Source organism: Staurois parvus, unplaced genomic scaffold (genome assembly GCF_062004578.1).
Source record: "Staurois parvus isolate SC_StPar_1 unplaced genomic scaffold, SC_StPar_1.0 ptg000470l, whole genome shotgun sequence".
In the NCBI taxonomy this organism is placed as follows: domain Eukaryota; kingdom Metazoa; phylum Chordata; class Amphibia; order Anura; family Ranidae; genus Staurois; species Staurois parvus.
In genome coordinates, this window is record NW_028318266.1 from 4794612 (window position 1) to 4866700 (window position 72089).

The 72089-nt window shown below is 40.8% G+C and overlaps 3 protein-coding genes across 3 annotated transcripts; all 3 read right to left on the bottom strand.

Annotated features, from left to right (window-relative positions):
• Positions 1 to 642: 642 nt before the first annotated feature.
• Positions 643 to 1581, bottom strand: LOC149452612 (olfactory receptor 1M1-like). The gene has a single exon (XM_089689291.1). It carries the CDS (start codon positions 1579 to 1581, stop codon positions 643 to 645), a length of 939 nt encoding a protein of 312 aa, XP_089545417.1.
• Positions 1582 to 17631: 16050 nt separating this feature from the next.
• Positions 17632 to 18711, bottom strand: LOC149452613 (olfactory receptor 11L1-like). The gene has a single exon (XM_089689225.1). The coding sequence runs from the start codon at positions 18709 to 18711 to the stop codon at positions 17821 to 17823; it is 891 nt and encodes a 296-aa protein (XP_089545351.1). The 3' UTR covers positions 17632 to 17820.
• An 11527-nt stretch (positions 18712 to 30238) lies between these two features.
• LOC149452614 (olfactory receptor 1468-like) lies at positions 30239 to 31033 on the bottom strand. The gene has a single exon (XM_089689292.1). It carries the CDS (start codon positions 31031 to 31033, stop codon positions 30239 to 30241), a length of 795 nt encoding a protein of 264 aa, XP_089545418.1.
• Positions 31034 to 72089: the final 41056 nt, after the last annotated feature.

Sequence of the window (72089 nt, forward strand, 5' to 3'; positions counted from 1 at the left end):
AGGTTTGCCTAAGTAATTTTTAAAATATGTATTTAACAAATATCCTGGATTGTATAAACATTTTCTTATGGAAAATTATTACAGGCAGTCCCCGAGCTACAAACACGATATGGTGTGTAGGTTTGTTCTTAAGCTGAATTTTTATGTAAGTTGGAACAGGTAAATTTTTTAAGTGTAGCTCCAGCCCCCAATTTTTTTTTTTGGATAGAATAGGGAAGGGTTAACACCCCTAAAATGCTTGATTTGCTGCTTGTGCCCCTGTCCAGAAGATTTAACCTAACTATCTGTTCCTGTAACAATTGGATTTTCAAAATTTTGGGTTGTCGTGGATACAAGGATTGGTGAAAAACCTTCAGTGGAGATACTATTTTCCCATGATAACTCTTACAGGAGTAAATTTTGTTTCCTAGGGCTAGATTTACTCTCAGTCATTCGAAACTCGAATGTTCATAACTTGGGGACTGCCTGTATGTAATATATTGTAGGTTTTCAAGAAACACAGTATACATTTTCTCATAAAAAATGCAGTAACTACATTTTAACTCTTTCAAATGCCTTTAACTACAACTTTACAAATGTTAACTCGATCTTATCTTGCATGCTTGGTTAAATTATCTCAGTATTTTCTGTGAGAACTCTATTTCAGTTCATATTAAAAGAATTGCTTATTAGTTTTCCTAAAACCTTTTTCAAGTCTTTATTCCTCAGGCTGTATATAATGGGATTCAGCAGTGGAATGACTACAGTATACAGTAAGGATGGAAACTTAGAAATGTTCCATGACTGTCCCCTACTAGGGACCAAATAAATACAAACCAGAGTACCATAATACATGGAAACAACGGCCATGTGAGAGCTACAGGTTGAAAAAGCTTTCTTTCTTCCAGTATTAGATGACATTTCAAAAATGGTGACTATAATATAAACATACGATACAATGATGATAAAGAATGGGATGACTACAAAAAGAGCGCTCAGTGATGTCACTTCTAAACGTACAGTGGCGGTATCAGAGCAGGAGAGTGATAGAATGGGGTCAAGATCACAGAAAAAGTGGTCAATGATATTTGGCCCACAAAACTGTAATTGTGATATGGTCAAAGTATGAATTAATACTATTAAAATACTTGCCATCCAGTTTGTGATGACCATTATCCAGCAAACCCTGTTGTTCATGATCAAAGCGTAATGCAATGGCTTACAGATGGCCACATATCTGTCATAAGACATCACAGTCAGAAGAAGACTTTCCAAAGTTTCTGAGACTCCAAAGAAAAAAAACTGGGTGACACAGTCAGTTAATGACATGAAGGTCCCTTTCATCAAGATAGCATGGAGCATATTAGGAAGAATATCTGTTGCCAGCAAGATATCTGATAAAGACAGTTGAGAGAGGAAGAAGTACATGGGAGAATGGAGGGTTTTGCCATAGAACACCAGCATGATGATCAGGAGGTTTCCACACATTGTCAAAGAGTAAATGGTAAAGAAAACAAAAAAGAATAAAAATTTTAAGTTTTCTGGACTCTGAAAACCTAAAAGGTGTATCATGTCACTTATGGTATGATTTTTCGCATCCATAGCCCACAATAGATAAAGTATTTGAGAAGAAAATCAGTATAACGAGAAATAGCCGTAGTAACCGACCACAATTAATTTGACTGAGGCGAGACTACTGAAATATCATTTCTGATTGGTTGTTGTTAGCTGACCATTTTGCACATTGGTAATCAGAAGATTGAAGAAAAAAACACTGTTAACTAGGACCAAGTTTGTAATGTGCGTAATATTTAGTGGCAAAACATCTCAGCCATAAAGTGATAGTGATGTGAGCTTGATGAGAGAGTTTCAGTGCTCTGGAAGCATTCATAGTGAATTTTTATTAATTACCTTTTCATAGATGGAACATTATAATTGAGTATTTTTTTAAACAAATATCATAACTGTTGAATCTCATTCTTGGCTAGATGTTAAATTATCCCATAACAGTGTTTTGTTGCTTTTATATATAACTGGATAGGACCATGTGATACCACTGGGAATATAAAATATTCAAGGATATTTTCATGGGATTTGTTGTTACTGGTATATGGGGCAATTATTAGTAGGCTAATTTCTTTTAGAAAATGATAATTTAGCTATTTAACGAAAGTGAATCAACCAATTCAAGTGCTGTAGGAAGAATATATAAAGACAGAAATGTTTACAATCCCATTGCTGCTGCTGTATATTCACTGAAGGTCAAGCCTTTTCTGGCACTTTTTGTTTACAAGCCAAAATCAATATTTTTTTCTAGAAAATTACTTAGACCCCCCCCCCCCAAACATTTTACACACATATATATATATATATATATATATATATATATATATATATATATATAAATAAAATGTTTGGGGGGTCTAAGTAATTTTCTAGAAAAAAATATTGATTTTTGCAATATATACACTATATTGCCAAAGGTATTGGGACACCCACCCAAATCATTGGTTTCAGGTGTTGCAATCACCTCCATGGCCACAGGTGTATACAATCAAGCCCCTAGGCATGCAGACTGCTTCTACAAACATTTGTGAAAGAATGGGTCGCTCTCATGAGCTAAGTCCATCCATGACATTTCCTGGCTACTAAATATTCCATTGTCAACTGTTAGTGGGATTATAACAAAGTGGAAGCCATTGGGAACAACAGCAACTCAGCCACCAAGTGGCAGGCTACGTAAAATGACAGAGCGGGGTCAGCACATGCTGAAGCGCACAGTGCACAGAAGTCACCAACTGTCTGCAGAGTCAATAGCTAAAGACCTCCAAACTTCACGTGGCCTTCAGATTAGCACAACAACAGTGCGTAGAGAGCTTCATGGAATGGGTTTCCATGGCTAAGCCTGGTAATCCGATGGACGTGTCTAAGTTTGGCAATTGCCAGGAGAACAGTACTTGCCTGACTACATTGTGCCAAGTGTAAAGTTTGGTGGAGGGGGGATTATGCTGTGGGTTGTTTTTCAGGGATTGGGCTTGGCCCCCTAATTCCAATGAAGGGAATTCTTAAGGCCTCAGCATACCAAGACATTTTGGACAATTTCATACTCTCAACTTTGTGGGAACAGTTTGGAGATGGCCCCACCCTGTTCCAACATGACTGCGCACCAGTGCACAATGCATGGTCCATAAAGACCTCAACCCAACAGAACACCTTTGGGATGAATTAGAGCGGAGACTGCGAGCCAGGCCTTCTCGTCCAACAACAGCGCCTGACCTCACAAATGTGCTTCTGGAAGAATAGTCAAACCCTCCCATAGGCACCCTCCTAAACCTTGTGGAGGGCCTTTCCAGATGAGTTGAAGCTGTTATAGCTGCAAAGGGTAGGGACAACTCAATATTTAACCCTATGGACTAAGACTGGGATGCCATCAAAGTTCAGTGTGTGTAAAAGCAGGTGATCCAATACTTTTGCCAATATAGTGTATATATACTGTGTATATATATATATATATATATATATATATATATATATATATATTTTAGCAGAGACCCTAGAGAATAAAAAAGTGATCATTGCAATTTTTTATGTCACAAGGTATTTACACAGTGGTTTTTGAAACACAATTTTTTGGGAAAAAGTACACTTTAATGAATAAAAAAAATATATAACCCAATTATTTTGTAAAATTTGTAAGATGATGTTATGCCGAGTGAATAGATACTTATACCATACAGTATACAGTGGGGCAAAAAAGTATTTAGTCAGCCACCAATTGTGCAAGTTCTCCCACTTACAAAGATGAGAGAGGCCTGTAATTGGAATCATAGGTAGACCTCAACTATGAGAGACAAAATGAGAAAACAAATCCAGACAATCACATTGGCTGATATGGAAAGAATTTATTTGCAAATTATGGTGCAAAATAAGTATTTGGTCACCTACAAACAAGCAAGATTTCTGGCTCTCACAGACCTGTACATTCTTCTTTAAGAGGCTCCTCTGTCCTACACTCATTACCTGTATCAATGGCACCTGTTTGAACTTGTTATCAGTATAAAAGACACCTGTCCACAACCTCAAACAGTCACACTCCAAACTCCACTATGGTGAAGACCAAAGAGCTGTCGAAGGACACCAGAAACAAAATTGTAGACCTGCACCAGGCTGGGAAGACTGAATCTGCAATAGGCAAGCAGCTTGGTGTGAACAAATCAACTGTGGGAGCAATAATTAGAAAATGGAAGACATACAAGACCACTGATAATCTCCCTCGATCTGGGGCTCCACGCAAGATCTCACCCCGTGGGGTCAAAATGATCACAAGAACGGTGAGCAAAAATCCCAGGACCACATGGGGGACCTAGTGAATGACCTGCAGAGAGCTGGGACCAAAGTAACAAAGGCTTCCATCAGTAACACACTACGCCACCAGGGACTCAGATCCTGCAGTACCAGACGTGTCCCCCTGCTTAAGCCAGTACATGTCCGGGCCCGTCTGAAGTTTGCTAGAGAGCATTTGGATGATCCAGAAGAGGATTGGGAGAATGTCATATGGTCAGATGAAACCAAAATAGAACTGTTTGGTAGAAACACAACTTGTCGTGTTTGGAGGAGAGAGAATGCTGAGTTGCATCCAAAAAACACCATACCTACTGTAAAGCATGGGGGTGGCAACATCATGCTTTGGGGCTGTTTCTCCGCAAAGGGACCAGGAGGACTGATCCATGTACAGGACAGAATGAATGGGGCCATGTATCGTGAGATTTTGAGTGCAAACCTTCTTCCATCAGCAAGGGCATTGAAGATGAAACGTGGCTGGGTCTTCCAACATGACAATGATCCCAAACAATGAAGGAGTGGCTTCGTAAGAAGCATTTCAAGGTCCTGGAGTGGCCTAGCCAGTCTCCAGACCTCAACCCCATAGAAAACCTTTGGAGGGAGTTGAAAGTCCGTGTTGCCCAGCGACAGCCCCAAAACATCATTGCTCTAGAGGAGATCTGCATGGAGGAATGGGCCAACATACAAGCAACAGTGTGTGCCAACCTTGTGAAGACTTACAGGAAACGTCTGACCTCTGTCATTGCCAACAAAGGATATATAACAAAGTATTGACATGAACTTTTCATATTGACCAAATACTTATTTTCCACCATAATTTGCAAATAAGTTCTTTCCAAATCATCCAATGTGATTGTCTGGATTTTTTTTCTCATTTTGTCTCTCATAGTTGAGGTCTACCTATGATGCCAATTACAGGCCTCTCTCATCTTTTTAAGTGGGAGAACTTGTACAATTGGTGGCTGACTAAATACTTTTTTGCCCCACTGTATATGCACTATACATACTACACCAACTATAACATATCACACTTTAAAATTGCACACTCTTGTGGAATGGCAACAAACTGCAATACTTAAAAAAAACTCCATAGGCATCAATTTAAAAATGTTTACAGGTTACTTATTTAGAGTTTCAGAGGTCTAGTGCTAGAATCATTGCTTCTAAAAAAAAAGTAAGGGAGGACATGTCCTCTTTATGTAGACATCTGAGGTCTATAACACCCCAAACCTCTCCTCTACCTTTAAAAGCATAACGATTGATTTCATACTTTAAAAAAAAAAGCAAATTGTTTACATCCAGGCCAGACCGAAAGTGACATCATGATGTTGCTCTGGTTTTCCTTAATCACAGAGGTGAGGAAATATGATCTAATCAAAACCTAATCAAAAATCCTTTTTGTCAGGAAAGGCCTGCCCATAGTGAAGGTGAAGTTCCACGGCGCACAAATATGCGCATGCGCAGAGTCCTTACGAGCTGAACAGATGTGCAGGCACTTGGACATAGGCGCGCACACATGCGAATGCTCACTCGCGTATATGGGCATGCGCCTGTCACTAATGCAATGATTAATACCAATTTACCCTTACAGCTTCCTAGGCAGGGGCGGACTGACCATCTGGAAACACGGGCACTGCCCGAGGGCCTGGGGTCAGTAGGGGGCCCCATGAGATGCCCCTGGTACCTTTTTCATAGGCTTTTTTGAGTTTGGGCAAGGACACAGGGGCCCCAAGATCCCCTATTGCCCGGGGGCCCCATGAGTTGTCAGTCTGCTTCTGTTCCTAGGCCACTCCTCTGCTCATTTCAAAGTAAGTGTGGTAAAATTTTGAACCTTAAACTTAGAAGAGATTCCACATGAATCCAAAATGTGGTCACTCTCCAATGCCTAGTAAGATTCTGAAAGGGTCCCTGAGAATGTCAGGTTATGTGGAGTGAAGGATGACAGCTCCAAGGATTAGGTTTTCATTCTTAGTAAGTTAAAGTTAGAGGGTTGCTCACTTAGATTGTCTGGCTGAAAGGCTGAGCAAGCTTCTAACTGAGCGTGCCGGAGCTGCTGCATTCAACTGTCTGACATAGACCGATGGACCAATCAGGATCAGGAAGCAGATCGATCGACAGATAATTCAAATTAGTCCCCACTTGCAGAACCTGCTCAAAAAAGGGGACCCCAGATGGTGACACGTTTGAGGCACGTTTAAGAATTTTGGAGTACCCACCTCGAGTTGCGATTGGAAGGTGTATGACCCTGTCCTTATCTTGGCAATTGATGACCACTACCTGATACTACAGGATAAATCTTATATGCGTACTTTTGACGCACTTCTGGTGAGTGAGCAATTTTTACCCCAGATTCACCGTGTGGTACACTGGAACTTTATCCCACGCACCCATTAGGATCTATCGGATCCCCACGTCGGGCCTTATTTTGGGACTTTTCATTTCACTTAATCTCACCTCAGTGTGATCTGATATTTGCACTTGATTTATAATATGTTATTTATGATATTTTAGCGCTGCACCTTATATATATATATATACAAGCTTCTAACTGACCTTACTTAAGTCTGATACACACGGGGCGGAACAAAAATAAAGCTGATGAGCTCACAAGGAGTTCACTGTGCTAACAATGTGATGTTAGTAATATCTTCTCTGAACTATGGTATTCTGACAGGGGGACCACCCTCTTGCAGTCATTGGCTAAGAACACTGATGGGATGCCGATCGCCTGCTGGTTTTCCACCAAGCTTGTTCGACCAAAGCTGGCCATAAGATCGGCTTCTGTCAAACAAGAACCTGGACATATGGGCCAAATGTCAGCCGTTATCTACTATACCTGCTGATTTTGGATGATATTCAGCCTGTGTGTACGGGCTTATGAATGAAACTCCGTGAATAACTACTCACTGATTCCACAGTCTGGATGCATAGGGACCCAAAGCTTTTGATTAGGATGTTTTACAGTGATTAACCATTTCAATACCGGGCAATTTTACACCTTCCTGCCCAGGCCAGTTTTCAAGTTTCAGCGCTCTCACACTTTGAATGACAATTGCGCGGTCATACAACACTGTACCCAAACTAAAATTTTATCATTTTCTTCACACAACTAGAGCTTTCTTTTGGTGGTATTTAATCACTGCTGGGGTTTTTATTTTTTGCTAAATTAACAAAAAAAGACCAAAAATTTTGAAAAAAACACGTTTTTCTTTGTTTCTGTTATAAAAGTTTACAAATAAATAATTGTTCTTCATAAATTTAGGCTGAGATGTATTCTGCTACATGTCTTTGGTGAAAATAACCCAAATTAGGATGTATTATTTAGTTTGTAGGAAAGTTATAGAGTTCACAAACTATGGTATAGATCTGAATATTGATCAATCCTGAAGTACTGACAGCCAATCTAATTTCTTGAGGTCCAAGAATGTCAGAACAGTACAGATATCCCCCAAATGTCAGGACAGTACAGATATCCCCCCAAATGTCAGGACAGTACAGATATCCCCCAAATGTCAGAACAGTACAGATATCCCCCAAATGTCAGGACAGTACAGATATCCCCCAAATGACCCCTTTTTGCAGAGTAGACAGTCCGACGTACTTCATAAGAGGAATGGCGAGTTTTTTGAAGTTGTATTTTTTTTGTCATAATTTTTTGGAAAATGACAAAATTTAAAAAATTATTTTCACAATTTGTTTTTTACATACTGTCACCAGTGCAGTACAGCATCATCATATAACTGGCATGAACAGGGACACTGACTGGTGACAGTATAAAAAAAAAATATATATATTTTTTTAATTTTTTAAAAACATTTTTATTATTTTTAATTTTTTATTACATTTTTTAAATTTTTTTTAAGATTTTTTTTCATATTTTACTATGACCAAAGTAGTACAATGTTACCATAGTAACATTGTACTACTTTGGGGAAGTGAACAGTATTTATTTTATTTTATTTTTTTTACACAATTTGCTTATAGCAAAGTATTACTTTGCTATAAGCAAGCATTTACCAGAATGAAATCAATTCATTCTGTTTTTTTTTCTTTTTTGTGCTTAGCTGTGATTTGGTCACAGCTAATCACATGACATGTGCATGTGACCTGCTGTGACCATTCACAGCTAGGCATTAGTATACAATGGATGGCATGAATGAAGCCATCCATTGTATACAACTGTCATGTGACCTGCTGTGATTGGTCACAGCAGGTCACATGGTACCGGCAACGGGAGCCGGTACTCGGATCTGTCATCGGCCGTGTCCGAGATACACGGCCGGTGACAGATCGCGCTGCTGCGCCGCTCTGCAGTTGCGCGAACTGAGCATGTGCGGGAGCACGCCAAATGGCGTGCACCCGGCATGCAGAAGCACTTTTGCCGCCGCCAAACAGCCATTGGCCGGGCGGCAAATGGTTAAGATGAGATACCTTTCAAAACGACTCTACTACTTTTGAATGCTCCCAACAGCTGTTAAAATACAGCAAAAATATTATTGAAAATACATGCGAGGAACATTCAGTGGTTGAAACAAGGAGTGGATCAAAGGAGGGATTATCCCTCACAGGCACACAGGCCAATTACAAAGCTGCAAGATTGAAGAATACCAAACATTGGAAGGAGAGTATTATCTGATCTGGTTGGAACACTCTTGCACTTTTGCACTTGGAACTTTAGATATGAATTAATATTGATTATTTTTACATTTAATTTATTTATATTTTTTTATATATAGTTTTTTATATTTCACTATGAATTACCACTTGGTTCACTGATGAAATAGTGGCACATCTATATTAGTATTGCACAGTGATTAATAGTTTATGGCAATATTAATTTTTTTATGTTTAAGATATCAATAGTGAATATTTTACATATATATTACATGCACTGAGCACTTTTTAGTTAGTATTAGAGCGCGGTAATTATTTGATCAGTTGATATTATTCAATATAAATTCAGATCCATGTGACCTAGAGTCAAATCTATATGTTTTCAAACATTAATTACCTGGAGGTCTGGAGAACCTGAATATAACTAATTACTACCTAGCTGCTAACAGAGCCCAACCTGCATGCTAACACCTACATCATCCCGTGGGTTTTCATAGACACTATGGGGTTTATTTACTAAAGCTGGAGAGTCCAAAATCAGACTCCCTTCTGCATAGAAACCAATCAGCTTTCAGGTTTCATTGCCAAAGCTTCATTGAACAAGCTGAGGTTAGAAGCTGATTGGTTTCTATGCAGAAGGGAGTCTGATTTTGGACTCTCCAGCTTTAGTAAATAAACCCCTATGGATTAGGACCTGGTGGCTCTGTACGCACTTACCTGGACCCTGCCACGATCCAAGCTCTATACTCAAGGCTAATACTGACTCATTGTTAAAAGTATGGGACCCGAAAAAATTTATATCTCCCCATCCTACATTAGCAAGCACTACAAAATGTCCCCTATTTGCACCAGGTATTGAGAATTTGAATTTTTTTCCATTGGTAGACAGATAAGAGGTCCATTGATGTACTGTATATTTTACACTATCTTGAATCAAAACCCTTCACTACTTTCAAGATTCACATGACTTCACCCCCCCCCCCCCCCCCCCGAATACATTTTGTTACTTCCAAGTATACCACTATAGGAGTTAGTTTACTAAAGGCAAATGGGCCATTCACTTTTTTTTCACTATTCCCTTTTTCTTTAATATTTATGAATGTAGTGAAAACTGATTTTGCAAAGGATACACAGTAGCATGCAAGAAATGTAAAAAAAAAGTGAAGTTTTGCTTGCACTTGATTCAATGATAGAAGTCAGCAGGGCTTCACCTCATTCCTTAAGCTAAGGGAAAATTCACTTGCAAAGTGTACAGTCTATTTGCCTTTGGCAAATCAATCCCTCCACTCTTTTGTGCAGAGAAATATACACTCACAGGCCACTTTATTAGATACACCTCTTTAAATGCTTGGTAACATAAATTGGTATTCAGCCAATCACATGGCAGAAACTCAATAAATTTAGGCATCTAGACATGGTGAATGTGACTTGCTGAAGTTCAAACCGAGCATCAGAATTGGGAAGAAAGGGGATTTAAGTGACTTTGAACATGGCATGGTTGTTGGTGTCAGACGGGCTGGTCTAAGTATTTCAAAAACTGCTCATCTACTGGGATTTGCATGCACAACCATATCTAGGGTTTACAGAGAATGGTCTGAAAAAGAGAAAATATCCAGTGAGCAGCAGTTGTGTGGAGAAAAATGCTTTATTGATATCAGAAGTCAGAGAAGAATGGGCAGACGGGTTGCTGCGACATTCTGATGGTAGGGTCAGAATTTGGTGTAAACAACATGAAAGCATGGATCCATCCTGCCTTGTATCAATGGTTTAGGCTGGTGGTGGTGGTGTCATGGTGTGGGGCAAATTTTCTTGGCACTATGTTGTCTCCATGTCTAGATATCTACATGGTATCTCCATGCATTGAGTTGATGCCATGTGATTGGCTACTTACCAATTTGTGTTACCAAGCAATTGAACAGGTGTACCTAATAAAGTGGCCAGTGAGTGTACAAGGGGTGGTCAAGTCAAACTGGGACTTCTAAATTTACAGGTATAAAAAGGGATGCCAGTGTGGCTGTACTACACACAATGAAGTTAGATAATGTAAAGCCACGTGAGAATGTAAAGCAAAAAAAATAGTGTACCTAATAAAGTGGACAGTGAGTGTAATTACCTACCAATTTCTCAAAGGCCACCAATCATAAGATTGATTTGACATACAAGGTATGACAATGTAATTCCCGGAACACCAGCGGTCTAGCCCTATAGTGATGTGTCACACAGCAATTCACATTTGAGTGCGTTCTGACATATTCTATCTTACACTTGCCTTGGTCGCAGACCAGTTGACTCAGTAGTAGTAGAAGAAATAACACGTGAGTGCTGTCAGGAATGGACTCGCCAATGGTGGTGGGACTCACCTGCCTTGTGGGCTGCAGTACCAGGGCTGGCCAGCAGGTGCTCTCAACAGCCAGAAGCTCACTCCTGCAATCAAGCCATCACCTGAGGCTGATTGCAGGAGGTGTATTTAAGGAATGGCCAGGCCTGCAGTCAGGGCCTTGGTGTATTGTTCCCATGAGCCCCTGTACCTGCATCCTGTCTGCTTCCTGCCTGATCCTCTCTCTGCTTGATCCTGACTCTGCTTGAACTCTGCCTGCACCGACCTCGGCTACTCCTGACCAATCTTCTGCCTACTCCTTGTACCTTGTCTTCCCGTTAGCTACCGACCCAGCCCACCTGACTACGTTGTGCTCCATATTTATATATATATATATATATATATATATATATCAGTTAAGGTTTGGGTTTATTGCACCTTGTTGTACGTATTTGTGTTAGTTTTGGGTTTGGTTTGTTGCACTGCGTTTATGTTTGTGTTACCCTTAATAAAATATATTGTTTTACATGCTATACCTGAAGTCTGTGTTTCCCTGTGTCGGTCCACACACCTCTGGTCATACCCGGAGCCCCGACAAGTGCTTTGCACTATTGGCGGAAAATGAGTGACAGAAATCTGGGGAAGTGGATTAACATCAAATTGTGCTTGAAAATGGTGAAAAGTGTGAGGGGAGCATTAGGTCTGTTACAACAGGCTTATGATGAACATTCTATGAAAAAATCAAGTACTTTTAAATTGAATAAGCAATTTAAGGTGGGGCGGAAGATGTCCACGATGATGCAGGAAGTGGGCAAAGGGACATATGCAAATGTGGAAAAGGAAAAGGTTACAGGAATTTGTGTGGAGGAAAAGACCAGAACTCTAGCCTGACAAGTGGATTCTCCACCATGACAATGCTCCTGCACATGATGCGTTAAGTGTTCGTTAGTTCCTGTCCCAGAAATCCATTCCGAAACTTGAACAACCATCTTATTCCCCTGACTCAGCACCCTGCGACTTTTGGCTGTTTCCACAATTAAAAAATGCCTTAGGAGGACACAGATTTGATGACATTCCGGACATCCAGCGCACCGTGACAAAGATACTGAGCAGCGTTGCAGAAAAGAAAATTCCAGGAATGTTTCCGGCAGTGGCACAGTCAGCTAGAAAAGTGCATCACTTCACAAGGAGACAGCTGGTAGTGTATAGGTAAGGTATAGGTAGGTTTACAGTCCATTCTGGGAATTAAGTTGTCACCCCCTCATACATCACTATTTCATCAGCTGCAATCTGGTCAACACGTTTCCTACACATTTTTACTTCCTGAGTAAAATAGCCAATGTGCATCATGCATAATCATTGACCGTTGTTGTGGTGGTTGAGATTTATGGTGGTCAGAGTAGATATACCGCTTCTATATAAGATGTTCAGCTCCCACAGTGCATGGAGCCAAACAGGCGTTCATCTGAACATGTGAACATCCAACGTTTGGTTGGAACCATTGGCTCATCCCTAATCCCGCTCTTACACTCTTTCCTCAGTCTTCCTTGGTGACGGCATCCAGTGGTGGGGAGGAGTACTGTGGAGGACAGCTCAAGACTGAAAGTGAATATTGAAGCCTGAACTACACACACATCGAGGGATATATAAAAAAAAGCCCATTTGTACGTTGACTTTGTCTTTTGCCTGGAATATCATTTAAACTGAAGATTTGATAACAACAACCTTCTTTTTTTAGGTAAGTTACATTTTCTTTTAATTGAATCCTGGCAGGTCTCAATAGATTCTGAATAATCAAGCCCAAGGAAATATCAGGAGTCTCGTCAAACATCGCAAGATCATTAATTAGAATATTTTTTTTAAAAAAGTTACTGGAGCAATGTAAGGCTATGCATAGATGTACTGTCCAAGAGTCCTGCCAGGGCAGTAACCAATCACAGAACTTGCCCTGCTGTAGGAGGCACAGGTAGCTGTTGAGTACATGCAGGGCAATATTGATAGGTTCTAGCATTGAGCAGATCCATGGGAATGTAGGCACTGTGAGTACATAAGAGGATGACAAACGATACGAGGAGGACTAGACCAAAAAGGCATGTATCCAGTTGTCCAGTTTAATGCTTGAGTAGAGGGAAGTTGCACAGATCACCCAAAAAGAAAAAAAAAGGTTGGGAGCTCCTCTGGGTGGTGGCAGCAGAAAAACAACAGGGGAGGGGAGGACAGATCACAGATAAGGAGTTGCCCAAAGTAGGGACTGCAGAGCCAGGTATCAGGTTTGCAATTTGCTAAACAAGCTTGATGAGATCAGTAAACTTATAAGTTCAAACGAACAGAACAGCAAGAAACCAGGTCATGTTTCTGATCCAGTGGAATGTTTAGTAGAAGGCCTCAATTATTGCAGCTGTCTCTTTGGGTGGATAGGAAATGCTAGACCCATGCTGTATTCTTTGCAAGTTGGGATGCGGAGAGCCCCTTGCAGGTGACCTGTATCGGAGCTGCCTCTTGCTCTGGGGATCCATAGGTTTCTCTCGGGGAGGTCGGCTACAGGTAGTTGATGAGCAAAAATCGCTGTGTCAATTTGGTAGCTTGACCATGAGGAGAACCAGAGTCTCACAGAAGCACTATAGGTCCTCTGGAACTTGCAGGTGTGCGATACAGCCCAAAGCAGAGGTGGTGAGGCAGAATGGAAACGTCCAACAGTAGTGTATGCCCTTAGGGCAAAGAATGTGAAGTAGGAGTCAGAGATCTCTACAGTGTTGATGTGTGATGTTCGATAGATCTTGAAAAATGTGAATGTTAGTGTGCATAAAATGAATCAGATTACAGGGTTTCCGAAGAATCTCTTTCGTAAGCACACCACACCACATCCCACGGAGGGTAACATTCCCTGTCCCTAGGTCTCAGGTCATGATGAATTTTGCTCCATATCAATGGCTGTGAATGGTGGCCAATCTAGCAGCTTAGTGGAGACATTCAGAATAGTGAGGAGGAGTTGATCCTGTTCGACCGACTCCAACAGGCCATGTATTCTGAAGTTTTCTCTACGACCTCTATTATTTAGATCTTTTAGGTGTTGGTGAAGGTTTTGCAGCTGAAGCATGTGGGTGTCTATTGCTTGGTGCATGCAGAGGATGGCATTTCCATGATGAGCTGTAATCTTCTCTATGTCTTTCAGCCTACCTGCAATTGCCGGGATGTCATTGTGCAGGTCAGTGATAGCTGCTGAAAAGGTATCTTTGATGACTGGGGGGATTCTGTGGAGATCACTCAGGCTCGGTTGCTGTTGGGAAGCTGGAAGTTGTGCAGGCCACATGTAAGCTGGGCTGTGCAATGGAGGGAAGGGCACTGGTGTGCGTTAGATTTCTGGGATATTTTGGCTGAGCAGCATTCCTAAATCCTATGAGAAGTGAGAGCATGATGCCAGGTTGCTGTGGAAGTTTTTCTCCATGTAGAACTGCAAGAGAACCTCTGGTAGTGCTAGATCTGTTCCTCTGGTAGCAGGAGCTCTTGTTCTAAGCAGCCATTTTAGTCTAAGGTCGGACCACCCCTCCTGGCCCTATATTTTTTTTTTTGCCTTATATGCACTTTTCTGTTAGTATTTAGCCACCAAGGTTTAACTTTTTTCTTTTATATTGGTTACCCATTGGAATACACTGAAGCAGGGATGGACTGACAACTCATGGGGCCCCCGGGCAATAGGCCCCTGTGTCCTTGCCCACACTCAAAAAAGCCTATAAAAAAGGTACCAGGGGCATTTCATGGGGCCCCTTACTGACCCCGGGCCCTTGGGCAGTGCCCGAGTGCTCGAATGGTCAGTCCGCCCCTGCACTGAAGAATGCCATTGTTTAAAATATCCTTTAGGAACTCCCACATCTCTTCAATGCTCTTTGTTGCAAGAATTTGGTCCCATTTAGTGTCATGTAGTATGGAGTGCAGCTTAGTAAAATTGGCTCTTTTGAAATGTAGTGTTCTTGCCAGTTCCTCCGCTGCTTGTTTAGCTCTTGAAGCTCCTGCTGCCTATGTGGTGTGCCAAGTGGTACAGAAAGTATTTTTGAGAATACTACCTTGGAGGTCCTTGAAATCAATTTTAAAAATGTTCCATCTTCCTCTGACTTTGTCATTTGTTCGATCAATGTACCATGACAGCTAAGTCCTTTCCAGCCTAGCCAACAATCTGTCCACTCAACATGCTGTTAAAAATCTGTATGATTTTAAGCTTTTGTTCCCTGGAGAAAAAACTACACTGTAAACATACTGGTTCCTCCATCTTTCATAGATTCCTACCTCAGACTTCATGTCACTGTAAAATACAGTATGGACGTAAGATCAGATGGAGGGACTATTGAGAGTTGCAGGAGACCTAGAAGATAGACCATACAGGATTAGTCAGTTACCCAATAGACAAGTCTTGTGAAAGATGACTATGTAATACTTCTTCTTACAGGTCACAAAGGTTCTAAAAATATATTTGCATGACAGGGTCACTTTAAAGTGTGTTTCTATGTTCACAATTAATTTTAAGAAAATCCCATTATATGGTTGTTGTGCATTCCTATTCATACAGCATACCTAAAAACTTTTTTTTTTAAATATTTCTTACTTTTGGATGTTTCCGAGGAGAAAGTGTCTTGGCTACCTGCAAGCCTTCTCAGCTAGCTCAGTGTGGCTGTATAAATATCTGTGCTCAGTAGTGGCTGAGTCCAGTTCTCAATAAATCTTTTGTTAAGACTGAGGATGCAAAATCTGATGCAGCTCTGCATAGAAACCAGTCAGCTTCCAGATTTTATTGTCAATGCATAATTGAACAAGCTGAAGTTAGAAGCTGATTGGCTGTCATGCACAGCTACACCAGATTCTGAGTGCTCCAGGTTTAGTAAATCCCCTCCACAGTGTTCAAATCTAGTACAACTGATGAGATATCTGCCTCCAGTTAGGGTTAATTGTGGAAAATACATCTGCCCCCTCACAAAAAGAAAACCCAGTAGAATTTCTCCTTCTTGAAAGTTCCAAAAAAAAAGAGCATTTTTATTGAATATGCAGAGGATACAAATATAAACATACTTACATGTGTAACATATACTGTATATACATATAACAGCATACATGTATACATCAAGAATAGAATATAAATTAAAATGGAAAAAATTCCAAGACAAGGATTTAAATGGTTTAAATAACAAAGAGTAGCCAGTAGTATGTTAATACTATAACATGTAACCTAATTGATTGATAAAAATGAATATTTGTAAAGAATATTTAGCTATAGACGTATGTCGCCAAGCGGGAAAAAGACCTAGGCTCCAAGTTGAGCCCTGATGATTGGGACCGTATCTGGCACGTGACTAAGTCCTCCTCACAGAATGTGGTAGCAGTTGAAACTAACTATAAGGTTCTATCCCCATGGTAGTTGGTCCCGGCTTGGATTGTAAAATATACCCCTGGTTACTTCTCAGATTGCTTTCGAGGCTGTGCGATGACAGGAACGTTTTTCCGCATTTGGTGGTCTTGCCCATTTGTCCACACTTTCTGGGATGGCATCTTCCACATGTTTTATACTCTCTTTCAAAAGCCACTGTCACCTACCCCGACAACCGCTCTACTCAATCTGTGACCTCGATCTGTAAACTCCAATTTAGGCTTTTTTTAAAGATCACAACAGCAGCAAAACAAATTATAGCAAAATCTTTGAAATCCCCATCACTCTGCACATTGGCAATTCGGAATAAGGTGACTCAGGCCATGATACACGCCAAAGTGGAGGCTGCCATCACAGATACCGTTCCCAGATTTCTGCTAATTTGGTCCCCCTGGATTGAACACTTTCTTCCTCCGGGGTTCGATGAATCGTTGCTTCTTCCTTAAAGCCCTTCTTTCCCAGAAGGTTTCCCTGTACCTTGGTCCGGTCCCATCTCCTCCTTCTCTTTCTTGGAAGTCACACACTCTGTTTCTTTCTTCCCCTCATCCTCTATTCCTTCTCCCCCCCCCCTCTTCTTCTCCTTACCCTTACTTGTTGTCTTTTTTTTACATGCATTTGCAATGTTTGTACTACCTCTTTGGGCCCTACGGCCTTTAGCCCATATCTGTAATCTGTATTGCGAATGACTTTTGCACTTTGCTGTCTACCCTATACCCTTAAAATCTAAAAAAGTGTTTGAAGAAGAAAGAATAGAGAATTTATGTTGGGGGGAGAGTGAAAAGAAAAAAGGAAAGAACAAGAAAAGGGGATGGGTAACTGACTGGGCTAAGCTGCTTTCAAAGTTTTGGGTTAAAGCTATTTGTCAATTAGAAAGAATGAAAAGAAGAATCAATACTGAGGATGGAGGTATAGTCCAACCATGGATATTTTTAAAATGTTAGAGTGGTTGTCAGTTAGAATGGAAGTTAATTTTTCATGGATCATGGTTTCCATAATTCTGTTTAACCTTTCAAAAATTCAGAATTATTTGTCTGAAAAGCTGCAATTTTATTTTTAAGATTTGCTATGCATATGGGGACATGTAGTGAATCTAAAATAGGTATTAACACAACTTGGATACAAACATGTAAAAACTTCTTAAAATTCATATTTATTATTAACATTGACGTTCTAGACTTTTTTTAGTATGCATTATATACCCCAAAGCATTTTTGATGTCTTTATTTCTCAAACTGTATATAAAAGGGTTTAAAAATGGAGTAAACACCGTGTACAACAAAGTCAATATCTTGCTGATCATCTGTGACTGCTCTTCATGCGGAAGGACATACATGGAGATTAGAGTCCCATAAAATATAGATACGACTGTCAGATGGGAGCTGCAAGTAGAAAAGGATTTCAGTCTTCCAGAAATGGATGAAATCTTTAATATGGCTAAAGCAATGTAGATATATGAAATTACTATCAAGAAGAATGGCAAAACTGTGACAGCAGCACTAAGCAAGGTGGACTCCATCTGAACAACGGATGTGTCTGAGCAAGAAAGTTTCACCACAGGATAAAAATCACAGAACAGTTGATCAATAGTATTCGGCCCGCAGAAATCTAATGAACACACACCATGTATTAGAAAAGATGCTACAGAATAACTTAACAGCCAGGCTACAACAACAAAGGTAATACAAAGCACTTGGCTCATAATGGAGACATAATGTAGAGGATAGCAGATGGCTAGATAGCGGTCATAGGACATCACCATCAGAACAAAACATTCAGATGTTCCTGATACAACAAAGAAATACAGCTGTGTGATGCATCCAGGAAAAGATATGGATGTCTGCCCATGTAGAACAATATTAAGCATGTTCGGGGCAATATCAGTAATCAACATGATGTCACATACAGAGAGTTGGGTGAGGAAGAAGTACATGGGAGAGTGGAGGGTTTTGCTGTAGCACACCAGTGTGATGATTATGATATTTCCACATATTGTCATGCAATATATCATAAGGATGAAGGAGAAGGCCAAAAGGTTAAATTTGCCCATATTTTTGAATCCCAACAAGAATATTGTTGTAATATTACTCTTAGATATGACCTGTGTAAGAATATTATGTGATTATTTAAATGTACATACAATAAAATGTAAAAATAGCTGGCTAAATAAAAACTAAAATTTGTTCTCCGCAATATCTCCAGAATATGCCACTTTTTAACCAATGATACCACATAACTTCTAATTCACTCCTTGGTTATCTCTCACCTCGACTACTGCAACCCCCCCTTTAGCTTACCTCTACATAGGCTATCTCCCTCCAGTTCATCATAAATGTTGCTGCCAGGCTCATCCACCTTACTAACCATTCAGTCTCTGCTAGCCCTCTTTGCCAATCCCTCCACTGGATTCCACTCAGTGTCCTCCATCCCTCTTTGCCAATCCCTCCAGTGGCCTCCACTCACCCAGCGAATACAATTTAAAATACTAGAAACTTACAAACCAATCCACAACTCTGCCCTTATCTACATCAACAACCTGGTCTCAAAATATCAACCAAACCGCTTTCTTGGATTCTCCCAAGACCTTCTCCTCTATAATTCCCTTGTCACCTTTTCCCATGCTCACATCCAGGACTTCTCCTGAGCTTCTCCCATCCTATGGAACTCCCTACCCCAATCTGTCAGACTATTCCCCTTCAGATGATCCCTGAAAACCTTTCTCTTTAAAGAAGCCTATCCTGCTTCTAACTAGTAAACCACCTTTTATTTCCTCCATCAGCTCATACCCCACAGCTATTACCTTTTGTATCACTCAACTCTTCCTCCTAGATTGTAAGCTCCAAGGAGCCGGGCCTCCTGTTTCCTCTTGTACCAAATTATATTGTAACTGTCATGTCTACCTTCATTTTGTAAAGCACTGTGTGTCAGGGATCCGGGTAGGACCAGAGATGTGTGGACTGACACAGGGAAACAGCAGGCTTCAGAAATGATTAAATAATAATAATATTTATTATGAGCTGCACAAAATAAACAAACACAGTGCAAAACAAAACAAACCTTAAACTAATAGGTACAGGTGCAGTCAGGGCTGGAGAGGTGGAGTGGTCAGGCGGGCCGGGTCGGTAGCTAACGGGCAGACAAGGTACAAGGAGTAGGTAGAAGATTGGTAAGGAGTAGCCGAGGTCGGTGCAGGCAGAGTTCAAGCAGAGTCAGGATCAAGAAGAGTCAGGATCAGGCAGGAAGCAGACAGGATGAAGGTACAGGGGCTCATACACCAAGGAACAATACACCAAGGCCCTGACTGCAGGCCTGGCCATTCCTTAAATACACCTCCTGCAATCAGCCTCAGGTGATGGCTGATTGCAGGAGTGAGCTTCTGGTTGCTGAGAGCACCCGCTAGCCAGCCCTGGTACTGCAGCCCACAAGGCATGTGAGTCCCACCACCATTGGCGAGTCCATTCCTGACACTGTGCAAACTGTTGGCACTTTATAAATCCTGTATAATAATAATAATAACAATAATAGTATATATAAATAAATTTTTACAGCTTCAATTAGAGTGACAATATGTTAGAAAAATGGAGAGTGCATCTTCCAATAGGGTCACTTTTTATGTCAATACCTATCTAAGAGGGCATTACCCTAATTTTGGAAACATTTATTTTACCATCATATTGGGGGAGATTTATTAAAAGTGGAGAGTGCAGAATCTGGTGCAGCACAGCATAGAAACCAATCAGCTTCCAGCTCAAGTTAGAAGCTGATTGGCTTTCATGGACAGCAGAAACAGAATCTGAGTGCTCCAGCTCCCCTATTGTGTCAACAGGACCAAAAGCAGATTAAAATCTAACCAATTGGACACAACTGGCAAAATACATGAATAAATAATAAAAAGTATATGTAGTAATATATAATAATAATAACAGAGGTTTTACCTACTCCCTACTCTATCCAAAATGGAAAAGAAATTTTACATTTAAATCTAATTAAAGTTGTTGGGGAAAAAAACTAGTCCCCCTGCAGGGTAGTCATAATGTACTGGTATGCACTGCATACCAGCATACTAGGACAGACTTACCTGCAAAACGGATCCCTCCAGCGGCGACCTGCCACTACTGACCGGGAATCCATCTTCACCTGGTCTTCTTCTGGGCTTGCTGGCTGCAGCCGCCTGATTGGCCGAGCCACAATAATGTCACTCCCACTCATGTGCATGGAAGCAGGGGCGGACTGACCATTTGGAAACTCGGGCACTGCCCGAGGGCCCGGGGTCAGTAGGGGGCCCTATGACATGCCTCTGGTACCTTTTTCATAGGCTTTTTTTCAGTTTGGGCAAGCACACAGGGGCCCCATGATCCCCTATTGCCGTGGGCCCCATGAGTTGTTAGTTTGCCCCTGCATAGGAGTCTCTGTTTACGGCACAGGGCTCTAAAGGAACGGGACGTGTATGCCGTTCCTTCAGTAGCCATGCCTCAGTGAGGTCACCAGCAGCTCAACAGGCAAATATCTCCTAAACTGTGCATGTTTAGGAGATATTTATGGTCCATACAGGTAAGTTTTATTACAGGTAAGCTTTATTATAAGTTTAGGTACAAAGCAAACAAGGGTGTTTACTACCACTTTAAAGATTTGTGAAGATCTCTAAAAACATGCATGAAAACCTTGATTCATTCCACTGTTAACATGTTTAACAATACTATTTTCACTTGATATATAATGACTTATTATTATGAGGAATCATGAGTAGGTATTTAAATAGTTTTGGTGCATCACTATAAAATGTTTAATTTTTAAAGGAAGATGGTTAAAAAAACATTAATATTTTTTTTTTAAATTACCACTTGCAGACCAGGCCTTTCTCTTACAATTTTTGTTAACAAGTAAAATCCGCCTTATTTTTACTAGAAAATTACTTAGAACCCGCAAACAGTATATATATTTTTTTTTACCAGAGGCCCTAGAGAATAAAATGGTGGGTTTTTTTAATTTTTTATGTCACGGTATATGCACAGTGGTTTTTCCAAATGCAATTCTTTGGGGAAAAATACACTTTAATGAACTGTAATGCATGCAAACACAATACAATATCCAATTTTTTTTTTGTCATGCTTGAAAATTGCACCCTTTCGAAGAATGGTGACAAACTATACCCCCATAGTATTTCACCATAGGCAACACTTTAACCGAGTGTAGCTCGGGGTAAAATGTCAGTGCAAAAAGCGGTAACCCCGAGCTACACTCGGGCTTACCATGCAGCGCTACATAGGGGGTCCCAGCAGCACTTACCTTGTCCTTCGCTCCCGTGATGTGTCCCCTGCAGTGTCCCCGGCCATCTCCTCTGGCCGATGCCAGTATCCGGCCTCTGTGTTCCGGTCCCTGTGATGTCGGGACGTACGGGCGCCGCAAGCGGCGGGAAATTAAAACATTTTAAAAAATGTCATTTTTTTCAAAACACATTTTTCATAGTAAAACATTGCTGTTTCAACCCATTTCACATACATTTTGTCCCGAGTGCTTTGTCCGGCGCCCTGCCTGCATTTTGTCTGTTCTTTCTGCCTGGAAACTGTGAAACGTCCATGGCGTCCAAAAAGCGTCCCTTTAGGTCAAAAGCGGTTTTAGACCGGCTAGAGAACAGCGATAGTAAATCAGAACCACTTGCAGAATTGAGTGATAATGATTCGTGGGGGAAATTCATCATCAGACACTGAAAACGATTCAGCGACTGAGCTCAGCGATGTGCGAACTTGGCGCTATATTTCACATTTCAGTGTTTTTGGTTTGATTATATTATTGAATTAAATGTATTATTATTATATTATTATTTTTTATGATTATTTATTAAATTATAATTGATGATTTCGTGTTTCAAATTTTATCATACCCGGGATGTTTAATAGACTCTTGTTCGGACAGATTTCAGTGAGTTATTCCTAAGAATTACAGCCTACAATAAAAAAACGACATATTTCCATGCAAAATAATGGTACCGCTTTCAGCACCAAAAATCTGAAATAATCATACTGCCAGGGAGATTAACCACTTCCTGTCCGGATACTTTTACCCCCTTCCTGTCCAGGGCAATTTTCAGCTTTCAGCACTATCACACTTTGAATGACAATTGCGCGGTCATGCAATACTGTACCCATATGAATTTTTTACCATTTTTTTGAGACAGATAAAGCTTTATTTTGGTGGTATTTATTCACCGCTGGGATTTTTATTTTTTTTACTATGTAAAGGAAAAAGTCCAAAAATTTTGAAAAAAAAGTGTTTTTTTTAATAAAATTTTGCAAATAAATAATATTTCATCATAAATCTTGGCCAAAATATAATCCGTTATTTTTTTAGTAAAAAAAAAATCCAAATTAGTTTATAACCAAAAATTATAATTTTTAAACTTTTTTTTACATTTTTATTTTATTTTTTTTATATTATTATTTTTTATTTTTATTTTTTTTTTTTACATACTGTCACCCTAGCAGTACAGTGTCACCACTACTTGTGGGGGGTGATGAAGATTTTTTTTTTTTTTACACTGATTGCTTTTACACCCATAAAGGATATAAAAGCAATCATTTCTCTTTCTCTCTGTCTGCATTCTTGCAGTCACTGAGAAATACTGAGTGAGCTGTGATTGGTCACAGCTTGTCACATGGTACAAGGCTGTTCTGAATAGCCTTGTACCATGTGACCTCTGTGATCATTCATAGATTTCACACGTAGTAAGCAATGATGTCACAAGTGACATCTTGCTTACTACTTTGCATGTGATCACTGATTCGCCAATCAGTGATCACATGATCGGGACCTCGTACAGAGGTCCCGTCCGACGATCGGTGTTTCACTGTGCCCGGAGGACACAGCGGGCATCGGATCACGGTGGTGCGCGCTCCCTGGGAAAAGGCGGGTGCCGTTTATGAACAGCAACCCGCCCCTGGACTGCCACCGCCCTGCCGTTTATAAACAGCAGGTGGACGGCAAGAGGTTAAAAGACTTTACAAGTTACCAGTTTAGAGTTACAGAGGAGCTCTGGAAGTAGAATTATTTATCTCACTCTGACATTCGTGGCAACACCTCTCACATGTGCATTAAACCTTTGTGCACGAGAATGGGGTGCTTTAAATATTTATTTATGTATTTATTTCAATTTTTTTTAATTGTGTACACTGTTTCTTTATTTTTTTTATCACGTTCACTGCTGTCACAAGGAATGTAAACATCCCATGTGACAGCAATAGGCAATGACAGGTACTCTTTATGGAGAGATCTGGGGTCTGTTAGACCCTGAATGTCTCCTCTGCCCATAAAATCATCTGATCACACCAAGATCGATGTGATCAGATACTTTCCAAATTTAAAGATGGGGCTGTATGTATCTGGGTAACCAGAAGTGACATAAATTCTAGTTGTTTCCGGCTTCCTATACCACAGAGCTCACCGGAAACCTTCTGGTCCTCATCAAGCTCTATGGTAAGACAGTGGCTTTCATTTTGAGCTTATTGGTGGGACGGTAGAGCCCAGAGAGACAACAACGGACGGGGGGGGGTGTCAATCCATCTATAAAGGCCATCAAGCAGCTAATAGTAGAATAGTATGGCTTTTACATAATAGCTGGTCACTGGCTGCATAAAAAAAATACGAGGATGATGCCTATAGCTGCAGGAATCATACTAGAAGTATACAAAAATTTTATATTTTTAACCACTTAAAGGCAAATGACTTATATGTACTGTATGTGATTTGGTGCTAAGTTGATAAATACAGAACAAAAAAAAAAAAAAAGAATTATCTGGTGAGTGCGGTTGATGTTGGTTTTTTCACTGGTGATTGGTGGAAGTATTATTTCGTTAGGATATCTGTTTTTAACAAATTATTTGGGAAGAAGGACTTTATTTTTATTTCTATATATTTTTTTCATGATCATTTGGACATTTAATTTTCCTATAATATTTATAATATTTTTTGGGATGTCACTTTTATCACAATTTATTTTTTACACTGTATACAATTGATATTATTAATAGTTGAGTCAGGTTGTTGATTTGCGCTTTTTTTTGTTTTTCTATTAAATGGTGTTTACTACCTGTGCGCAGCAGCAATCTACAACCTGGGTGTTTGTTTATGGTTGTTTTATTTTTCATGTTTATCTATTTTTGTGTTTTTTCCTGTGCGCTGGGATTTGCAGTACACTTAAAAAAAAAAAAATGCACTTCCAAACGTTTCTGTTGATGCTTGATGACAACCCATATGTGGTTATTTCCTAGCATTAAAGTAAACCCAAATATTCCTTTGTTAAATGAACATCAGAAAATTATAAATAGCTGATTTTACAAATATGTATATATTCCTAAAAATGTTAAATTTTCAGTTTATATATAAAAATGTAAAATGAAATCTACAACAAAAACAAATTTTATTTATTTCAGGTACTTATATAGCGCTGTCAATTTATGCAGCAATTTACATATATATTGTACATTCACATCAGTCCCCGCCCCCGAGGAGCGTACAATCTAAGGTCCCTAACTCACATTCATACATACACATATTAGGGCCAATTAAGACTGGAGCCAATTGACCTACCAGCATGTCTTTGGAGTGTGGGAGGAAACTGGAGCACCCAGAGGAAACCCACACAAGCACAGGGAGAACATGCAAACTCCATGCAGGAGGTGCCATAGTTAGGGATTGAACCCATGACCCATTTACTGCAAGGTAGACATGCTAACCCCCAAGCCACTGTGCTGCCCAAATGACTATTTATAGTGCCCGTATAGCTAAAACCAGATTTGTGTAGAGTAGGAAATGGTTAAAATCCCGGTCAGTTTCTTTTTTTAATATCTGTGTCCTGTTGGGAAGATTTCCTTTTACTTCTGTTCCAAAGACTCAACAAGAAGTGAGATGAAATCTCCCCATCTTAGACTGTTGTTACAGAAACAGGTGTCCCTATTGAAAAGTTTTCTCCACACTTCTTCTTTACCTCAATTTTGTAATTTGGGATTTCCATCACTTTTATTCTCAGTGAGAATGATCACCAGGACAAATGGAATGATTGAACCCCTCCAGAGGGAGCGCAGGCAGCAGAAAAATCTAAAACGAAACTAAGAAAGATGTTTTAGTTACACATATACTTAATGAATGAATGAATGAATAAATGAGAGGCATATGAAAAAAAGATAAAATGACAGCATTTGTATTGTACTGTAGAGATAAGCAGTAGCTTAAAAAGCTTCTTCATCAGTTACGTGTGATCAGTGTGCAAGCCCTGGTTAATAAAATGTGAAATCCTTTATTTAAAGAGTCTCAATGATTCCACAGAGAGTAAACTAGATCTCTCGTGATTTATGCATGTGGCTAATAAAATGAAATTTTTATGATCCGTATTCACAATCTATTAAAGGAGGTAATAGATTATTAAAAGATTAGCTGCAAACATGCTTGGAACAAGAATATAAGACAAAAAGTTAACAATCCCCCCACCAAAAAAAACCCCCACAAAAAAAAAACCCCCTCCCCCCAAATAAAACCACACAAAATAGAAAAAAAACTGGGCACACTCAATGGACCACTTGGTCTTTTTCTGACATCACTTTTCTATGTTTCTATTAAGATAACGTGTTTTGAGTTTCATTAATAGCCTCTGTATTGTTACTGAGGGAAAAGGTTCAAAGTGTTGTAAAGGCTATTTAAAAAAAATGTAAATAAAAAAGAAATTGTTGCTGTCTGCTCTGTTCAATGCACAGATTGGTTCCTTACCTCCTTTTCTGGAGTTGACCGCTGTGGGCTATTCCTTTTCCTTTCCTTTTGTGGGTGCCCCTTCAGCAGGCCATGTGCTGTGGGGGCACCCTTGCAGGTGTGGTCCCAAACTGCGCTGTGCATCCATAGACACCCACAACACAGCTTAGCCATGCAACCCCTATCCCTGATCCCTCCTTACAGAATTTGACTGACAGTATCAGGAGCCAATGGCTCCCATTGCCCTCAGAGTCTCCTCTGAGACCAGAAAGAAGGAGCAGAAGCATTGCAGATAGGCACAGCGCTGAATTTAAAGAGGACTCCTTAAGTGTTTAGAGATGGGGTGGGGGAAACAGGTATCGGAAGTTGTATTCCCTTAATTCAGAGAATGCATTAAGGTAAAAAACCACTTGTTTCATTCGATGGTGCATGACTCCTGCTGATTTCTTCCTTCTTAATCATTCAGGCCTCCCATTAGCCATGGCCTCAAATATTGGCAATATAACATATTTAGGTCACTTGCCGGTATTCTTAACTCTCCAGCTGGGGCCTTCTATACCTCCTGCTTGGTCGTGAAGACTGAATGAGTATCTTTTAAAGGACCCTACAACAGCAGCAGATCTGTGTTGGGAAATGTCAGCCTACTTTGCTTCTAATTCTGCAGAGGATTCCTCAGTGCCTTGTGTATGGGAGACTCACAAGTCGGTTATCCAAGGTGCACTGATTGAACATGGCTCAAGACTTTAAAAAGAAGGAACAGGCAGATTGAGGACAAACTCACGGAGATAGTCACACTGGAAAAGATGCACAAGGATAGATGGACTTTGGAAGACCTTACAAAATTGATGGCTTTGAAACATTGCCTATAATCCATCCTCATGGAAGGCACAAAGGCAGTTTTGGTTAAGTGCCAGTGCTCCTTCTTTGAATATGGTAATCAGTGCAGTAGATCCCCGGCCAATGCTTTTCAGACTCTTGGAGCTCAGACCTTCTGTACATTCCAGTCCTTCCTAAGTCGATGGGTTCCGCGGTCCAGTTGTCTTCTATTCTGCCCTTTATGACATTTTGAAAGACTGGGACCCTGCTTACTTAGCTGCTCATAGAGAACAAATTAGGGCATATCTTCAGCAATTGGTGCTCCTATCGCTCAAGTATGAAGTGGTTAAAGACCTTGAGAAGCCGATCACCCCTGACAATTTTTTACAGGCAATGAGAAAAAAACAGTAAGGTCCTCGGCTGGATGGTTTTATCCTGACATACTACAAAGGGTTTCAGGGCCTTCTGGTGATGCATTTTACTTCATCTATTTCCCTTGTACATCCCCTCTGGATGTGAGCAGAATCTTTAGTGGCATACATCTCTGTTACTCCAAAAGAGGGGAAGGATGCCACAAGTTGTCCCAACTGCTGACCCATTTCCCTACTCAACGTGAACGTTCAAGTCAAACTGGGACTTTTGAGTTTATGTAATAAAAGAACACATTTCAAGGTGTGGAAATTGCATTTATTTTTCAACATACTCCCCTGTTACATTCAGATATGTATCCCAGCATTTAACTAATGACTGGAAAGCTTTGGCATAGAAAGATTTGTCAGTACTCCTGAACCATCCTAGGACAGCCTGCTTTACTTCATCATCAGTGCTGAAATGCTGACCTCCAAGGAACTCTTTCAGGGGTCCAAACAGATGGAAATCACTCGGAGCAAAGTCTGGGCTGAAATGGAGATGTGGCAATTGTAGCAAACTTGCTCATCAGAGTTGGAAGCGGAGCTCCCCTTTTTCTTTTCTTTAGGGAAAGTATTCCTCACACTCCCTACCCCCTCCAGTCCTGAGAGGCAAACTTTATCTCCTGACAGATGGTGTGGGTCAGCCCAGGTTAAGCATCCCCAGTTTGGTGCCAGCTGTTTGTGTAAGTGTAACCTTTTTCACCCATCATAAAACAGATAATAGCTTCTCTCCCGGACTTAAAAGAGAATTGAACATTCCTCAGGTCAACTGTATGTTTCATGTCATGGATTATGAAGCTGATAGTTTTAACTGAGAGTCCACTGACATTCTGCCCAACATATTGTATTGGGCAGACTCAAGGCCACCCCCCCCCCAGCAGAGGGATTTTAAAAACAGACAGGGTAGCAAGTCTGAGAGTTAGAGTTGTAACAGATCTCCCAGCTAACGTGGAAGGAGGAGATAAAGAATCATCTTGATCTGCAAACCCAGGCTAAGGGCAAGTAACTTAACCCTGTAATTTCCTTCCTAATTATCTCTTTTCTGTACCTTTATATACATATATATATATATTTTCGTGACATCTCTTTGTAAATATTTTATTGCACCTGTTTGACTCTTTTAGTAATAAATCTTTCTTTCTGAAAGTGTTAAACTGTTTTTAAGCGCTTACCTGCAATTCACGAATTCCTGCCTTTTGAAGAGACGCTACTGTGTTTGTTTACTCCCTGCCCAATTGACCATATTGGACAGGTGACTTTTCAATCATTATAGTGTATTTCTGACAGAGTCCGTCTTCTCTGTACATTTCAAGATGGTGGTGGCAGTGTGAAGGGTTAGTGGCGTAATTAACCTGACCCAGTAACAAGCGCATATGGTGATCTAACCAAGAGGTTCAAATAACCCTTTGATTACTTTACTTTAGAATTATGAGGCTTTCCCAGTCCTGACCTTTGAACATCTATTCCATTAACAAGTTGGGTCCAATGGTATTTTGACCTCTTTTACTATCAGGTGGCACAAAGGATTTTACACCTAATAGGGAAGATATGAATATCACTAACCGTGACTTAATAACGAATGTAGTGCTTAACCCCTGATGTTTTGTTCCCCTGATTCTGGATGTTAAAGGCCTTCTGATAAACCAAGGCTGAAGAATGAATATTTATTTGTGCAACACACCCAACAAAGCAAGTGAACAATGGTGATAACAGTGAACAAGTAAAAAATAACAGATACCAATCGTGTAAAACACTAAAGACAACTGGAGAACCAAATGTCTCTGCCCCAAAATCCTAAAACCAGGGAGGTCCTAACTAAGGGGTGACACTGGGAACTAAAGCCCAATTAGTTTCTTCAAACCCCTCCCACTGGCCACTATGTTGGTAATTATTGAGGCCCAAAGTCCTGGCATTGGAGGGCTCAGATTTGAGCAGATCCCACGTTGCGCACAAACTGTACCTATAAACAGTGAAGTGACCAGCAGCCCAGGCATCAGGAAGGTTTAGTATTTACTGCTTTATTCTTAAAGTAGCATGGATTTTCTTTTTTTTTTAATTTTGCAAAAGCCTCACAGGCTTTTTTTTAAATCCAAAAATAATCTTTATTAACAAGAGGAGCTAAAACATTGCCATACAAGACAAGAGAGCATAACTCACTCTTAAAAGAGTGTGAACAGAATAAAGTCAACCAATACAGCATCACGTTTCTCATGAGACGTATACATCTGCATTATTGAAATCGGTTCACAATCACTTAGACTAATCCTAGTCAACATATATGCAAGGGATACAAATGTATCTCTACCCAGAGTGACATCTTAACAACCTATCCATTATTAGATCTGTGGGTGCCAGACCAAGATCCTCCAACCATGGAGCCCATAGTTTTCATATTTATTTGAACATCCTCTATGCTGGTAAATACATTTCTCTAATCTTAAATTGCTGAATACATTCGTGATCCATTACCCCAGAGTGGCAGATTCTTTGACTTCCAATGGATCAGTACAAGTTTGTGGGCTTGGAACAAGGCCCTGACTATAGCCTCCTTCGTAAATGTCTCTAAGACTAGATCATCCAGCATACTAAGTATGCAGCATTTTGGATCCATGGGGCTCACAGGCTTTTTTTAGTATACATTACATATCCCAAAGCATTTTTGATGTCTTTATTCCTCAAACTATATATAAAAGGGTTTAAAAATGGAGTAAACACCGTGTACAATAAAGACAGTATTTTACTGATTATCTGTGACTGTCCTTCATTTGGAAGGACATACATGGAGAGTAGAGTCCCATAAAATATAGATACGACTGTCAGATGGGAGCTGCAAGTAGAAAAGGATTTCAGTCTTCCTGAACTTGATGATATCTTTAATATGGTTAATGCAATGTATATATATGAGAGTGCTATCAAGAGGAATGGCAAGGCTATGACAGCGGTACAAAGCAAGGTGGACTCCATCTGTACGATGGATGTGTCTGAACAGGAAAGTTTAAGCACAGGATAAAAATCACAGAAGAATTGGTCAATAATATTTGGCCCGCAAAATTCTAATGAACACACACCATGTATTATAAAAGATGTTAAAAAGCTACTTAACAGCCAGGCTACAACAACAAATGTAATGCAAAGAACTTGACTCATAATGGAGACATAATGCAAAGGATAACAAATAGCTAGATAGCGATCATAGGACATTACTGTCAGAAGAAAACATTCTGATGTCTCTGATAAAACAAAAAAATAAAGCTGTGTGATGCATCCAGGGAAAGATATGGATGTCTGCCCACGTAAAATATTAAGCATGTTAGGGGCAATATCAGTAATCAATACAATGTCACATAGAGACAGGTGGGAGAGGAAGAAGTACATGGGGGAACGGAGGGTTTTGCAGCAGGACACCAGCATGACGATTAGGAGGTTTCCGCATATTGCCACACTATATATAATAAGGATTAAGATGAAGACCAGAAGGTTAGATTTGCCAATATTGTGGAATCCCAACAAGGATATTGTTGTAATATTATTTTTCAGCATGATCTGTGTCATAATAGAAAAACAATACAGTTAAATATAATAAAATGTAACAAAAGTTTTGCTAAATAGAAAATAAAAAGTTAGAAATTCTCTTACAGTGTACTCAAAGCCCCTTATGTTTTTTAGTTTTGGATAAAGTTGTGAAAATGTTGAACCCTTGGTAGTTTTTGTCTTGCTGTCTGTGTTCCCCGTATGGTAAATTCACTTTCTTTCTTTGTCCTAGTGACCACTGTCAGCAGGATTAAAAGTGAGGGACAAGAAACAATATATTTGGTTGTCAGAACAACAAAAATAGGGAAATATTCCAAAGGAAAGACTTTTTCCAATGACAACAGTCTAGGTAATTATGAGTAGGTTATTATTATTATTATTATTATGATATAAGATTTATATAGCACCAGGGGTGGACTGACAACTCATGGGGCCCCCGGGCAATAGGGGATCATGGGGCCCCTGTGTACTTGGCCACACTCAAACCACACCCAAAAAAGCCTATGAAAGGTACCAGAGGCATCTCATGGGGCCCTCTACTGACCCCGGGCCAACGGGCAGTGCCTGAGTTCCCAAATAGTCAGTCCGCCCCTGTATAGCACCAACAGTTTGGGAAACACTTTAAAAAATAAAAGGAGACAGTACATTTACAATACTATTTAAGACAAGAGGGTATGGGGGTCCTTGCATATGGGAGCTTACAGTCTAAATAGAGGGTAAACATGTACAAAAAGTGGTAATTGCGGGGATGAGTTGTTTGAGAAAGTAATATTAATTATCTAGCTAGTAGCATTATATGCTTCCCGGAAAAAAAATAGTTTTCAGGGATTACCTGAAAGCAGACAGAACAGGAGATTGTCAGACAGATTAGGGCAATCAGCTAAATGGATGAAAGAGGCTCGGGAGAAGCAAAGTATTGAATGAATGGACAAGGTGGAGAGGTGGGGCAGTGATGTTTCACTTTCTACCTCGTCCAATCAGAGCTTTACAATCATTAAGAAAATGCAACATATTGCTTGATTGGCACCTGTGTGCAGCGGCCAACCTCCTGTGTTCAAAATGCAGGAGAGCAGTCACTCGGCAATGGAGATGCCAATCTAGTAGCAGTGCCTACTACAGTGATTTCCAGCTGTCTGAGGAATCTCACAAGTCACATGTATGTTATACTCATAGTTGTCTTGGTCCAAGCAGGACCAATGTAACTATGTGAAACATGCAAAACCGGGAATTTGCTTTAAAAAAATGATAAGATGTTGAGGATAAATTGCAGACTTTATACATTTGTGAACATTTTCCAGCTAATAATACAAAAAACTCAAACAGGGAATTTATTAAAACAGAATACCAAATAAAAGTCTTACTCAGACTTAAAAACGGGGCAGCACAGTGGCTAAATGGTTAGCACTTCCATCTGGCAGTATTAGGGTTGTTGGTTCAAATCCCAACCATGGCACCACCTGCCTGGAATTTGCATGTTTTCCCTGTGACTGTGTGGGTTTCCTCCAGGTACTCCAGTTTCCTCCCACTCTCCAAAGATATGCTGTAGGTTAATTGGATCCTGTCTAAATTGTCCCTAGTATGTGTATGTATGAATGTGAGTTAGGGACCTTAGCCTGTACGCCCCTTGAGGGTTAGGGACTGATGTGAATGTACAATATATATGTAAAGTGCTGCGTAAATCGACGGCGTTATATAAGTACCTGAAATAAATAAAAAAATAAATAAATAAAATCATTCAGGCAGGAAAATTATTCGTAGAGTTATAATTAAACTAGCATGCACATACTGGCGATGCATTTAGAGACATCATCTAGTTGCTAAAGGGATAAACACGGTGATGATCCATAGCATTGACTTAAATGCATTAAGTTTTTAAAAAATATATATATAGCTGTGTTTTTAGCAAAGATCTGTTATCATAATTCCTTTAATTAAGAGAATATTTTACAAATTCCAGAAGACCGTTTGACTTTGATTGTCATTTCCAAACACTTGAAAATTCCTAAAATAAAATTCCAACTTATAGGAAACTACTCCAGTCTATTTCAAAATCTCATATATATATATATCAATTATGCAGAATACATATAAATTGTCATGCATAAAATCCTCAGTGGAAAAATATATCAGCTTTGCTATCAAATTAGCTTTGCTTGGTATCACGGCAATCTGTTTGGTCTTATATACTCTCTGCAATAGACAACAATCTGACGATATGATTAGAGCTCTCTAGAGTATAGGTCTGCAAGGATTTAAGAAAGCAAAATGTGCTAACCATAGATTTAATGAGAAAAATTTTGGGTAAAATAGACATCTCTTGGAACATTAGCTGTAGCCTTAGCTGCACAATTATAAAGTAGCATTGATAGATACGTTTACAAAATAAATAAGTAGATCAAAACCATGAAATACAGTTGGGTTCATATATATTTGGACACAGGCACAATTTTAGTTTTTTCAGGTATGTACCAAAACATATTTAAGCTATACTTATATAATGGATATGGGCTGAACGTTCACTCTCTCAGGTGTAATTTGAGGGCATGTACATCCAAATTGGAGGAAGGGTTTAGGAATTACAGCTCTTCAGAGTAGCCACCCCCCCTTTTTTCAAGGGACCAAAAGTAATTGGACAAATGAATATAATCATAAATAAAATGTTCATTTTTAATATTTTGTTGAAAATCCTTTACTGGCAATGACTGCCTGAAGCCTATAACCATGGACATTACCAAAGGAAATTTCTTCCTTTCTGATGCTTTGCCAGGCTCTAACTGCAGCTGTCTTCAGTTGTTCTTGTTTGTGGGTCTTTCTGCCTTTAGTTTTGCCTTCAGCAAGTGAAATGCTCAGTTGGGTTGAGATCAGGTGATTGACTCAGCCATTTCTTTTCTTTCAAAAGCTCCTGGGTTGCTTTTGCAGTGTGTTTTGGATCATTGTCCATCTGTACTGTGAAGCACCGTCCAATCACCTTTGCTGCATTTGGCTGAATCTGGGCTGACAGTATATCTGTAAACACTGCAGAATCCATCCGGCTGCTTCTGTCTTCTGTCACATCATCAATAACCACCAATGACCCAGTGCCACTGGAAGCAATGCATGCCTCCACCATGTTTTACAGATGACGTTGTGTGCTTTGGATCATGAGCTGTTCCAAGCGTTCTCCACACTTTTTTCTTCCTGTCACTCTGATACAGATTAATCTTTGTTTCATCCATCCAAAGAATGCTTTTCCAGAACTGGTCTGGCTTTTTTAGATGTTTTTTAGCAAAGTCTAATCTGGCTTTTCTGTTCTTAAGGCTTATGAATGGTTTGTACCTTGTGGTGAACTCTCTGTATTTGCTCTCGTGAAGTCTTCTGTTGATTATAGACTTTGACAATGACATGCCTACCTCCTGGAGAGTGTCCTTCACTTGTCTGGATGTTGTGATTGGGTTTTTCTTTACCATGGAGAGGATCCTGCGATCATCCATCACTGTTGTCTTTCATGGACGTCCATGCCTTTTTATGTTGCTGAGCTCACCAATGCATTTTTCTTTCCTCAGAATGTACCAAACCGTTGATTTGACCACTCCTAATGTTGCTACTATCTCTATTTTTTTCATTTTTGAAGCCTTACAATGGTCTGTTTCACTTGCACGGACAGCTCCTTTGAACGCTTGATGTAGGTTCACAGCAATAGATTCCAGATGCAAATCCAACACTTAGAATCAACTTCAGACCTTTTACCTGCTTAACTGATGAAAAAATAATGGAGTAACCCACACCTGGCCATGAAACAGCTTTTGATTCAACTGTCCAATTACTTTTGGTCCCTTGAAAAATGGGGGATCGCTACTCTTAAAAGCTGTAATTCCTAAAGCCTTCCGCTAATTTGGATGTACATACCCTCAAATTAAACCTGAGAGTGTGCACTTTTAGCCCATATCCATTATATGACTATAGCTTGAATATGTTTTGGTAAATACCTGAAAAAAACTAAAATTGTGCCTGTGTCCAAATATATATGGACCTAACTGTATGTCTTAAAGGGGGTCTAAAGTTTCAAGGATTTTTTATCTTAATGCATTCTATGCATTAAGGTAAAAAACCTTCTTTGCTGCAGGATCCCCACAGCCTCCCCTTAATTGTAGCTGAGCCCAGTCTAATCCACATCCAATCCTCTCGCTGCTACCTTCCTCCTCATTGGGCATATTGATAGCAGCAGGAGCCACTGGTTCCTGCTCCTGTCAATTAACTCCAGTGAAGAGAGAGTGGGGGGCTGGGACGAGTCCCACTGTCTATGTCAATGGACGATGTCAATGGGACTCGGGAAAAAGCATGCACAAGTGCCGCCATGGAAAGCGGCTTCCTGTGGGGGCACTGGACAAAGAAGAGGAGCCTGGAGTGTTGGCGAGGGACCCGAGAAGAGGAGGTTTGGGGGCCATTCAGTGCAATTACATTGCACAGATCAGGTAAGTATAGAGATATATGTTATTTTTATTTTTTAAAATTATTATTCCCGCTTTAATGTCCATGTAATGGTTGATAGTATTTCCTGTTATGAGTATAGCTGAATGGTCAACCAAACTTCATACTGGCTGAAAAGACTTACTGGTGGGCAGAGGTGGGTGGCACTGGTGGGCAGAGGTGGGTGGCACTGCTGGGCACAGGTGGGTGGCACTGCTGGGCACAGGTAGGTGGCACTGCAGAGTGGCACAGGTGGGTGCATTGCTGGGCACAGGTGGGTGCACTGCTGGGCACAGGTGGGTGATCTGCTGGGCACAGGTGGGCGGAGCTAGTTGGCGCACTGCTGGGCACAGGTGGGCGGAACTTGTGGGTGGCACTGCTGGGCACCGATCATCAGGGGCGCGCAGGAGAGCGCGTTCTGGGAGGAAGTCACATGACGTCCACCCAGAACTGGCCAGCCGCAGTGCAGCCATCATTCGGCTATCTGCGGTCGGCAACTAGTTAATGACCACGCCTCTTTTTGCTACTCGGCGCTGCACTAATTCAACTGATAAGTCATGCAATGCTGCACCCAAACGAAATTTACGTCCTTTTTTTCACACAAATAGAGCTTTCTTTTGGTGGTATTTGATCACCTGTGCGGTTTTTATTTTTCACGCTATAAACAAAAAAGGCCAAAAATTTTGAAGAAAAACAATATTTTTTACTTTCAGCTATAAAAAATATATAGTAAACTCAAAATTGGTTATAAATTTAGGCCAAAATGTATTCTGCTCCATGTTTTTGGTAAAAAAAATCCCAATAAGTGTATATTGATTGCTTTGTGTGAAAGTTATAGCATCTACAAACTATGGTATAGATACTGTGTCCTGGAGCTGTCAGGGAACTGACAGAAAGCACAGCTACTGTAGCTGTGCTCTCTGTCAGCGATTGCCGCCGATCGCCGGGACATAGCCGGTAACGATCAGCTGCGACCTGGCGACTGACATCCACGGCTGTGATCAGCGGGACAGGTAGGGCGGCAGCGCGCCTCGCACGCGCCCCCTACATGTTTACACAACACATGTTTTAAAACGTGGTTTTGCCCAGCCGTGCCGCCCTGCCGCTGTATTTATACAGTGGCTGGGCGGCATGTGGTTAACATACATATCTCTAAATCATAATTCAAACCTCCAATTTATTCTTTTTTTAGAAGAGGCAATTAAGGGGGGTATGATCAACATGTATAAATGCATTAGTGCTCCATATCACAGAGGACAAAGGGACCACTCTTTACGTCCAAAGGAGAAGAGATTTAACCTTCACATGTAGAAAGGTTGTGGCGAAGAAAATACTTAATCACATTCTAGGAAAATACAAAAAAACAACATTTTGACATGTGCATGATTGGATGGTGGACGTCAGTGGAACTTCACCTCATTCACTAAGTTGTGGAGAAAATTCCCTTGCAAAGTGAACAGCCTGTTTGCTTTAATTAAATCAGCCCCACCGCAAGAATATTCATATCAATTATCTAGTCATGAGAAAAGAAAATTTCCATTCATTTTAACCACTTGCCGTCCGGTAAACGGCCGGACGGTGGCAGTGCAGGGGTGGGTTGCCGTTCATAAATGGTGCCCGCCATTTTGGACTGTGTGCTCCCTGGGAGTGCGCAGCACCACGATCCGGAGCCAGTGGAACACCGATCGTCGTACAGGACCTCTGTGCGAGGTCCCGATCATGTGATCACTGATTGGCCAATCAGTGATCACATGCAGAGTAGTAAGCAGGATGTCACTTCTGACATCATTGCTTACTACATGTGAAATCTGTGAATGATCACCGAGGTCACTTGGTACAGGGCTATTCACAACAGCCTTGTACCATGTGACAAGCTGTGAGCAATCACAGCTCACACAGTATTTTGCAATGGCTGCTAGGGTGACAGTATGTAAAAAAAAAAACATTAAATAATAATATAAAGAAATAAAATAAAAATGTAAAAATATTTTTTTAAAATTATAATTTTTGGTTATAAACTAATTTGGTTTTTTTTTACTTAAAAGATAACTGAATACATTTTGGCCAAGATTTATGATGAAATATTTGTTATTTGCAAATTTTTATAAGAAAAACACTTTTTTAAAAATTTTTTTACTTTTTCATTTATATAGCAAAATAAAAAAAAATCCCAGCGGTGAATAAATACCACCAAAATAAAGCTTTATCTGTCTCAAACAAATGCTAAAAAATTCATATGGGTACAGTGTTGCATGACCGCGCAATTGTCATTCAAAGTGTGATAGCGCTGAAAGCTGAAAATTGCCCTGGTCAGGAAGGGGGTGAAAGTGTCCGGACTGGAAGGGGGGGAAAGTGTCCGGACTAGAAGGGGGGGAAAGTGTCCGGACTGGAAGAGGGGGAAAGTGTCTGGACTGGAAGGGGGTGAAAGTGTCCGTACTGGAAGGGGGTGAAAGTGTCCGTACTGGAAGGGGGTGAAAGTGTCCGTACTGGAAGGGGGTGAAAGTGTCCGGACTGGAAGAGGGGGAAAGTGTGTGGACTGGAAGGAGGTGAAAGTGTCCGGACTGGAAGGGGGGGAAGTGTCCGGACTGGAAGGGGGGGAAGTGTCCAGACTGGAAGGGGGTGAAAGTGTCCGGACTGGAAGGGGGTGAAAGTGTCCGGACTGGAAGGGGGTGAAAGTGTCCGAACTGGAAGGGGGTAAAAGTGTCCAGACTTGAAGTGGTTAAAGACAATCACATGCAGTGAAAAAAAAAATCAGCAGAAATTTTCTTTTTGCATGATTGATTAATTGAAGGGAATATTGTGAAAGATTTAGAATTCCTTTAGTACATCAGCCTCAGTGTGTGGGCAGACCTAAACTAATTATCTAGACCAGTGGACAGAATAAAACTAAAGCTGGCCATTCATGGATTGAAATTTAGCCAGTTCAGCAGGGACTGAACGAACTTTGGTCCAGTAATGGGCTAGCTGGTCTATGGATTGAGGTGTGTACAACCAACCGGTCAGGTTTTTCCTGAACAATCAGTGCAGCTAGCTATAGCCTTTAGTGCTGATCATTGTATTCTGCAGACAGGAAAGGCCCCCCGCCAGCAGAATACAATAGCAAAGTGGTAGAATTCCTCCTTCCATATTGAATGTGTGGATGGGGAATTTAGCACATTTTTTCTTTTCATTAAACCCGTTGGTTGAATGAAAAAAAATGTATAATGTATGTGCTGCTTAGAATGGAACTTCAATAAACATTGACTATTTCTAATCCGTATGCTGCTAGCATTAGTAAATAGATAGCAAAGTATATCATATTTACTTGTTTTAACCTTTTTTGCATTCATTCATTTACTGCCTGGTCTCCATGCCTCAGAAAATGATGTCATGTATCCCAGAAGTCTTCAGGAGGGGAGGAAGGGTTATCAGCTCAGCCATTTCCTGAGCTAAGGACAGAGAACAGATGAATTCCAGGAAATTCTACATGAATCATCTGCCCTTACTCAAGATGTCCACTGTCAGAAATGCCAGGAGGTGTTTTTCAAAATGATTTCTCAGCAAAATAAAGCATGGAGACATGAATAGATGAAGGAGTCTGTTAAATATTAAAAATGAATTATATCGCTTTTTTGGTTTGTGGTACTAAGATACAGTGCATTTCCACTTTAAGTGAGCGTCAACCATGCTAAAAGGTGAAGAAGTTGGGATGGATCAACTTTTTTTTTTTCTCAACTTTCTTTTTTATTGAAACTGTATATCATAGACAGAAAATGATAAGGTACAACATTCTAAAAAGTGAGAATGAGGCGGCATGTGCACAAGAAAACAATACATAATGGATAACAATGTCCAAAAGAGATTTCCATAATTCTGGGCCCGTTCAAAAAAGAATGGGTTAATCAGGCTAAATATACATATCAAATACATGACAGTTGTATAACAAAAAGACAATCTTGTCTAGAAAATTATATACCCGTAGTGGCCTTTTACTGTAAATAGCAGATGAGGTCCATGGTAGAGTTACATAGTTACATAGTTAGTCTGGCTGAAAAAAGACAAAAGTCCATCCAGTTCAACCATAGGGAAAAAAACAAAAGTTATAATCCTACACCCACAGTTGATCCAGAGGAAGGCAAAACAAGAAAACAGCAAAGCATGATCCAATTTGCTCCTGTTGGGAAAAAAAAATCTTTCCTGATCCCCGAGAGGCAATGGATATTCCCTGGATCAACTTTACCTATAAATGTTATATCCAGTTACATTCTGTGTATCTAAGAAACAATCCAGGACTTTTTTGAAGCAATCCACTGAGCTGGCCACAACCAACTCTTGAGGGAGTCTATTCCACATTTTCACAGCTCTCACTGTGAAGAAACCTTTCCATGTTTGGAGATTAAATTTCTTTTCAGAGTGGTAGAGCTAAAGAAAGAAAAAAGACAACAATAAAGAAAGAAAACGCAAGAGAAGATAAAAATCACCCCAACGGAAACCCTCATAAAATCTTATACGGGTAAAGCACCCTACCGTGAGGATATGATCTTGGTTCCAAAAGGCCAGGGATGTCAGATCTTGTTGAATCATAACAGCCAGATATTCCATATTATAAATGTCATAAATACATTTATATAAATCTACTTGAGACGGGGGGCAATGCTTGTTTTCATTTCAAAACAATCAGACACCTGGCTGCTGTTAAAACATGGTTAATCAGCCTGACAGCAGTTTTGGTCTTGTTTGGTGGAGAGAGCCCCAGTATGAAATGTACTGGGTCCTGTGGAATTAAAAAATCAAAGAGCGACTGCAGTAAAGATCTAGTGGTCTCCCAAAATGGGCAGATTTTTGGGGCATTCCCAGTATCTATGATATAGTCTTTCCGCTGATTAACCACATCGCCAACATGTAGACGACAAAGTAGGATGGATAGTATGTAGTCTTTCAGGGGTAAGGTAACAGTGAAACAACAATTGAAATTGGCTCTCTTTATAAAGGGTACACAAAGATGTTTTTTTTTGCATAATCCCAGACATCCTTCTACTCCCTGATGTTCTTCTCAACATATGTTTCCATTTGAGCATATAGCCATGCTTTGGAAAGGGACTTGTTTCAAGAGACTTAAGTAGGCGATATACAGTATCTCCCAGAAGTGAGTCCCCCCCTGACATTTTTGTAAATCTTTGATTCTGCCAATCCCTCCACTGGCTTCCCATTGCCCAACGGATAAAATTCAAAACATTAACAATAACGTATAAAGCCATTTATAACTCCGCCCCAAATTACATCACCGATTTTGTCTCTAAATATCACCCAGACCGTACTCTCTGCTCCTCGCAAGACCTCCTACTCTCTAGCTCCCTTGTGTCCTCCTCCCATGCTCATCTCCAGGACTTCTCCAGAGCTTCCCCCATCCTCTGGAACGCTCTACTCCAATCTATCAGACTATCGCCAACTCTGCTCACTTTTAGGCGATCTCTGAAAATCTATCTCTTCAGGGAAGCCTATCGTGCCCTCAGCTAAAACTGGAATCTTCTACTTTTCCAACCAGTCCATCCCCCACAGTTACTTTGTACCACTAGCCCCTCCCTTCTAGATTGTAAGCTCCAAGGATCAGGGCCCTCACATCCCTCTTGTATTGAACTGTATTGTTGCTGTATTGTCTCCCGTTATATTGTAAAGTGCTGAGCAAACTGTTGGAGCTGTATAAATCCTGTGTAATAATAATAATAACTCTCTCTTTTCATGTGACAACACTGAAGAAATGACACATTGCTACAATGTTACGTAGTCAGTGTACAGCTTGTATAACATGTAAATTTGCTGTCCCCTCAAACTAACTCAACACACCGCCATTAATGTCTAAACCACTGGCAACAAAAGTGAGTACACCCCTAAGTGAAAATGCCCAATTTGGGCCCAATTTGCCATTTTCCCTCCCCGGAGTCATGTGACTCGTTAGTGTTACAAGGTCTGAGATGTAAATGGGGAGCGGGTGTGTGAAATTTGGTGTTATCGCTCTCACTCTCTCATACTGGTCACTGGAAGTTCAACATGGCACCTCATGGCAAAGAACTCTCTGAGGATCTGAAAAAAAGAATTGTTGCTCTACATACAGATGGCCTAGGCCAGGGGTGGGCAATGTGTGGCTCTCCAGCTGTTGTAGAACTACATTTCCCATGAGGCATTGCAAAACTGACAGTTACAGCTATGACTTGCAGAGGCATGATGGAACTTGTAGTTCTGCAACAGCTGGAGAACCACACATTGCCCACTCCTGGCCTAGGCTATTAGAAGATTGCCAAGACCCTGAAACTAAGCTGATACTATATGTCTGTGTTGAGGTTTCAATTTTTAGGGCCATCCAGGCATACTGTCTCAAAGGAAGACAATCTAGAAAATATCAGCTTATCAGCAAGTGTCTGAGCATAAGGAATAAGGGCCAGATAAGAGAATAAGGGCCGAGATGGCAAAGTACTGTATATTTAGACTGTAACTTATGAAAATTAAGTACCTTTCCTGATATAGGATTTAGAATATCATGAAATCGAAAGAGGCCCTTAGCTAATTAATAGATTAACTTTTTAATATCACACCATGGAAAAAGAGCCCATAGCACCATGGTCATTCTGCATCCATGAGGTTCCCAAGTATCATTTTGTGGCAATCAGATGTTTCCTGATGTGCTGTCCATGCTCCTCTGCAGGAGCACAAACAAGGTGAAGGACTTCCAGCACAATGGATGGCCAAAAACTAAATTCAGCAGGCAAGAAATTCATGAAAGTATATATGAATGCCCTGCAACTAACGGACATCGTAATAAAGGAAACATTATTTGCATCTCATAATTACATTTATTTATGTACACATTAACATTTATACATTGAACAGCTATTATATTTCCAAACCCTTGCTGCACGAGACCCTTACCCCTCTTTCATTTCTGCTCTAAGCAATTATACAATTCCACTTATCCCCGTATCTCCCCCTACTGAAGAAGCTTTGACTTCCCCCTGGGACATCTCAAGTATCTTTTTACAACTATCATTTTCAACCTTTTTTCTTTATTGCATAATACGAAGACTATCCATCCTTATCTATTGCAGTGTATTGTATCCCCCGTTACCACTTTGAAAGGTTGTAATACCTTTTATACATTGTACTCATTTTTACTATTTTCTCTGAAAGCTGTACTGTACTAATATTATGTAAAAATGTAATAAACAAAATGAATAATAAAACAAAAAACCATGTATTTATTTTTTTGGCTGTTTTATTTTTTTGCAGTCATGCGAGTGTGCAGCCTTTCATAAGGACCTTTTTACACAGCAGAGGGAGGGTCATTCTAGAAAGTGAGTGTGCTGTTTGTAACCTCCAGAAATACTCAACTTCTGTGGTCTATGTTTCTACTTGCTGCTATTGTGGGGGACCTGTTCGAAAAGCAGGCTGTGACTAGAAGAGGGCGCGTTAGAAAGGCAGGCTGTGATTAGTAGCTGGGTATCAGGAAAGGAAGGCTGTAAATGGTGGTGGGTAGGGGGTCAGGAAAGGCAGGTTTTGATTGCAGGGAATGTGTTGGGAAAGGCAGGTTATGATTGGTGGGCTGTGTGTAGAGGAACAGACCAGGGGCGGACTGACAACTCATGAGGCCCCCGGGCAATAGGGGATCATGGGGCCCCTGTGTCCTTGCCCAAACTCAAAAAAGCCTATGAAAAAGGTACCAGGCAGGGGCGGACTGACAAATCATGGGGCCCCTTGGCAATAGGGGATCATGGGGCCCCTGTGTCCTTGCCCAAACTCAATAAAGCCTATGAAAAAGGTACCAGGGGCATCTCATGGGGCCCCCTACTGACCCCGGGCCCTCGGGCAGTGCCCAAGTTTCCAAATGGTCAGTCCGCCCCTGGAACAGACTACAGAGATACAGACATGTTGTTCATGAGCACACAGTTTTTAAACTCAAAATTAGAAGCACAGATACACAAACTGACCATGCCAGTATGGATTTTCTTCCATGCTTGGCATGGTCAAATTGTTGAAGCAAAGAAGATTGACAGGCAGTATTACACACAAAGAAAACACAAAAGATACATATAATCAATAAATAATACACTTAGGGATAAAATATGTTTTAAAGCGCTACCTAACCCAGGACCCAACATTCACTATATCTGGTCTTCCACAGTACACGAAGCATGGAAATGCAATTATGTTAGTAAATACGAAAGTGCAGCGCTAACTTAAACAATGATTACACATAAGATAGATCCCATATGAATGTGGATCGGCAAAAAAGACGGCGTCAGTTCATCAGATGTGCTAAATACGTATACAGTCTCCAACACTTGAAGAGCCAGGGATAGTAGATATCAGAAATGATAAAGAAAAGCCAAGTAATGCACTGACCAGATAGCGCAAGTTAAAGCGCATGGGACATTTAAGACCTGTCCCTGGTACTCAGCCACTGTATCACTGGAGCAAGGCGGTGTCATCTATAGGGTGACCACTAGATGTCATCTGTCCGGATGGAAGCTGTGTCCAGCCACTGTGTTGATGGATCAGGTGGGTGTTGTCTGTAGGGTGACCACTAGATGTCATCGGTTCCAGGAGAAGCTGTATCACGGATCCAGGGATGTCACTGCAGATGTGTTCTTGTTAGGCACAATCCCAGGACCTACTGGATTTACAGGCTCCCTTGAGGGAAGTGCCAAGTGCCAAGCTATGTTTATCTTATGTACATGTACCTCCGGTCTGGCCGTTTATAAGCAGCTGTACCTTTGCTAAGTAAGTTCTTTTCTGATTGTTCAATTTTAAATAAACGTTATCACACTATTTGAGGCCTTTTTCCACGGGCTCTTTATTTCTGGGGAGCCTGTAAATCCAGTAGGTCCTGGGATTGTGCCTAACAAGAACACATCTGCAGTGACATCCCTGGATCCGTGATACAGCTTCTCCTGGAACCGATGACATCTAGTGGTCACCCTACAGACAACACCCACCTGATCCATCAACACAGTGGCTGGACACAGCTTCCATCCGGACAGATGACATCTAGTGGTCACCCTATAGATGACACCGCCTTGCTCCAGTGATACAGTGGCTGAGTACCAGGGACAGGTCTTAAATGTCCCATGCGCTTTAACTTGCGCTATCTGGTCAGTGCATTACTTGGCTTTTCTTTATCATTTCTGATATCTACTATCCCTGGCTCTTCAAGTGTTGGAGACTGTATACGTATTTAGCACATCTGATGAACTGACGCCGTCTTTTTTGCCGATCCACATTCATATGGGATCTATCTTATGTGTAATCATTGTTTAAGTTAGCGCTGCACTTTCATATTTTACCATTACTCTGGAGGTTCACGAGGTGCCTTTTAGTGCCAGCAGCTACCCTATCTACATCCTCATACTGCGCTCGATTTTATATATATATTTATATATAAGTTTATGTTAGTAAATACACCACTCAAAAAAATTAAAGGAACACTTTTCAATCAGAGTATAGCATCAAATTAATTAAACTCCTGGGATATTGATCTGGCCAGGTAAGTAGCAGAGGGGGTTGTTAATCAGTTTCAGCTGAAGTTAACAACAGGTGCACTAGATGGGCAACAATGAGATGATCCCCAAAACAGGAATGGTTATATAGGTGGAGGCCACTGACATTTTTTCCCTACTCATTTTTTCTGACAGTTTTTCACTAGTTTTGCATTTGGCTAGGGTCAGTGCACTACTGGTAGCATGAGGCCATACCTGGACCCTACAGAGGTTGCAAAGGCAGTTCAACTCCTTCAGAATGGCATATCAATACATGCCATTGCCAGAAGGTTTGCTGTCTCTCCCAGCACAGTCTCAAGAGCATGAAGGAGATTCCAGGAGACAAGAGCATGAAGGAGATTCCAGGAGACAGGAAGTTACTCTAGGAGAGCTGGATAGGGCCATAAAAGGTCCTTAACCCATCAGCAAGATCAGCATCTGCTCCTTTGTGCAAGGAGGAACAGGATGAGCACTGCCAGAGCCATACAAAATGACCTCCAGCAGGCAACTGATGTGAATGTCTCTGACCAAACAATCAGAAACAGACTTCATGAGGGTGGAAGGCCCACCATCCTCTAGTGGGCGCTGTGCTCACTGCCCGGCACCATAGAGTTCGATTGACATTTGAACACCAGAATGGGCATGTCCACCACTGGCACCCTGTGCTTTTCACAGATGAGAGCAGGTTCACCTTGAGCACATGTGACAGACGTGAAAGTGTCTGGAGAAGCCATGGAGAACGTTCTGCTTCCTGTAACATCATTCAGCATGACCATTTTGGTGGTGGGTCAGTGATGGTCTGGGGAGGCATATCCATGGAGGGATGCACAGACCTCTACAGGCTAGACAATGGCACCCTGACTGCCATTAGGTATCGGGATGAAATCCTTCGACCCATTGTCAGACCCTACACTGGTGCAGTGGGTCCTGGGTCCTGGGCACAACACCAGATGAAAACACTCAGATAGAAACAACGTTTTGAAAAAAAAAGAAAAAAAAAAAAAAGCAGAATGTGTTTTTGATCATGTGTTTTTAGTATGTTAATAATGTCTTTAAAGTTGTGTGTCTCCCTGCTAATGTGTTCTTTATTTAAAATCACATTGTTAAGTATTTGTATTTCTCTGCATATTATTCATAAAGGTTTCGACTTTCTTTTTCATTTTGGTTTAGGACAAATTTCAGTTTGCTCCCATTCAATATAACTTTCATAGACATCTTCCTATGAGTGCACTATAGAAACTTCTTCTTAATTTTTCATAAGCTATCTTGATGTCTTTATTTCGAAGGATGTATATAACAGCATTAAGTAAAGGAACCAGCACAGTGTAGAGCATAGAGAGGACCTTTCTGGTGGTATTTGATTCTGAACTCGGAAACTCATACATAGCTAGGAGAGTCCCATAAAAAATGGCCACAACAGAGAGGTGAGAGCTGCATGTGGACGTAGCTTTCTGTCTCCCACTTCTGGAAGGAATCCTAACAATGGTGACTACAATGTATGCGTAAGATATGATGATGGCTACAAATGGACAGATAATGACTGGTACACCGAAGAATGTTGCTTCCATTTTAATTTGTGCTGTATCTGAGCAAATAAGTTGGATGATAGGATCAAGGTCACAGAAGAAATGATCGATTATGTTGAATCCACAAAAACTGGCTTGCCAAATTTTCTCTGTCAACAGTGTAGGTGGTATGAAACCCAAAAGCCAGCATAGGACGATTAACACCAAGCATAATCTAGGTGTCATTATAGCAGTATAACGTAAAGGGTTACCAATGGCGAGATACCGATCATAAGCCATGGCGGCTAGAAGAAAACATTCCAGACTTTCCAAGGCAGAGAATAGATAAAACTGAACAAGGCAGACTATAAATGAAATAGTGCCACCATCATTGAATATAACACAAAGAGTATTCGGCATAATACATGTGCTCACCATAATGTCTGAAATGGTGAGCTGGGTGAGAAAGAAGTACATTGGGGTGTGGAGGTTCTTGCTGAAGGAAACCAACACAATGATCAGGACGTTTACACATATTGTAATTAAATAAACCACAAAAAGAAGACAAAACACCACTATTTTAAAGTGGTAGAGTCCTGGGAACCCCAAAAGAACAGCTTTTGTGATATTAAAATTGTTATACATATTCTGAAATGTAAAAAAATGCAATAGTGATCAAAATATATATGCTTTCATAGATACTTTTTCTACTGCTAGAATTCCTCAGTTCGATTGCCGACATCATTCAACCCATTTCCTCATCCTGGACCCACCCCAGCCTGTGATTTAACATAGTGCAGGTCAGGAATTAACCAGTTTCCCTCTGCCCTATAGCAGAAGAATTACTACAGGATGGCAGGACTGCTCAAAATCATATATATATGTGATTTGCATTTCTGGGTAGGGGGTGCGAGAACACGCTGCCCTACCCGTGCGACTATTGGTGGCTAGAGATGTCAATCACCAGGATCCAGACCGGCAATTCCCGGCCAGCAATCGGTGATTGTTGGGGAAAGCTGGTAGGGGAGAGACCTGTATGTAAACAACACAGATCTCTCTCCTGTCAGCAAGGACATGCTGTTTTGTATCTCTCTGCACAGCACGTCTCCCTAGTAAAATACACACAACACACAGTTAACCCTTTGATTGCCCCAGATTCTAACCTCTTGCTGCCCAGTGCCATTAGTACAGTGTCAGGGTTTTTTTTAAGTGCTTTTTTGTCAGTGGCAGTTAGTGCCCCCCCCCCCCAGTGTCAGAATGCCTGCCGCAGTCCCGAAATACTGCAATAAGTTGTTGATCGCCACCATTACTAGTATAAATTAATAAATAAAAATTCCAGTATATATACCACCATTTGTAGACGCTATAACTTTCATGTAAACCAAATAATTTACATTTAGATTGTAAGCTCCCAGGATCAGGGCCCTCCTTTCCCTCTTGTATTGAACTGTATTGTTGCTGTATATTCTCCCGTTATATTGTAAAGCGCTGAGCAAACTGTTGGCGCTGTATAAATACTCTATAGTAATAATAATTTACACATATTGGGATTTTTTTTAGCAAAGACATTTAGCAAAATAAATTTTGGCCTAAATTTATGAAGAAATTAGATTTTTTTTTTTTTTAATTTTTATTAGATATCTTTTATAGCAAAAAGTCAAAAACATTGTTTTGTTTTCAAAATTGTCGGTCTTTTTTTATTTATAGTACAAAAAATAAAAAACACACCACCAAAAGAAAGCTCTGTATGTGGGGAAAAAAATTACATAAATTTCATTTGGGTGTTGCATGACATCGCAATTATCAGTTAAAGTAGCACAGCACTGTATAGAAAAAAATGGCCTGATCAGGAAGGGAGGTAAATTCTCTGGAGGGCAAGTGGTTAAAGGCTTAAAGTACAACTAGAGGCAAACCTTTTTTTTTTTTAAGTTTTGGGCAGAGTGGAGATGGATTAGAACACCTATTAGGTTTTTATTGCGGCCCGTGTCCCCATTAGGGGGATTCATCCTCTCTATTTGTCCTGTTAACCATTATCATTGAAAGTAAAAGAAAATTCTAAATTTTGGGTTGTCCCCAGAAAAATAATAGAGGTGAAGTCTTCCAATGGGTACACTAGTTCTGGTTACCTTGGGGGCCCTTAATGTTTAGGAATTTCCTCACACTTCTTTTTTCGACTGTAGAACATGAAGTAAAGGGAATCTCTCCAATGGGACAAAAAAAAAATCTGACAGAGGTTGTAACTCTCCCCTACTTAACCTCTTGCCGTCCGCCTGCTGTTTATAAACGGCAGGGCGGTGGCAGTCCAGGGTCGGGTTGCCGTCCATAAACGGCACCCGCCTTTTCTAGCTGTGCGCGCTCCCTTGGAGCGCGCACCACCGCGATCCGGTGCCCGCTGTGTCCTCCGGACACAGTGAAACACCGATCATCGGACGGGACCTCTGTACGAGGTCCCGATCATGTGATCACTGATTGGCGAATCAGTGATCACATGCAAAGTAGTAAGCAAGATGTCACTTGTGACATCATTGCTTACTATGTGTGAAATCTGTGAATGATCACAGAGGTCACATGGTACAAGGCTATTCACAACAGCCTTGTACCATGTGACAAGCTGTGACCACTCACAGCTCACTCAGTAATTCTCAATGACTGCAAGAATGCAGACAGAGAGAAAGAGAAATGATTGCTTTTACATCCTATATGGGTGTAAAAGCAATCAGTGTAAAAAAAAAAAAAAAAATCTTCATCACCCTCCACAAGTAGTACAGTGTCACCATGGTGACAGTGTACTGCTAGGGTGACAGTATGTAAAAATAAAAATAAAAAATAATAATATAAAAAAAATAAAATAAAATGTAAAAAAAAATGTTTAAAAATTATAATTTTTGGTTATAAACTAATTTGGATTTTTTTTTTTTACTAAAAAAATAACGGAATAAATTTTGGCTAAGATTTATGATGAAATATTATTTATTTGCAAAATTTTATTTAAAAAAACACTTTTTTTCAAAATTTTTGAACTTTTTCATTTACATAGTAAAAAAAATTTAAATCCCAGCGGTGAATAAATACCACCAAAATAAAGCTTTATCTGTCTCAAAAAAATGGTAAAAAATTCATATGGGTACAGTATTGCATGACCGCGCAATTGTCATTCAAAGTGTGATAGTGCTGAAAGCTAAAAATTGCCCTGGACAGGAAGGGGGTAAAAGTGTCCGGACTGGAAGTGGTTAAAGTGATTGTAAACCCCATGTTCCATAATTCTGAAAGACTAACGTAAGTATTATAATGAAGTAGATCACAATATTTGTACCTTTGTATTTCACTCTGTTTTTCCATAACAGCCTGCTGAATATGACCGTGTCAACTGCCTGGAGCCCAGGGGGAGGGGGCAGTGATGTCATCGGTCTCCCTTCCCAGCTCTACATGCCCAAAAAAATCTTCCTTACTCAAGATAGCATGGTGTCATAGATAGTCCATGGCAGGTGTCCCACAAGGAGTGTGTTCTTGAGTCCCACAATGCTGAATTGCCAATCTTGTGGAACAGGAGTTAAAGGGAGGGATATTTGTGGATGTGACGGTGGGAGCCTCTTCTCTCGTGCTTGTGCATGAGTCTAATAGAGCGGGAGCATTGGGACCACACTTTTTTTTTTACTGTGTTGGATTTTTTCACTGATGAAAACCAAGGAGGACTGGGGAGACTGGGGACAGATGACTTGTGGTTCTTTGCTGAATAAGGTACTGTTTTTATTTTAATTAGGATTTTAATTAGGATTTTTCGGGTTTACAACCACTTTAAGTTTTGCCTATAGTTCTACTTTACACATTTTAGGCCACTGACCCAAAACAAGCATCTGGATCAGGACATCTGACTTTCCTCTGATTTTATTGGCTGTATACTTGTCCTGGTCAAATAATGGAATTACAGCCAAGGAGACTCATGGAACTAGAATTTTCCAGAAGACTATTAACAGTAGTAGCCTCCATTTTTTTCCAAATAAAGATTTACTACAAAGCTGAACTCCAGGCAAACAGCTACAGTAACTAAATAACTTGGTTAAAAGACTAACTGTTGGATTTTTTGAGACACATATAATACTTCTTTAGTGTCTATAGCAATTTTGCAAATGAAAGAGCCGGTGAGATAAAAAATAAAGTGTGATTTCATTTTTTCACACAATGGTTTAAAATAACAATGTAAAGTGTATCATGAACAGTTCCATGTAGATAAAACCAGAAATATCATAGCAGAAGTTTAAAGATGTGTCACCCTTATGTCCATTGTCTCATGGCCTTCTTCCATGTTCAGTTTGTCCTTCAGGGTCTTTGAGAAGAATCCGGAAGTAGACAGAAGTGACTAATTCTTGTCTTACAGCACCTGTTCCAGCTTCTCAGAATGTTCTTATGTGTGTCTGTGTGGACAGACGTGTGTGTGTGTCCAGGGGCAGACTGACAACTCATGGGGCCCCTGGGCAATAGGGGATCATGGGGCCCTTGTGTCCTCGCCCACACCCAAAAAAACCTATGAAACAGCCAATGAAAGGTACCAGGGGCATCTCATGGGGCACTCTACTAACCCCAGGCCCTCGGGCAGTGCTCGAGTGCTCTAATGGTCAGTCCACCCCTGGTCGTCTCATGAGTTATTGATGAAGCAGATATCCCGGGTTGCTTCAGTGTGTATGAGTGTGTGTCAGTGAGACTGCCCCTTAGGGCCATTTTATGAAGCAAGTAAGCTTCATAATTTGTGATCTTAGGACCTTGTATGGCAAACAATACTGCTTAGCAGAGCAATTTCATTGCAGGGAGGGGGCGCAACAATATGGTCTTTTGATTGACAGGTACATATGTAGTGAACATAAATTACATCAGCCTGCTCATATTTAAATGATAATATAAATTAAGAATGTATCTTTACAACATCTCAATAAGGTTGTATAACCAGAAATCTACGTAAGTCAGGTTCATAAATATTGGGACATCGACACAATTCTAACATTTTTGGCTCTATACACCACCACAATGGATTTGAAATGAAACAAACAAGATGTGCTTTAACTGCAGACTGCTTTAATTTGAGGGTATTTACATCCAAATCAGGTGAACGGGGTAGGAATTACAACAGTTTGCATATGTGCCTCCCACTTGTTAAGGGACCAAAAGTAATGGGACAATTGGCTTCTCAGCTGTTCCATGGCCAGGTGTGTGTTATTCCCTCATTATCCCAATTACAATGAGCAGATAAAAGGTCCAGAGTTCATTTCAAGTGTGCTATTTGCATTTGGAATCTGTTGTTGTCAACTCTCAAGATGAGATCCAAAGAGCTGTCACTATCAGTGAAGCAAGCCGTCATTAGGCTGAAAAAACAAAACAAACTCATCAGAGAGATAGCAAAAACATTAGGCGTGGCCAAAAAAACTGTCTGGAACATTCTTAAAAAGAAGGAACGCAACGGTGAGCTCAGCAACACCAAAAGACCCGGAAGACCACGGAAAACAACTGTGGTGGATGACCGGAGAATTCTTTCCCCTGGTGAAGAAAACACCCTTCACAACAGTTGGCCAGATCAGGAACACTCTCCAGGAGGTAGGTGTATGTGTGTTAAAGTCAACAATCAAGAGGAGACTTCACCAGAGTGAATACAGAGGGTTCACCACAAGATGGAAACCATTGGTGAGCCTCAAAAACAGGAAGGCCAGATTAGAGTTTGCCAAACGACATGTAAAAAAGCCTTCACAGTTCTGGAACAACATCCTATGGACAGATGAGACTGAGATCAACTTGTACCAGAGTGATGGGAAGAGAAGAGTATGGAGAAGGAAAGGAACTGCTCATGATCCTAAGCATACCACCTCATCAGTGAAGCATGGTGGTGGTAGTGTCATGGCGTGGGCATGTATGGCTGCCAATGGAACTGCTTCTCTTGTATTTATTGATGATGTGACTGCTGACAAAAGCAGCCGGATGAATTGTGAAGTGTTTCGGGAATATTATCTGCTCATATTCAGCCAAATGCTTCACAACTCATTGGACGCTTCACAGTGCAGATGGACAATGACCCAAAGCAGACTGCAAAAGCAACCAAAGAGTTTTTTAAGGGAAAGAAGTGGAATGTTATGCAATGGCCAAGTCAATCACCTGACCTGAATCCGACTGAGCATGCATTTCACTTGCTGAAGACAAAACTGAGGGGAAAATGCCCCAAGAACAAGCAGGAACTGAAGACAGTTGCAGTAGAGGCCTGGCAGAGCATCACCAGGGATGAAACCCAACGTCTGCTGATGTCTATGTGTTCCAGACTTCAGGCTGTAATTGACTGCAAAGGATTTGCAACCAAGTATTAAAAAGTGAAAGTTTGATTTATGATTATTATTCTGTCCCATTACTTTTGGTCCCTTAACAAGTGGGAGGCACATATGCAAACTGTTGTAATTCCTACATCGTTCACCTGATTTGGATGTAAATACCCTAAAATTAAAGCTGACAGTCTGCAGTTAAAGCACATCTTGTTCGTTTCATTTCAAATCCATTGTGGTGGTGTATAGAGCCAAAAATGTTAGAATTGTGTCGATGTCCCAATATTTATGGACCTGACTGTATGTAACAATATTACCAACTCATAAATCAAACTAAATACACACAGTTACTATTAGTATACATTATGTAATACTTATTCTATTATGATTCACTTCTAACACCCTTGACATTCTACACCAGAATCCTGTAACCAGCAATGCCCTATTATAGAATACTCAGCTGATTAGTTCAGCTATCTCCAGTCTCAGCTTATTACTGAAGAAATGAACACCATCACTGGTACAAGACCATTCACACATTTTAATATTAATTATGATTAATCATAAAAAACTAATATTTTGCAAGCTTGCCATCAATATAATATAAGTGCTGAATTATACATTTGATATAATTAATATTTATCACTCACACAGGAATTTTTCTCACCCCAAAAGGGGGAAGGACCTCAAGATTTTAAGATAGATCAATGACTCACCAAAACTAAAAGGTGGGGTCCTCTAAAGCCAGGTTCAATTCAAGAAATTTTTAGGAGACCAAGAAAGGCCCCCTTAGAAAGAAGCTAAATAATTATTTTGCTTCTTTCTAAGGGGGCCTTTCTTGGCCTCCTTAAAATTTATTAAAAGCTACGGTAAATACAACATCAAAAATAATGTAACACAGCTCTGGCACACAGCACAGTCTTGTCTGGCAGGAGAACTGATTTTCTCTGCTGAAGTTTCACTTTCCCTTACAGGTCCCCTCTGCACCTCACAACCTGTAATTGAAGAGTAGAAAGAAAAGAGGCAGACTGTATTTTTCATCTTTGTTTCACTTTGTTTCAACACACCTGACTGGACTTCTTATGCTGATTCTCGCTCTCCCAGTCTAAATTCTGCTGTACAGGGACTTTAACCTCCTTGGCGGTATTCCCGAGTGTAGCTCGGGGTAACATTTCAGTACCAAGAGCGGTAACCCCGAGCTACACTCGGGCTTACCATGCGGCACTGCTCCGGCATGTGTTCTTCACTTACCTTACCCTGCGCTCCCACGATGTGTCCCCTGCAGCGTCCCCGGCCATCTCCTTCGGCCGATGCCGGCATCCGGCTTCTGTGTCCTGTCCCTGTGACGTCGGGACGTACGGGAAATTTAAAAATTTTAAATAATGTCATTTTTTTTTTTTTACATTTTACATAGTAAAACATTGCTGTCTCAACTAATTTCACATACATTTTGTCCCGAGTGCTTTGTCCGGCGCCCCGCCTGCATTTTGTCTGTTCTTTCTGCCTGGAAACTGAGAAACGTCCATGGCGTCTAAAAAGTGTCCCTTTAGGTCAGACGCGGTTTTAGACCGGCTGGAGAACAGCGATAGTAAATCAGAACCACTTGCAGAATTGAGTGATAATGATTCGTGGGGGAAATTCCTCATCAGACACTGAAAACGATTTTGCGACTTTGCTCAGCGATGTGCGAACTTGGCGCTCTATTTCAAATTTCAGTGTTTTTGGTTTGATTATATTATTGAATTAAATGTATTATTATTATATTATTATTTTTTATGATTATTTATTAAATTATAATTTATGATTTTGTGTTTCAAATTTTATCCTCCCCGGGATGTTTACTAGACTCTTGTTCGGACAGATTTCAGTGAGTTATTCCTAAAAATTACAGCCTACAATAAAAAAACTACATATTTCCATGCAAAAAATGTACCACTTTCAGCACCAAAAATCTGAAATAATCAGACCGCCAGGGAGGTTAAGAATGTAATACGAAGACAAATACTTGCATTACACTGCTTGCATTAAAAATAAATAAAGAAATGCAAGGATGTATTAATGACTACTGAGCTGAATTATTCTGTGTGTTTTTTACCTGCCTGGAGTTGAACTTTAGTTCAGCTTTAAAATAAAACCAGCTAAACAAAAATATATCAATATAGAAAAAGTGTAGCACAACTAAAATGTGTATAATCCAATCTAAATGTGCAATAAATATATTAGATTATACACATTTTAGCTGCGCTGAACTTTTTCTATATTGATTTTTATTGGTGTTTGAATGCAGAACAGTGAGAAGCTGCAACATACAGTAATATACAGTCATGGCCGAAATTGTTGGCACCCTTGATATTTTTCCTGAAAATCAAGTATTTCACACAAAAAAGGTATTGCATTAACACATGTTTTGCTATACACATGTTTATTCCCTTTGTATGTATTGGAACAAATATAAAACAGAGGCAGAAAAGCAAATATGACATAATGTCACACAAAACCCCAAAAATGGGCTGGACAAAAGTATTGGCACCCTTAACTTAATATTTGGTTGCACACCCTTTGGAAAACATAACTGAAATCAGTCGCTTCCTATAACCATCAATAAGCTTCTGACACCTCTCACCCGGAATTTTGGATCACTCTTCCTTTGCAAACAGCTCCAGGTCTCTCTTATTGGAAGGACACCTTTTCCCAACAGCAATTTTAAGATCTCTCCACAGGTGTTCAATGGGATTTAGATCTGGGCTCATTGCTGGCCACTTCAGAACTCTCCAGCGCTTCTTTGCCATCCATTTCTGAGTGCTTTTTGACGTATGTTTGGGGTCATTGTCCTGCTGGAAGACCCAGGATCTTGGACGCAAACCCAGCTTTCTGACACTGGGCCCTACAGTGCGACCCAAAATCCTTTGGTAATCCTCAGATTTCATGATGCCTTGCACACAGTCAAGGCACCCAGTGCCAGAGGCAGCAAAACAACCCCAAAACATCATTGAACCTCCACCATATTTTACCGTAGGTACTGTGTTTTGTTCTTTGTAGGCCTCATTCCGTTTTCGGTAAACAGTAGAATGATGTGCTTTACCGAAAAGCTCTATCTTGGTCTCATCTGTCCACAAGACGTTTTCCCAGAAGGCTTTTGGCTTACTCAAGTACATTTTGGCAAACTGTAGTCTTGCTTTTTTATGTCTCTGTGTCAGCAGTGGGGTCCTCCTGGGTCTCCTGCCATAGCGTTTCATTTCATTTAAATGTCGACGGATAGTTCGCGCTGACACTGATGCTCCCTGAGCCTGCAGGACAGCTTGAATGTCTTTGGAACATGTTTGGGGCTGCTTATCCACCATCCGGACTATTCTGCGTTGCAATCTTTCATCAATTTTCCTCATCCGTCCACGACCAGGGAGATTAGCTACAGTGCCATGGGTTGCAAACTTCTTGATAATGTTGCGCACTGTGGACAAAGGCAAATCTAGTTCTCTGGAGATGGACTTGTAACCTTGAGATTGTTGATATTTTGCCACAATTTTGGTTCTCAGGTCCTCAGACAGTTCTCGTCTCCTCTTTCTGTTGTCCATGCTTAGTGTGGCACAGACAGACACACAATGCAAAGGTTAAGTGAACGTCTCTCCTTTTTATCTGCTTTCAGGTGTGATTTCTATATTGCCCACACCTGTTACTTGCCCCAGGTGAGTTTACAGGAGCATCACATGCTTGTAACATTCTTATTTATCCGCAGTTGTGAAAGGGTGCCAATACTTTTGTCCAGCCCATTTTTGGAGGTTTGTGTGACATTATGTCGAATTTGCTTTCTTTCCTCCCTTTTTTTGTTTTGTCCCAATACACACAAAGGGAATAAACATGTGTATAGCAAAACATGTGTTAATGCAATACGTTTCGTGAGAAATACATGATTTCCTGGAGAAATATCAAGGGTGCCAACAATTTCGGCCATGACTGTATATGGTTTTTGAGATATACAGTATGTGGGCTAGCGCAGAGGTTTCCATTTATTTGTTTGGTAAGCAAAAATATATATATTTAAATTTAATTTTATATGTTTCATTATGAAAATCAAATGTTAAGAAACAAAAAAAGAAATCTAGAAGTTCAATGTATACCTTCAATAACTATTTCCCACTGGCAATCCCTGGCTTAAAATTTTCTACAAGTTTTAAAAATATTTGCTCATTTGACCGTTAATGAAAAAAAATAAACAAGAAATACAGAATACTAATTAAAAACCCTACACAGCCTTAAAAGCAATGTATAAATTATCCAGGTAAGAAAAGAGTTATAAACTTATACAGTATAATTAATTAACTGCTCCCGTGCCGCACGGGTGCGCAAAATCACGTATATATACACATGATTCAGCATTTCCGGGAAGGGGACACGTGCGTGTGTGCGTGCCCGGCCCACGCCGCCATGCGCGGCCTCAGATGTCAATCACCGGGTCCCAGCCGGTGATTCCCCACCGACACCCGGTGATCTCCAAGAATTACCGATGGGGGAGAGACCTGTATGTAAACAACACAGATCTCTCCCCTGTCAGCTCCTGCACACTGCTTTGTATGGCTCTGCATAGCAGACCAATACAAAGCAGAGTGCTTACAGTGTAAAGCATAGCACACACAAAACACATAGTAAAAGAGCACACAGTTAACCCTTTAATCACCATAGATGTTAACCCCTTTCTGCCCAGTGTCATTAGTACAGTGTCAGTGCTTTTTATTAGCACTGATCACTGTATTAGTGTCATTGAGATGTCAGTGGCAGTTAATCAGTTCCCCTCCAGTGTCAGAATGCCCGCTGTAGTCCCGCATTCCCTCTATAAATTGCTGATCGCCGCCATTACTAGTATGAAAAAAAAAATTCCAGTATAAATACCGCCATTTGTAAATGCTATAACTTGGGGATGTCAGTGGCAGTTAGTCAGTCGCCCCCCCCCCCCAGTGTCAGAATGCCCACCGCAGTCCCACTATAAGTCGCTAATCACTGCCATTACTAGTAAAAAAAAAATGTAAAAAATCCCAGTATATATACCGCCATTTGTAATTGCTATAACTTTCACGTAAACTAATTAATGTGCACGTATTTGGATTTATTTTAGCAAAGACATGGAGCAGAATACATTTTGGCCTACATTTATGAAGAAATTTGATTTTTTAATTTTTTTTACTGGACATGTTTAATAGAAATAGTCAAAAAAAAATTTATTTTTCAAAATTGTTGGGGTTGTTTTTCTTTATACTGCAAAAAATAAAATGCACAGGCAATCAAATACCACTGAAAGAAATCTCTATTGGTGGGGAAAAAAAAGGACGAAAATGTCATTTGGGTGTGGCGTTGCATGACCGTGAAATTGTCAGTTAAAGTAACAGAACACTGTATTGCAAAAAAAATGGCCTGGTCAGGAAGGGAGGTAAATCCTCTGGAGGGCAAGTGGTTAAACTAGCTGACACATACCGGTGCTGTATTTAGTTTCCAGTGACCTCTGGTCACTAATGGGTTAAACATGATGGTGAATAATGGTATTGATGGTATTTACTTAAATGCATGAAGTTCTAGATTAAAAAAAATATAGCTGTGCTTTTCACAATGATCTGTTATTATTCATTTTATGAGCAGAATATATTAAAAATTCAAGAGGACAGTTTGACTTTGATTGTCATTTTAAAACACCTGGAAATTCAAAAACAAAATTCCAACTTACAGGAAACTATTCCAGTCTAAATCAAACTCTCCTAAATATATCACTTATGAAGAATACATAGAAATTATCATGCTTAATGTTCTCAGTGGAAAAATATAACATCTTTGCTACCAAATCAGCTGTAGATGGTATCACGGTTCAGCCATATATATATACAGTACTCTGTGTCTAAAATAGACAACCATCTAAAGATATACTGTAGATAAAGTTCTCTAGAGTGTAAGTCTGCAAGGATTTAGTAAAGAGAAATGTACTAATTGTACATACGAGTGTTTCTTTCAGCAAATTAGACATCTCTTGGAAAATTAGCTGTAAATTTAGTTGCAGGAATGTAAAGTAGCATTAACCTCCCTAGCGGTCTGATTATGTCCATATTTCTGTGCTCAAAGCGGTACATTTTTTTTTTGCATGGAAATATGTTGTTTTTTTATTGTAGGCCTGTACTTCTTAGGAATAACTCACTGAAATCTGTCCGAACAAGAGTCTATTAAACATCCCGGGGATGATAAAACTTGAAACACGAAATCATAAATTATAATTTAATAAATAATCATAAAAAATAATAATATAATAATAATAAATTTAATTCAATAATATAATCAAACCAAAAACACTGAAATGTGAAATATAGCGCCAAGTTCGCACATCGCTGAGCAAAGTCGCAGAATCGTGTTCAGTGTCTGATGAGGAATTTCCCCCACGAATCATTATCACTCAATTCTGCAAGTGGTTCTGATTTACTATCAGTGTTCTCTAGCTGGTCTAAACCCGCTTTTGACCTAAAGGGACGCTTTTTGGACGCCATGGACGTTTCTCAGTTTCCAGGCAGAAAGGGCTGTAAAAATGATGCCAGGGCACAGGAAAAAGTACTCGGGACAAAATGTATGTGAAATGGTTTGATACAGTAATGGAATACTATCAGATCTTAGTGTATTTAGTGAATGTCGCTTTTAAAATTTTTGAATTTCCCGCCGGTTCTGTTCCCCGTGTGTACTGTACGTCCTGACGCTCGCACGGAACGGAACCCGGAAGATGGAAGCCGGCATCGGCTGGAGGACATTGCCGGGGACGCTGCCGGGAGGACATCGCGGGAGCGCAGGACAAGGTAAGTGCAGAAGAGATCCCGGAGCAACGCTGCAGTGTATTCCCGAGTGTAGCTGGGGGGGGGGGGGGGGGGTTACCGCTTGTGGTGCTAAAAGTTAACCCCGAACTACACCCGGAAATACTGCCAGGGGGTTTAATTGATACAATTGCAAAATTATTAATCAGATCAAAAGCATAATATATACCATATATAAGAATCATTGAGTGTTTCCACCCACACTGCTAGATACCAACACCTCCAAATATAGTATATATTGGATGGATAAAAAAAGGTATATTTTCACCTTTGGAGATGTCAGTCTACATGCAGTTACCTATTGGCAGCCCACTTTTGGAGCATTTCTTGTAATCAGCTGTATGGACCACTCGGCTCCTTTTATCCATCCAGAGTGGAGATCGTTATTTTGAATGATTCTCACAATTAAAAAGTGTGGAGCAAATTCTCACTTAATCTGCTGTACATTCTATGTGGGTTCCATATTTCACATGATATGGAAGTTATTGTTTCTACATCCTCAATATTCGCAAATATTGGATCTTGTCGAGTGAGATGGTCCTAGACCTTCCGGGAGGTGATGGGGGTGTATCCCTTTCATGTGACATGTTTCCTTCAGCTGTCTCCAGTGTGATCCATTGCGTTTCCTTGTACCTTCTCATTTTCCTTAAAGAATATTTTGAAGCACGTCAGAATTGAAAAATGTATACCCAAGTTGTATTTTTTTTTTAAAGAATATTTATTGGGTTTTTAACACTTACATTGTAACAACCATACAGGCGACATAGAAAGCATATCATGTCGGCATAGAAATGTAGAAAATCTTGAACTGCATCCTACGAGAAACATTACATAGAAAAGTTAAGTGTTCTTGGATTAGAGAACCCCTAGCAAGGGGCAGGTAGAGATCAATATCTGATAGGCAGCTGTGACATAGTGATGAAAGCGAGAAGATTTGTTAGCTGGAAACAAACATTGATGGAAAAGAACAGGGGAGATGATATGTATGGTGTAGGTTTTGTTTCTGGGTATGTAAGATGTAAAGACGTGTTGGCTGATGTCCACCATGGACACAAAAGATAGAAATAAAATATGGAGACGAAAGGAGAACAGCTATGGTTGTATTGTGTTAACGGTTTTTCATACTATGTTTCATGCTTTTGTGATATGAGATAAAAAAAAATTGTATTTTTATACAATACAGTAGTTGTAATGCCTAAAAGGTCTCCTTCCAGATAGTCCAATTTTGTAGCATGAAATATGAGTTCATGTTGGTGGATTGATTCTTATTTGTTTCGTAAAGTTGCTGTTATAAATTTAGCTGAATGGTCAGCCAATCTTTATATGAGATGAAAGGGCAAATAAAAGTAGATTTCCTTTCTGTCTGTGTATACTTGTCACATACCTGGTAGTGATGTGCAAAGGAAAGACTCTCGTACAGCTGCGGCTCAGGGGTCACCAATAGTGGAACAGTAGCCACGAGAGCGCGGCGAGGTATGAGTGCCAGTCCAGTAGTCTGTGTATGTAGTAGTTGTCACTTCACTGAAAGGATGCCAGGAATCAAGCAGTCGGTGGTAGGCAGATTTCTCAGCAGGACAGGCTGGTAGCAGATAGATGGCACAGCAGGCAGGCTGATAGCAGATGGTTGACCACAGGCGGATGTCACAGCAGGCAGGGTGATAATAGACAGGCTGACAACAGATAGATGGCACAGCAGGCAGGCTGATAGCAGAAGGCTGGCAGCCGGTGGATGTCACAGCAGGCAGGGTGGTAATAGACAGGCTGACAGCAGGTAGATGGCACAGCAGGCAGGGTGGTAATAGACAGGCTGACACCAGATAGATGGCACAGCAGGCACGGTGGTAGTAGGCAGGCTGACAGCAGATAGATGGCACAGCAGGCAGGCTGATAGCAGAAGGCTGGCAGCAGGTGGATGTCAAAGCAGGCAGGGTGGTAGTAGACAGGCTGACAGCAGATAGATGGCACAGCAGGCAGGCTGATAGCAGATGGTTGACCACAGGCGGATGTCACAGCAGGCAGGGTGGTAATAGACAGGCTGACAGCAGATAGATGGCACAGCAGGCAGGGTGGTAATAGACAGGCTGACAGCAGATAGATGGCACAGCAGGCAGGGTGGTAATAGACAGGCTGACAGCAGATAGATGTCACAGCAGGCAGGGTGGTAATAGACAGGCTGACAGGAGATAGATGGCACAGCAGGCAGGGTGGTAATAGACAGGCTGACAGCAGATAGATGGCACAGCAGGCAGGCTGATAGCAGAAGGCTGGCAGCCGGTGGATGTCACAGCAGGCAGGGTGGTAATAGACAGGCTGACAGCAGATAGATGGCACAGCAGGCAGGGTGGTAATAGACAGGCTGACAGGAGATAGATGGCACAGCAGGCAGGGTGGTAATAGACAGGCTGACAGGAGATAGATGGCACAGCAGGCAGGCTGATAGCAGATGGTTGACCACAGGCGGATGTCACAGCAGGCAGGGTGGTAATAGACAGGCTGACAGCAGATAGATGGCACAGCAGGCAGGCTGATCGCAGAAGGCTGGCAGCAGGCAGATGCCACTGCAGGCAGGCTGACAGTACAGCAGGTAGACATATCAGATGAGAGCGTACTGGACTACAGAGCTGGAGCAGGCTAGATGAAAGGATGCAGGGTCAGGCAAACCTGGTAGGCAACAGATGGGCAGATAGGGCATAAACAGCAGGCATGAGAGGAGTCAGGTCACAGGCCAATGTCAGCACTGGTAGAGGAAGATCAGGCAGAGACAGTAAGCAGAGACAGAATTCGGAGAACAAGCCAAGGTCAGGGCAGGGAGCAGAAAAGCCGGGATGAAATCAAAGGTCAGGCACTGGAATCAGGATAAACACACACAGAAGCTGCAGACCAAACAGCAATTAGCCAGTGCAGTAGTCCTGTTTAAATAGGCCATTTGGTGCCAGGCTTGGTGACGGCAATGAGAAATCCTTTCCTGACAATACTTATGCCAACAAAATTTAAATTTTAACCCATAAGATCCATATCTCCAAATCATAGCTTAACACTGTCTTAAAAGAAGAAATAAAAACCTCACACACAATTTGATTTCTGCTGGATCAACTGTGGGTTTGGGTTTCTGAGAATGCTGGCATGGTAGTTATAAATGCTCCACATGTCCACATGGCCACATCAATGTAGACCCTAAAGAGGGCCAAGGAGTGAATTCTAAGAAGCCATCAGGTTCAAAGGCTGATAGACCTTCCTGTGGAACGTCTTCCAAGTTACATCCCTTGGATAGTGGCAAAAGATGACAGCAATGATCAAGACCATTGTCATAGATCATTGTCAAAGATCATTGTGAAAGTTTTCATCCTTAAATGTTGGAAATCAAAGAAAGAACCAACTATGACAGAATGGTTCAAAGAAATAGAACCAGATTAATGGAAGAGTTGATACATTCACATCAGGTCCCCTATTTGAGTTTCTATGGAAACTAGAGTAGCTGGATTGCATTCAAACAGTCTGTGATATATGTAAAATGGCATACAAAGCAGTGTACAGGAGATGACAGGGGAGAGATCTGTGTTGTTTACATACAGTTCTCTCCCCCGTCGTAGATACTCAGCAATCACCGGGTGCCGGCAAGTAATCACCGGCCAGGACCCAGTGATTGACGGTAGAAGCCGTGAATGGTGCCATGAGAGCCCCCTACCCGGAACTGCAAAATCACGTATATATATATGTGATTTTGCGCACCCATGCCACCCAGTAGCACATCAAAGGACAGAGCAGATCATAGGTCAGGGTACAGGGCCAATTGCATTGGCCTTGTACCATGTGATCACTGTAACTGATCATAGCGATCACACTTGTAAACAAAGGCTTCAATCTGATTCCACTTGTAGGCTTTGATCTGTTTCTTCTTACAGTGATCAGCTGTGAGGGGAAACAGATTGTTTCCTACAGTGATCAATATTGTAATAATCACTCAGAATGTAAAAAAAAATTCACCAGAGCAGTGAAGTGTCACTATGATGACATGATACTGCTGTGGTTAGTGATCATAGGCACTGGCTGGCTGCTCTGATAACTCTGTATGCCAGTTCATCCAGCCAATGTCCCTGATCCCTGCCATCATCAGTACACTATATGTCACCAAACCTGTACACTATGCCACCATATCAGTGCAGCCAGTCACAGTGTCCCTCATCACCACACCAGTCATGGTGTTCCTGATCACCACCACAGCAGTCACAGTGTCACGACACCAGTGTAACCAGAAACAGTGTTCCTGATCACCACCAGACCAGTGGAGCCAGCAACAGTGTTCCTAATTGCCACCATAGCAGTCCCAGTGTCATCAGGCCAGTGTAGCCATCAACAGTGTTTCTGATCACCCCCACAACAGTCACAATATTACCATACCAGTGCAGCCAGACGTATTTCAGTGTCACCAGGCTAGTGTAAGCCAACAGTGTTTTTGATCACTGTCACACCAGTCTTAGTATCATAAGACCAATGCAAGCCAGCAACAGTGTTCCTGATCACTGCCACACCAGTCACAGTGTCACTAGATTAGTGTAAGCCAGCAACGTTGTTCTTGATCACTGCCACACCACTCCCGGTATCATCAGACCATTTCAAGCCAGAAGCAGTTTTCCTGATCACTGACACACCCATACAGTGTCACAAAACCAGTGTAAGTAAGCAACATTGTTCCTGCCCCTGTACTGAGCCTGGCCTGTTTATTGACTGTCACGGAGCTGGTCCTTCCTTCCCCATGCCCCAGGTTTGCCGGCTGACACCCTTCTGTCCCATCCATGCTGGGACTTCTAGTCCTCTTTGTCCCTGACACAGGCAGACCTCAGCAGCCCCTCACCCCCCTGGCTTGCGGCTTGGCCTCCTGCTGAGGGAGTACACGGGCAGGCCGTCTCCTCCCTTCCCCCTCATGCATGAATTCCTAGGCAGGTCTGGAGACCTGAGAGACAGGGCCCGTTGCCATGGTATCCCGATAGGAAGTATCCGGTTACCAGCTCTATTCTTAAGGGTGAGCAGGAAAACCTCATTGTGTTCTTCTGGCTGCGTGTGTGAGGGAACGCTGTGCTGAGGGCCAGCTCCTCTCATCCCCCGTCCTCCTCCTCATCTCCTGGACTGTCTGTGCTGCCTGGAATCCCTGCCCTGTGGAGGAATCTTCTGCTGTCCCCGTGAACCTGCCTGGATCTATCCCCTACCTGGACTTAACCCCTTGTTCTCCATGAACCTGCCTGGATCTATCCCCTGCCTGGACTTAACCCCTTGTTCTCCGTGAACCTGCCTGGACTTAACTCATCCCTGCCTGGAGCCTCCTGTGTGGACTAACCCTGTGGATTACAATACCCCTGTTGTTCCATATTGCCTTCCAGAGAACTGCACTGTGTTGCTGTGTCTGGTGTGGATGTGTGGACTAAAGGAACTGTTGTCTGTGCCCCAAAAACCTCCCCAATAAAAGCACGTTGGGTTCCGTGCAATCTGTCTCTGTGTGCTCTCTGGTTCTCTTGACATTGACCATATTTCCTCCTGCTGTCTGGACTGATCCTTTGCCTGTATGTTGACCCCATCTCTGCCAACCATCTGAACTGACACATATGCATGTCCCACTGACTAATATCTCCTGTGGATAACGGCACTCCTGGAACCAGAGGAGCTCTTGTGTTCACCATTTGTTCAGCCTCCTGTACCTCCTGGACAGTAAACATGGTATTTCTAGGGGCAGCCACATACCAGTAAGCTAGGACTACAGGTTTTTATTTTGAAAACTTGTGGCAAAAACTATAATCTTCAAATGACTTATTATGCCTATTAAATAATACTTTATGATGTGTATTCTACAAAAAGGGGTCATTTATGGGTAATTCTACTGTCCTGGTGCTCCATGACCCTCAAACATGTGGTAAGTAGTCCGGTAATTTGATGTCTAATTTATGTCTCTTGCAAGCCTGAAGGAGCTCCTGGAACTTTGGGTTCTCTAAGTGGCCAGACTGCAAAAAAAAAGTCCCACATAGGTGGCATCCTTCTACTAGGAGGAGTAGCTAAATGTATTGGGGGGTGTTATTATAAGTATGCCCATACTGCAGGAATCTCTTATTAATTTACAACTTTGTGTAAAATAATTTGTTTCTTTATTTTCCAAAAATGTGTGGGAATAAATTAAATCTTCAATAGACTCACCATGCATCCTAAAAAATACCGATGGGTGTTTGCTTTCCATAATGTGGTCATTTTTTGGGTGTTTCTATAGGGCCTTCACAATGAGATAGGTAATCAGGAAAGTAGATGAATAATTATTGTCTCTTGCAAGCCTGAATATGCTCCTTGAATTTTTGTTCCTCTATGCAGCTAGGCTCTAAAAAAGGGTCACACATGTGGTATCCCTTAGGTGGAGTAGCAGAATGTATTTGGGGGTGTAAATATAAGTATACCCATACTGCAGGAATCTCCTATTAATTGACAATGTTGAGTAAAATAATATTCTTTCTTTATTTTCAAAAAAAGTGTGGGAATAAATGAAATCTTCAATAGACTCACCATGCATTAAAGTTTAACCTCCCTGGCGGTATTCCCAAATGTAGCTCGGGGTTACCTTTTAGTACCACAAGTGGTAACCCCGAGCTACACTCAGGAATACACTGCAGCATTGCTCTGGGATCCCTCCAGCACTTACTGGGATCCCTCCAGTGCTCCCGTGATGTCCCCCCTGCAGTGTCCCCAGCCATGTCCTCCGGCCGATGCCGGCATCCGTCTTCGGGGTTCCGTTCTCTGCGAGCGTGGGGACGTACGGGGGACGAAACCGGCAGGAATTTAAAAAATGTCAAAATTTTACATTCACTCAATACACTAAAATCTGATAGTATTCCATTCCTGTATTAAACCATTTCACATAAATTTTGTCCCGAGTGCTTTGTCCGGCGCCCTGCCTGCATATTTACTGTTCTTTCTGCCTGGAAACTGAGAAACGTCCATGGCGTCCAAAAAGCGTCCCTTTACATCAAATGCGGTTTTAGACCGGCTAGAGAACAGCGATAGTAAATCAGAACCACTTGCAGAATTGAGTGATAATGATTCGTGGGGGAAATTCCTCATCAGACACTGAAAACGATTCTGCGACTGAGCTCAGCGATGTGCGAACTTGGCGCTCTATTTCACATTTCAGTGTTTTTGGTTTGATTATATTATTGAATTAAATGTATTATTATAGTATTATTATTTTTTATGATTATTTATTATATTACAATTTATGATTTCGTGTTTCAAATTTTATCATCCCCGGGATGTTTACTAGACTCTTGTTCGGACAGATTTCAGTGAGTTATTCCTAAGAATTACAGGCCTACAATAAAAAAACAACATATTTCCATGCAACATAATGTACCGCTTTGAGCACAGAAATACTGACATAATCAGACCGCTAGGGAGGTTAATTGACAACGTTGTGTAAAATAATTTTCTTTCTTTATTTTCCAAAAATGTGTGGGAATAAATGAAATCTTCAATAGACTCACCATGCATCCTGAAAAATTCCTATGGATGTTTGCTTTCCATAATGTGGTCATTTTTTTGGGTGTTTCCACAGGGCCTTCACAATGAGATAGGTAGTCAGGAAAGTAGATGAATAATTATTGTCTCTTGCAAGCCTGAGCATGCTCCTTGAATTTTTGTTCCTCTATGCAGCTAGACTCTAAAAAAGGGTCACACATGTGGTATCCCTCAGGTGGAGTAGCAGAATGTATTTGGGGGTGTAAATATAAGTATACCCCTACTGCAGGAATCTCCTATTAATTGACAACATTGTGTTGAATAATTTTCTTTCTTTGTTTTAAAAAAAAAAAAAGTGTGGGAATAAACAAAATCTTCAATACTCTCACCATGCATTGAAGTTTGTTTAATTGACAACATTGTGTAGAATAATTTCCTTTCTTTATGTTCAAAATAAGTGTGGGAATAAACAAAATCTTCAATAGTCTCACCATGCATTGAAGTTTGAAAATTGAGGCAATAGCGGAAAATAATTGAGTAAGCTGAAACAATAAACATGAAGTTTCCTCCTGCTTTCAATATAAGAATTATAAAGGGTGTGTGTCAGGGGAAATGCAGTGTGAAAAAAAAAAAAAAATCTTAAAAGATCATTAGCTAGTGGATTAATTAGCAAAGGGAAAAAAAAAAACACACAGAGGAGAAGGAAACGTATAAAAGGGTTTCAGATCAACTCAGTAAATAATGGAGACTAACAATTCACCATAAGTGGTATTTCCATTAAAATCTACGATGGCTGATCTGACATTGCTTGCTGGAGATTTTCAAAGTAAATTATTACATCCAGACATCATCTCTAAAAATATTCACAGAATCGAGGTGCGGTATGTAACAATTGTTTGGAGATCAGTGAACCCATAGGCTTTTAGAAACGTCTTCTATTGTGTTTCCTTACAGACAGAATTGTAGAAATGTATTTAGTACAACATTATATTTGGTTAACCACCAGGGGCGGACTGACAATTTATGGGGCCCCCGGGCAATAGGGGATCATGGGGCCCCTGTGTCCTTGCCCAAACTCAAAAAAGCCTATGAAAAAGGTACCAGGGGCATCTCATGGGGCCCCCTACTGACCCCGGGCCCTCGGGCTGTGCTTGAGTTTCCAAATGGTCAGTCCGCCCCTGATAACATCTGCTCTCCACCTCCACCACTCAGTGTAGCTGGGTCTTTTCCAATCATTATACCATCATTTTCAACACAACTAATCCCAAAAAAAGATTGCATTATACATTTGGAATTTGAGTTTTCCTGGTTCAATGTAACATTGCTTAAATGTTGAACCTGCAATACAATTATTTGCCCATATCTACTTATCTAACTTCATGGTTGACTATCTGCTGCCTATTTTTATGTCCCCTCCCTTCCTTTAACCACTTAACTTCTGGAAGGTTCATGACCAGGGTGTTTTTTTTTGCTATTCACCACCGCGCTACTTCTACTGACAATTGTTCAGTTATGCAACACTGTACCCAAATGAAAACTATATAACTTTTTTCACACAAATAGAGCATTCCTTGAGTGGTATTTAATCACCAATGGGGTTTTATTTTATATACTTTGCTATATAAACAAAAAAAAAAAATACTGATTAGTTTGAAAAAAAAATAAAACATGTGTTTCTTGGTTTCTGTTTTAGAATTTTGCAAATAAATAATATTTTTTCCTAAATTTAGGCAGAAATGTATTTTACTACATTTGAAATGCCTTGAAATTTCCGCTTGCCTGCTTGCCAATGGTGAGTGGAAATTATGGTGGGGGTGAATGTGTCCCCCAGGGTTGTCTTGCTGAGCAGGCTCGGAGCTCAGGCCGGATCTGTCATTGGCACTGGGAGCCGTCAGACTGCTCAATAGCTGAGCGCAGTGAAAGCAAAGGAAGGAGTGTGTGTTGTGCTCTCTGCCTCCCCCTAGAGTGTAGTACCCGGCTCTGTGAGTGAACAACGAAGTACTGCAACTTTTTATAGGTGTGTGTGTGTACCTAATTTCAGCTCACTCTGGTCACATGATCCTCTATGTCAGCCAGTGGTGGCTTCAGGGGAGAGGAGAGAGCACTTAACAGCGTGCGTGCGTGTGTACATGTGTGTGTCTGTGTGTATGTACATGTGTGTATCTATCTGTACATGTGTCTGCAAGTATGTATATGTATGTGTGTGTGTGTACATGTCTGCGTGTGCATGTACATGTGTATGTGTGTGTGTTTGTGTGTATGTACGTACATGTGTCTGTGTATGTATGTGCATGTGTCTGTGTGTGTATGTACATGTGTTTGTGTGTATGTACATGTGTCTGTGTGTGTATGTACATGCGTTTGTGTGTATGTACATGAGTATGTGCATGTCTATTTCTGTGTATGTATATGTATCTGTATGTATGCGTGTCTGTACGTGCCTGTGTGTGTATACATGTGTCTGTATGTGGGTGTGTGTACATGTTTCTGTGTGTGTATGTATGTGTGTGTGTGTATGTACACGTCTGTGTGTGTGTACAGGTGTCTCTGTGTGTGTTTGTTGGTGGCAATTAACTCTTAAGGCCTGGCTAGTAGCTCAGGACTTGAAATGTTAAGCCCTGGCGGTGAGTACACAGTGGGTGCTTTTTTTTTAATAAAGGACTTTTTTTTGTTTTTTGCTCCATAAAGGAATTTTTCAAAAGTTTGGTCTCTTTATTTTTTTTACACTTAACAAGTACCCTTTACTCACTCACAAGGGGAGCCAGTGTCAGAGTGCCCCTTTATTTAAAGGGGTACCCTGATGCTAATGAGCCCCCCTACCCACAGACCCCCAGGCCAGGGTTGTGGGAAAGAATCCCATACTCATTCATCCCCCTTTTCCTGGCCTGCCAGCTCTGTGCTTGGATTGAGGGTCTGGTAGAAATTTAAGGGGGACCCCCACACTTTTTTCTCTCAATTTTTTTGAAGGCAGGGTTCCCCTTAAAAGTCCTACCAGGCCTAAAGGGTCTGCTATGGCTTTTAGGGGGAACCCCATGCACTTAAAAAAAAGAAAAAATATTGTGGGATCCCTCCTAACCTTCCTACCAGACCTAAAGGTTCTGGTATAGATAAGGGGGGGGGGGGCAGACTGTTTTTTTATTTATAAAATTCTATACATTGTACAGATGTGCAATTTTGCAGGTAGTTTAAGGGGACCTCCCAGACAATATATTTAAAGGATTTTTTTTTTTACTTTAAGCTATGACAAATGACTGTCCCTTTAAAAAAAATAATCTTTTAAATGTTTTTTTCACTGATTCATGTCCCTCAGGACAGTATCCTAGTCCCCATAACTTGCATATAAGCCTTCACAATGGGCACTTTTGAATTTACAAGTTCAAGTCTCATAGACTTGCATTATGTTCGATGTTCGCAGTAGAACTTTCCTAAGGTTCGAATGTTTAACCGCGAACTGAACAGGGGGGTGTTCAGACCATCACTAGTATTTAGTAAGAAGCATGGTGAAGTTTTTTGCAGCTGTAATTTTTTGTCACAATTTTTTGGAACATTAACAAAATTATATAAAATGTATTTATTTTTTCACAATTTGTTTTACATACTGTCATCAGTGAAATGCAGCATCATCATATGACTGGTGTGGCAGTGAGCAGAGATACTGACTGGTGACAGTGTGTAAAAATAAATAACTAAATACACAAATAATTAACAAAATCAATAGTTTTATTCAATTTTATATATTTCTTTTTTCTTTTATGTAACCTTTTTTGTCCTTTTTTACTATTTTTTTTACATACTCTCATCAGAGTAATTCAGTGTCACCATAGTTACACAATATTACTCTGGGGAGATAATCAAGATATTTTTTTTTAAACTATTATTGATTATAACAGTGCTGAATATTGCATTCCTTGTATTTAGGTAAAAATGTTTAGGGTTCAACCAGGGGCGGACTGACAACTCATGGGGCCCCCGGGCAATAGAGGATCATGGGGCCCCTGTGTCCTCGCCCGCACTCAAGCCACACCCAAAAAATCCTATGAAAGGTACCAGGGACATCTCATGGGGCCCCCTACTGACCCTGGGCTCTTGGGCAGTGCCTGAGTTCCCCAATGATCAGTCCTCCCCCAGTGTCAACCCCTCATCCTCTTATACTCACCTGAGTTCTCAATCAATTCAGTGCAGTGCCCATCTGTAGCAGCTCTCCCCACTTCTCTCTGCTCTCAAAGGCTTGGCTGGGAGCAGCGGGAGCCATTGGTAACCACTGCTGTCAGTCAAATCCTGTGATGAGGGCGTGAGGGGGGGGTGGCTAGCCTTGCTGTCTGTGTCAATGGACACAGGCAATGTGGCTTGGGTTCAAGCATGCAAGTGTGCCACCATAGGAAGCAGCTTCCTATGGTGGTACACAAGGAAGAGGAGGCACCAGGAGCAGTGGCGGGGGACCAGAGAAGAGGAGGTTTGGGGCCGCTCTGTGCAATACCATTTCACAGAGCAGGTAAGTATATATATATATTTTGCTATTTAAAAAAAATTAAATTTTAGACTTTACAGTCACTTTAATCGCTACAACTTGCGGCCATCCTATTTGTCAACTACATTCTCACATAAAAAAAAGAGAATAATGCAACCAGCTTTACTGATATAATAAATTTGTGTGGAATGGGTAAAACGCAATTGTTACACTTTACGAAAGGAAATTGGCAAAAGGAAATCTTTGGGGGGGGGGAAAAAAGATGAAATGGTGCTGTTTTTAATTTTCATTCCACTAGAACAAACCCATTTACAATTTTGATGTGAGGTTTCATGTCATACTTTTTGTTTTTTCATATACCTAAATCAAATAAATGCATAATTCTGATATTAACCTTCTAACC

Excerpts from the sequence above, each read along its gene's own strand:
- LOC149452613 (XM_089689225.1), bottom strand. The coding sequence starts at position 18,711 with ATGGGCAAATTTAACCTTTTGGCCTTCTCCTTCATCCTTATGATATAT.
- LOC149452612 (XM_089689291.1), bottom strand. The coding sequence starts at position 1,581 with ATGGATGCGAAAAATCATACCATAAGTGACATGATACACCTTTTAGGT.
- LOC149452614 (XM_089689292.1), bottom strand. The coding sequence starts at position 31,033 with ATGCTGGTGTCCTGCTGCAAAACCCTCCGTTCCCCCATGTACTTCTTC.